At 34.9% G+C, this 72,089-nt stretch overlaps 5 protein-coding genes across 5 annotated transcripts; 2 read left to right on the top strand and 3 right to left on the bottom strand.

Annotated features, from left to right (window-relative positions):
* The first annotated feature begins 15,441 nt into the window (after window positions 1-15,441).
* LOC116126213 (chromatin assembly factor 1 subunit FAS2) lies at window positions 15,442-27,304 on the top strand. Its single transcript, XM_031411919.1, has 12 exons — window positions 15,442-15,711; window positions 22,563-22,674; window positions 23,080-23,106; window positions 23,229-23,301; window positions 24,382-24,485; window positions 24,564-24,772; window positions 24,845-24,938; window positions 25,842-25,914; window positions 26,043-26,131; window positions 26,229-26,367; window positions 26,475-26,575; window positions 26,675-27,304. Exons 1-12 carry the CDS (start codon window positions 15,442-15,444, stop codon window positions 27,103-27,105), a joined length of 1,722 nt encoding a protein of 573 aa, XP_031267779.1. The 3' UTR covers window positions 27,106-27,304.
* Window positions 27,305-46,875: 19,571 nt separating this feature from the next.
* Window positions 46,876-50,150, top strand: LOC116126195 (pentatricopeptide repeat-containing protein At5g04780, mitochondrial-like). The gene is made up of 2 exons (XM_031411901.1): window positions 46,876-48,402; window positions 50,024-50,150. Exon 1 carries the CDS (start codon window positions 46,898-46,900, stop codon window positions 48,395-48,397), a length of 1,500 nt encoding a protein of 499 aa, XP_031267761.1. The 5' UTR covers window positions 46,876-46,897; the 3' UTR covers window positions 48,398-48,402; window positions 50,024-50,150.
* Window positions 49,874-50,821, bottom strand: LOC116126197 (proline-rich receptor-like protein kinase PERK2). The gene has a single exon (XM_031411903.1). The coding sequence runs from the start codon at window positions 50,779-50,781 to the stop codon at window positions 50,020-50,022; it is 762 nt and encodes a 253-aa protein (XP_031267763.1). The 5' UTR covers window positions 50,782-50,821; the 3' UTR covers window positions 49,874-50,019.
* Window positions 50,822-54,710: 3,889 nt separating this feature from the next.
* LOC116126196 (protein trichome berefringence-like 7) lies at window positions 54,711-61,272 on the bottom strand. Its single transcript, XM_031411902.1, has 4 exons — window positions 60,197-61,272; window positions 56,573-56,731; window positions 55,695-56,002; window positions 54,711-55,108 (listed from the first exon to the last, which is right to left on the bottom strand). The coding sequence occupies exons 1-3, from the start codon at window positions 61,045-61,047 to the stop codon at window positions 55,720-55,722; spliced, it is 1,293 nt and encodes a 430-aa protein (XP_031267762.1). The 5' UTR covers window positions 61,048-61,272; the 3' UTR covers window positions 54,711-55,108; window positions 55,695-55,719.
* A 3,645-nt stretch (window positions 61,273-64,917) lies between these two features.
* Window positions 64,918-65,691, bottom strand: LOC116126212 (transcription factor bHLH82-like). Its single transcript, XM_031411917.1, has one exon. It carries the CDS (start codon window positions 65,689-65,691, stop codon window positions 64,918-64,920), a length of 774 nt encoding a protein of 257 aa, XP_031267777.1.
* Window positions 65,692-72,089: the final 6,398 nt, after the last annotated feature.

Below are 72,089 nucleotides of genomic sequence, written 5' to 3'. Positions count from 1 at the left end.
ACAGGAGTCCCACTTTAGTAGTTCAGAATACGACACCAGAGGAGGCATGGACCAGTAGAATGTCAGATGTGAGCTACTTCAGAATCTTTGGGTGCATTGCATTTGCTTATGTACCTAATGTGAAAAGAAAAAAATTAGTTGACAAAGGGGAAAAATGTATCTTTCTTGGTGTTAGTACTCATTCTAAAGCTTTCAAATTGTATAATCCTACCACTAAGAAGATAATTATTAGTCGAGATGTAGTGTTTGATGAAGGAAGAACATGGCAGTGAAATGAAGGTGGTGTTAAACAAACCATACTTGCATATTTTGATGGAGACATTGAAAAAGAACGGCCTGTAGATAATCTACAACAACCAGAATGGCAGCAGCCTGTAAATAATCTACAACAACCAGCAGAGGTTGAAGATGAACTAGCAGCAACTCACCACTTTGCTGGAGCTACACCAGAACAAAGATCTCAATGACTCAGAAGAAGACTTGCATGGATGTCTGACTATAAGGTAACATGAATTGATCAATCTGAGGATCCACTTGTTCATTTTGCCTTGTTTTTAGATTGTGATCTTGTAACCTTTAGTGATGCTGTGAAACAATCTAAAATGGAAGAAAGCAATGAACGATGAGATTGTAGCCATCAAGAGAAACATGACTTGGGAATTAATTGAACTTCTAAAAGGACAAAAGACTATTGGTGTGAAATGGGTTTACGAGACAAAATTGAAGGAAAATGGTGAAGTTGATAAATACAAAGCACGTTTAGTTGCAAAAGGCTACAAGGAAGAGTTTGGTGTTGCCTACAAAGAAGAATTTGCTTCAGTTGCAAGACATGACACAATTAGATTGGTAATCGCTTTGGTAACACAAAATTCATGGCCTATCTTCCAGTTGGATGTGAAATTGACATTCTTACATGGTGATTTGGAAGAACAAGTATTTATTTATCAACCTCTTGGTTATGTTAAGATTGGAGATGAGAATAAGGTGTATAAATTAGAAAAGGCACTATATGGACTAAAACAAGCTCCGAGAACTTGGTATAGTTGTATAGATGCTTATTTTTCTAAATAGGGATTTAAGGGATGTCCATATGAGCATACACTTTTTACAAATATTGGTGATGGAGGAAAGATGCTCATTGTGTGATTATAAGTGGATGATCTTATTTGCACTGGAAATGATAGTGTCATGATTGAAACTTTTAAGCAGTCTATGATGGTTGCATTTGAAATGACTGATCTTGGATTAAGGCATTATTTTTTGGGAATAGAAGTTAAACATTCTGCTACTGGAATCTTTATTTCTCAAACGAAGTATGTGCGAGAAATTTTAGACAAATTTCAAATGAAGAACTGCAATTCTGTTAGCACACCAACTGAAGTGGGTTTGAAGCTCATCAAAGATTTTGAAGGCAGGAGGATTGACAACACCCTTTACAACCAAATTGTGGGAAGCTTGATATATTTGACTACCACAAGTCCTAATATAATGCATGCCTAAGTCTTATCAGTAGGTACATAGAGAGCCCAAAAGAGATGCATCTTTTAGCTACAAAGAGAATTTTTTGTTACTTGCAAGCTACTGCTAATTTTGGGTTGCTCTACAAGAAGGGAGAAAAATCAGTTTTGATAGGGTTTACTGATAGTGATTATGCTGGAGATCAAGATGATAGGAAAAGCACTTCAGGGTATGCTTTTATGCTAGGTTCAGGAGCTATCTCATGGTCTTCAAAGAAACAACAAATTGTCACTTTATCAACAACCAAAGCTGAGTTTATAGCTCCAACTTCCCATGCCTATCAAGCTATTTGGCTGAGGAAAATTCTTGAAAAGCTACATTTCAAGCAAAAGGGAGCCACCAGAATTTATTGTGACAATAATTCAGCAATAAAGCTCTCAAAAAATCTTGTTCTACATGGAAGAAGTAATCATATAGATGCGAAGTTTCACTTCTTAAGGGATCTTACAAAGGAAGGAGCTATTGATCTTGTCTTTTGTGGAAGTGAAGATCAAGCTGCTGATATTTTTACCAAATCCCTCAAGTTGCCTGCATTTCAAAAGCTAAGAAAGTTGCTTGGCGTTTGCAACCTGAATAATTCTTATTAAACTAAATGTTTGTAAACTTTTAGTTTAAGGGTGGGATTGTTGAATAAGTCAAGATTATTCGTTATTTGGTTCTTAAGTGTCCTAGTCTTTAAAGATAAGTTGAGTCAATGTAGCTTATAGGTGTCTAGTGGATAAAAATTGCCACTTTGTTGCTATTTCTTAGCTTATTCCCATTGGTGTAATGCCTATATAAAGGCTATTGAATAATGAAATATAAACACTGTAGATTACTATTCACAGCAGCTCCTACAAATTGTTTTCTTTGTTTTGTTAGTTCTTTGTTCTTTGTTTTGGAATTTTGTAACAAGTGATGTGTTTTCACTTCGTACTACGTTTTGTAGAATAAGAACTTTATGTCATTTTCTTTAAAACTTAGAGAAGGATTTATTATGAGGGAAAAAAGATCATTACTTTCTTTTGGACTGAAGTTATGTAGGCTTGTGTTATCGATTTTTTGAGAAAATAGAAAAAAGATAGTTTATATATATATTTTCGCAAAAAATCGATTACTATTTTCGCAAAAAATCGATAACACAAGCCTGCATAACTTCAGTCCAAAAGAAAGTAATGATTTTTTTTCCTTTATAATAAATCCTTCTCTAAGTTTTAAAGAAATATATATAAGTTAGAGTTGGACAACTCTTGTCAAAGTTAGAATACCCATTTTAAATCACAATGAAGTGATTTTACCAAGTTGATTAACCAATATCAAGTTTTTTGAATCAATATACATAAGCATGAAAAGTAAAAAACACAAGCATATACATGATTTGGCTAAAACCACTCTTAGCCTACATCTATGGGACCTTGTCTAGATCGAAGCTAATCCACTATAACATCAAACAATACAAGATCAATTTCAGAGTTGATTTTAGCTATAGCAAAGAGAACTCCCCGTTCTTTGTTATACTAAAGACCACCCTCTGAATCCCTAATGCTTTGTCACTTCTAGGATTACTTCACACTAGAAACACTCTCGGACAAGCTTGAGCTCCACTCAAACTTCAGACGCTGAAGACATTTCCAGCTTCAGCAAAGGAACCAAATTCCAGTCGCCATTCAACAAAGATAAAGGATAATGTGATTTGAGCACAAATACATAAAGATGAACCTAACCAAGAATAAACTCTTTGAATAAATTCAGAGCACAAACCAAAATGGTATGATTAGGATATTTAGGTTCACTCCAAAACACATGCAAGAATGAAGAAGATTGTAGTGCTTTCTTTCTAGCTAGTATACTCGTTCGTAAAATAATCACTAAAACTCATTAAAAATATATATAAGAAAATACACATATATATATGAGTAATAAAGTATGGGCCCATATTTAATTTTTCTTTATATACAAATATTTACAAAATGTTCTCAAAAATAGCAACTTGACAGTGTAGCCCGACCCTTCCACTGCGTGACGTTCCGAGCGACCGCAACTCACCTATTACCTGCAAAACATTAAAAANGTGATTTGAGCACAAATACATAAAGATGAACCTGACCAAGAATAAACTCTTTGAATAAATTCAGAGCACAAACCAAAATGGTATGATTAGGATATTCAGGTTCACTCCAAAACACATGCAAGAATGAAGAAGATAAAGGAATTTTCTTGCTCAACAATTCTTCCCAGGTCAGCAGACATGGGCTAACATGTGTTAGACCAAAAAGGTAAAGATCTCCACCAACCTTTTGGGAGTTGGGACCATAGCCTAAAACGAAAATAAAAGATTTCCAAGACCACTTCTGAATATTTGGGACACCTATAAAATGGTCCTTACAACAACAAATCAGATAAGATAAAATATCTCAACCGAATAAGGAAAATCAACCATATACGCAAAGTGATTCAGACATCAATTATTAGCACAGTAAAGAAGTGTGCATACAGTCGTGATAAAATGCGAATTAATTTCTAACATGCATATGTTTGACGTAAGTGTGCAAGCACACATCATCTATGCGCACACATAAAATGAAAATGCAAAAGGCGTAAGTTTGACATAGTTGTGCACAAAAAAAAAAAAAAAAAAAAACATACAATGCAAAAATGCATAAGTCTGACAAGACTATGCAAGCACACAACACCTGTGCACACATAGTAATATAAGTTTGACAAAATATTCAACAATCTCCCCTTTTGTCAAACTTATGAACAAAGCAACAAATTGATCACAAGATCAATACAAACCTGTCTCATATAAGCAACTGATCATCATATAAGCATACAATCAGAGAAAAGAACTAAATCAATCAACAAAGGCAACACAAAAATAACATTGAGCCATACAATTATAAACCAAAGCAAATATGAAACTGAAACATCAAATAGTTCAACAAGTAATCAAGCTAAAATAAGCTTCACCTCAGCAAGGGATCAACGAAAGCAACCAGTTCATATGAATAGCATAATTGAAAAAAAAAAAAAAAATCAGTAGCGAAACAAAGTCTAGCAACTCCCCCTAAGAAATATCAAATTGTCATCTTCAACTCAAGTAGTTGCACCACAAAGACAATAAGAACAACAACCTTTACTCCCCCTCTTTGTTCATAAGGTTTGAACTCAAACCTAAATGTCGAGAAGATCTTCTAGTAGGGGCCATGGATCTGCCAGCTCTTCTTTTAGTTTGTGTGGCCTTAGGAGAACTATTTGAAGTTTGGGCAGCAGATTCAAAAGCGTATTGAGAGGATTCAATAGGCTCATTTTCAGTTGGAATAGAGGAGGGTTGAATTCAAGAGGGTTAGGATCAATAGCATCTTTCCCGGGACTGATTTGAAGGTCTTCATGAACAGAGGAGAGAGAATCAGAGGCATTTTTGGACTTTTTCACATACTCTTCCAACTTGTTAATGCGAGCATAAAGTGCAGAGGAAATCTCATTCATGTGTTGAAGTGGAATGATGTTGAAGCACTCCAATACACTAGCAATGAAAGGGTGGGGTGGAATTGACATTCCACATCTCAATAGCATCTTTGAGATTGCTACCTAACCAGGAGGACAATTCTTCAGTGAGTGGTCCTTTGCCCAATGAAAAGGGTTTGTAAGCTCATATTCACTCTTAATAAGGGCCATGTCATCCTTGGTTATCGAGGAAAACAAGCCTCTTTCAGGCCTAATGATCTTCAAGGGCTCAGCTGATGAGTGCTTAGAAGTGCACACATACTTAGTGATTTTAAGTGTATTTCGTGTGGGAATTAGGTTTAATTGGTTAATTTTACTTAATTTCTGTATTTCTTTTGTTTTTTAGAATCACATTTATGTTTTGTGCATTTTTAGGTATTTAAGTGCTGAAAAATGAGATTTCAAGGATTCACATTGAAGAGTAAAGAATCAGAATCATGTGGAAACAAACGGTTCGAGAATCGTAGCTCAAACGAAGAAGTTATGAATTTTTGAAGATTGTTTGCCGTAGTAGAACTATTCACGCGCTGCGGCACCACAAAATCATGTCGTAGCATGATCGGGATTTTTAGCGGAGGAGATTTGGAGGAAGATTGGTGTCGCAACGCCAATGCCTGAATTTTATGTTCGGGAATTTTTCTGCTAGAACATGTTGCACTAAAATGAGCATAACATGCGCTACACAACTTCGATTGACCTGATTCTTCTGGAGTTTTAAAGCTAAGAGATACAACTTTTATGTTTTTATTGTGGCCTAGTTTGACTTTGAAAATGGTTCAAAATTGATCCGAAAGTAACATCAGTGCATGGAAGACAAGCAGATGTGTTTTTAATTAAAGTGACTTGTTACCATAATACCCTCACGACCTTACTACTATAAATAAAGGTCCTTAGCAATATTTTAAGGAGTTGGGGTTTACTATACCAATTAACTTGGAAAAGGGGGCTTGGATTCTTCAGGGATCTTCATGGCTTCCTGGTGCAATATTTTCTTTTCCTTTATTTAGTTAGTTTATTTTTCTAGGGATTTAATGTAATCTAATTGAAGGCTTGTGTTTTATTATATTCTATTTGTTTGATCTATTCAATCATGTTCTAGATTCATTTATTGTTTTTAATTCAATCTTTAGTTGATATTAGGTCCTGATCAACCTTGATGTTAGTTGATTATATGAAAGAAGATTGGGTATGGAATGATTGATTTGTATTTGTGCATACGCCCTGACAGGTATAGATTGGTTGCTGTCTTTAAGATCGTCTTGTGCTTAATTGTTTTTCGTTATTTAGACTAGGCTATGCCAATATCTAGTTTAAATGATGAAAATACTAGGTAATCCCAAACGCCCTATGGTAATGCCTTAAAAATGAGAGACGCATTGCCTATCTTGATTAGCTCTGTGAATGGATGATTTGTGTCTATGCGAATTAGTTCTTTGTTTAGTGCTCTAGATCTTAATGGATGTAGAAAGAGGGTTAATTCCAAATGTTTTACGGTAACACCCTAAGCTTATTGATATACATTAATGCCCTGAAAAGACAAGAGCACGAACCCTAGAATAGAGTGGAGAGAATGACAATTTGATAATGAACATGTAGCTGGATAATTATGATGGAGTTAAAGACCTAGGTTTTTTTTGTAGATAATTAGATTTAGAATCTTTAAATATTGTTTATGTGTTTTCTTAATTTCATTTTAGTTATTTTCATAAGGCATAGTTGTTAGGATTACTAAAGCGCTTACAATCTCTATGGGGTCGACCCTTGCTTTTGCACACTATATTACGATAACTGATGGGAATGCAAAATGTCATATTTACCCCCCTTAATGTTTAGTCTTTTATACGTATTTTTTGCCTAAATGTACTCATTATTATTCTATTTTGATTTAGGATACAAATGGAGGTGTTAATTGCAAAACGGAACTAATTAAGTGAATTTGGACAGTTTCAACGTTGTTTCGTAATCTGGGCATAACTCTCTCATCCGAGCTCCTATTGAGATGATTAAAAATGATGTGGAACTCTAAGAAAGAGATCTACAACTTTCATGTTTTGATTTTTGAGAGATACTCACTGAATCAAGGTTGTAATCGAGCTTGAAGTTGACGCATCTGTACTGGACGTCCTGGAGCATTCTGCCTTGCCATGCAAATCAATTGGGCAATTTATTATTGGAAGGTTTGAAGACATGTGGCATGCAAGTTACAGCTCAGAATCACCACTTTCCTATTTTATTTTAGGACTTTATCTTATTATCAATTAATTAGAATTAAATTAGGATTAATGTTATTTTAGGATATTAGAATATTTCTTTTAGGAGATTGAGTGGGATTCAAATACTTGAACTGGATTTTTGTTAAGGGGACCACGCCTCTCTCTTCTCTTCTCTGCAATTTTTCTTTCTTTTTGAGTTTTTGTTTATGGCCATGAGCGGCTAAACTTTTGTAACTTGGTCGAAGGGAACGGAAACCTCGGAATCAACCAACTGTGAGGTTTAATCTATTTTATTTTAGTGTTCAATTTTCGTGTTTGAGTATTGAATGTAATTCTGTGCATATCTTCATGATTAATGCATTTAATTACTAGGAGGCCTACTATTGGATTATTTGTAGCAATCTACTGCTAAGTTTGATATCAAATCCGTAATTGTTTGATCCCTCTAACTTGTGAAGCAATTAGGGTTAATAATTTACTGCGTCAGGAATTAGTAATCTTAAGAGGAACATTCAACTAAATTAAATACAACCGCTTGTGTTTGTGTTGTTTAGCTTCATCGATTTCTCTAATTCTTAAGGCTGCCACTAGATTAAATCTTGAGCGCTTGTCTAGGGTTGTTTAGTAGTAAGATCAATTAAGATCGCTTGTTTCTTTATTAATTACAATTAAGGAGAGATAGGAAAATAGTTCCAACGGTGAATATTCAGGTATGAATTGATTTAATTTTGCATCAATGATCAGTTGTAAGATTCCGATTGTGGATGTTGACTGAGACCAAGTTCCATTATATTAATTGATTTCGATTTGAATTGTTTTTTTGTTTTTGTTTTTGCTGAGATTGTTTTCTGTTTTACTCAAAAACCCCCCAGCCTTGTTCACATCATCGAAAATTCGGCTAGACACTCTTCGTGGGATCGACCCTTGCTTACCCTATTTACAGTTCAGTAGTTAGGTTAGGAAGGTTTTTAATCTTGGTTGCCTACGACAGCACACCAATAACGATTCATGCACTTGCGAGGATAGGAAAATTCTATTCATCAGGTTTTTGGCGCCGTTGCCGGGGACTATTTAAGTTTGCTTTGTGATCTCTGGTGACTTTGCCTTGATTTTTGTTGTTTTTGTTTGTTTACTTTTAGGTATTTGTGTTTGTTTAATTTTTGTTAAATTCATGTTACTATTTTATTTCAGTTTGTTTTGTTTCTTTCCATTATTGCATTAAGTGTGTTGTTTTTATTTTTCTTAAGTAGTTGATACTCGTTTTTTATTTTCCAGGAAATCCAGTTCACGCCACAGCGCAATTCAGAGTTTGTTATGTGTTTTATTTGTTGTGATGCCACGGTGCAAGTTCCTGCGTTGTGGCATTTTTCGGTGTTAGACACTGTGGTCCAGTCAGGTATCCTCTGAATATCCCTCAATGAGAATCCTAAGGATACATGTCTGAAGAACGAGTTGTATTTAGAAAAAATATCTATGTAAGGATAATAATAGTAATATCCAAAACATGCATATAAAATGTCACGCAGGATCCAAACTTACAATTTAGAAACTTTAAGAATTTATCTGGAAATTACACAATCAAAACATATTTACAGGGTGGAAGCTTCCAAAGGTGTTTCATAAACATTTATCATTTACATTATTTACACCAAGATAAAAACATGAAGATGACAATAAATCATCTCCCTTCACGTGTAGCCCCGTTGTCTCTAGCATCCTTCGCTTCTGGTCTACCTGCAAAACAATCAACAATGAAAAGGTGAGCGCTAATTGCTCAGTAAGGAATGATCCATTGCATTCTAATTGTGCTATTTGACCCTTATTTAAACATATTTGTTAACACACCACTTATCTTTTACATCTAACATAGTACACGCACATCACATGTCATGATATAACATCTAAAATCATCTAACATGAGCATAAATCATCTCATTATGTAAATAACATCATAACTTATGTAATGCTACTAAATGCATATGAATCATTTAATGTCTAGCCAATCGGACCTTTCTTAGCATCTTAAGCACTTCATATCATCTAGCCTCAAATTCATCTAGAGCTCATATCATCGAGAGGCGTGCTTACGCGTTATTTAGCATCTAAAGCATATATTCATCGTTCCTCAACCGGTATACGAGGATATGCTTACGCGTTTCCCATCATGTCTATATGCACTTCCAACATCTTATGGCATGTAAATACATATTTTGGCTAGCTTAATACTTTTAATTCATTTGTGGATTATCAATCCATTTACATTACCTCTTGCTCACATACATCATCTTAAAACATGTATTACATTGCATCTTTGTACCATTTCATAACATTAATCATGCATTGACATCATGACCATGTATATCTTTCAAAGATCATCTAACTAATGGGTAAACATTAGTACGTTGTATAATTACAATAATACATTAACAATCAATTCATAATCATAAGAATTGAACATGTTAAATCTTAAACTTTAATAACCAGTTTATGCTTCAGGCCATTTTCCATCCTTTTCTCAAACGAATTGGCTCTTGGCATAAACATAAAAGTTATAGGTCTGTGTCTTAGCTTTCTAATGCTTCAAGAATCATCTCATTTCGATTTTTATAACTCAAGTTATGGTCGAAATACTGAAGCAGGGTTAACAAAACCCCTAAGCCCACTAAATCCGAATTTTCATATTAACTATGCCACATCAATTCCTATTGACATTAACCAATAGGTTAACTTATGGATCAAATAAACCTCCCCTTAATAGTCTTTAACATCTTAAAGGAAGTGTAAAATCTCATTCCCATAATCATCCATTATTGCTATAACATTGTAAGCTAATGCAAACAACACATCAACACTTCTAATAGCAACCATTCAACACCATGTGGCCTCCAATACTACAATTTTTGCCACAATCAGTATCCACACTTCATTTTCTTCAATCAAACATAACAACTCATAAAACATAAATAGCAATAACTTCATGTATAATGAATTCAAGGCAATAAGTAGAATAAATGAGTTCAACTACACTTGCCATCAACTAATTCTATGCCTTAAAGCCTTAATTTAAGGTTTCATAAAAATCTACAAACCCTAGCATAAACCCTAAAGTCATGGGAGGTTCTTCCTTACCTTTTTAAAGACTTCCTCCAACAAATCCTTTGCCTTTGACTTCTTTTACACCTTAATCCTACATATATAACATTATACCTCAACATCTACTTCAAATCTTCAAATCACATCAAAACTAAAGTTTTTAATCCTTACCTTAAACCCTTCTAATTGAAGATCCAAGGCTCCTATCTTGTTCTCCTTGAAAAATTATGCAAAACTCCTTGAAAACCTAGAGAAAGAAAGCTTGTTTCATGGAAGATTTGAGAGAAAATGGAAGAAATGTTGAAGAAAGGCTCTCTCCTTTGGCTTGAACGAATTTCATCTCATTTATAGGAAAATATTTCATTTATTTTCCAAAATTATGCAATTGGCCCAATTATTTTAATTGTATAACTCATAAGTCCTTAATTCTTCATATAAGGGCATTTTGGTCATTTCACACTAGACATAATTATTACTTAATTAATGCCATTAAATGCAATGAAGCCTACTCATCCTTGACTTTTTCAATGCTTATCCATAGGCAAAATAACCATTTTGCCCCTAAGCCTCTCTATGGATAATTGATTCATACCGTTCCAAATGAATTGACTATTTTGCCCTTAGTTAGATTTTATGCTTTTTAACATAAAATTAACATCTAAAGGACTATTTTGAGTTAGGAACATACCTTTGACATCTTGGGTATTACATTTCCTCCCCCCTTACAATAATTTCGTCCTCGAAATTATAGAAACAGCTCCGGGTATCGACTTCTCATATCTTGCTCCATTTCCCAAGTAGCTTCTTCTATCTTGTGATTCCTCCAAAGTACTTTAACTAGTGGAATTTGCTTGTTTCTGAGCTCTTTTACCTTTCTGTCAAGGATTTGAACTGGGCGTTCCTCATAAGCCAAATTATCCTGTAATTCCACTTCCTCCATCTGAAGCACATGTGAAGGATCACTAACATACTTACGCAACAAAGAGACATGGAAAACATTATGGACTCTTTCCATGCTCATTGGCAGCGCAAGTCTATAAGCTACTTTGCCTACCCTTTCCAATACTTCAAAGGGTCCAATGTAACGTGGAGCGAGCTTGCCTTTCTTTCCAAATCTCAAAATATGTTTATAGGGCGCAACTTTTACAAAAACTTTGTCGCCCACTTGGAATTCCACTTCTTTTCTTTTTAGGTCGGCATAGCTCTTTTGTCGATCTTGAGCTTGCTTCATTCTTTCTCTAATAAGCTTAACATCTTCAATCATTTTCTGGGTCATCTCTGGTCCAACTGCTTGAATCAAGGAGTCTTTTTCTCCAATATCATCCCAATACAAAGGGGATCTGCACCTTCTTCCATATAATGCTTCATATGGGGCCATCTGGATAGTGGATTGGTAGTTGTTGTTATAGGCAAATTCTATTAGTGGAAGTACATCACTCCATTTTGCCTTGTGATCCATACAACAAGCTCTCAGCATGTCTTCAATCACCTGGTTAGTCCTTTCAGTTTGAGGATAAGAAGCTATACTAAAGGCTAACTTTGTACCCAATGCTCTCTGCATTCCAACCTAAAAAGCTGATATGAACCTGGTATATCTGTCTGACACAATCGTCTTAGGTACTTTATGTAATCTCATAATCTCTCTGACATATAATTGCCCCAATCGAAATGCATCTATTTTATCCGTCATAGGTAGAAAATGAGCTATCTTGGTCAATCTATCAACCAACACCCAAATTGCATTATATCCTTGTTGAACTTTAGGAAGTCCCACAATGAAGTCCATTGAGATATCTTCCCATTTCCATTTAGGAATCTCTAAGGGTTGGAGTAATCCTGATGGTCTTTGATGCTCTGCCTTTACTTGTTGACATGTTAAACATCTGGCAACATAATCGGCAATATCGTTTTTCATACCTGACCACCAATAGCTTTTCTTCACATCTTGATACATCTTTACAATCCTAGGGTGAGCTGTATAAAGTGTATTGTGTGCCTCACTAAGGATTTTATTCCTTAGTTCTTCATCTTGAGGTACACATATTCTATCTCTAAACATCAGTGCCCCATTGACTGGCAGATTATCTTGCAGGTATCATCTTTAACCTGTTTCATCTTGATCTCCTCCACCAAAGTGGGTTTGATCTCCATTTGGGCCAATCCTCCGTTGATGACAATTTTAATTCCTTCTTGAAGGATCTCTTGCTGTAATTGTCCCCATATAGTAATCTGAGATAAAGAGACTTTTCTACTAAGGGCATCTGCTACTGCATTAGCTTTCCCTGGATGGTATTTGATGTCACAGTCGTAATCTGTCACCAATTCTAACCATCTCCTTTGTTTCATATTCAACTCTTTTTTAGTGAAGAAATACTTCAAACTCTTATGGTCAGTGTATATGTTGCATTTCACTCCATACAAGTAGTGTCGCCATATCTTTAAAGCAAAAGCCACTGCTGCTAATTCCAAGTCATGGGTAGGATATCTGCTCTTATAGTCTTTCAATTGTCTGGAGGCATAAGCAATGACTTTCCCTTGCTGCATCAACACTGCTCCTAAACCATTGTGGGAGGCATCAACGTAAATATCATAATCAATGCCGTCTTTTGGCAATGTAAGAATTGGAGCTGTAGTTAATCTTTTCTTCAACTCCTGAAAGCTTTGTTCGCATGCCTCAGTCTATTCAAATGGTACTTCTTTCTTGGTGAGAGTTGTAAGTGGTCTGGCTATCTTTGCAAAGCCTTCCATGAACTTCCTATAGTACCCTGCTAAGCCCAGAAAACTTCTAACCTCTTTCACTGTCTTTGGCCTCTGCCACTCGAGCACCGCCTCTACTTTACTAGCATCCACTGATACACCGTCTTTAGAGATCACATGACCCAAAAAGGTAACCCAATCCAACCAAAACTCACATTTTGAAAATTTGGCATACAGCTGTTTCTCTCTTACTCTTTGTAAAACAAATCTCAAGTGCTTGGCATGTTCTTCTAAAGTCTTGGAATAAACTAGGATATCATCAATAAACACCACTATGAACTTATCAAGGACATCATGAAAAACTATGTTCATCAAGTCCATAAAAATTACAGGTGAATTAGTTAATACGAATGGCATCATAACAAATTCATAATGCCCATACCTTGTTCGAAAAGCTGTTTTTGGTATATCTTCCTTAGCCACTCTAACCTGATGGTATCCTGACCTTAGATCAATTTTAGAAAATACTGAGGCACCTTTCAACTGGTCAAACAAATCATCTATCCTGGGCAAGGGGTACTTATTCTTTACCACTACTTTATTCAGTTCACGATAATCTATACACATCCTCATAGACCTATCATTCTTTTTCACAAATAGAATTGGAGCACCCCATGGGGAATGACTCGGCCTGATAAAGCCCTTGTCTAACACCCCATGGATCTTCATGGCTTCCAAGTGTAATCTTTTCTTTTCTTTTATGTAGTTAGTTTATTTTTCTAGGGATTTAATGTAATCTAATTGAAGGCTTGTGTTTTATTATATTCTATTTGTTTGATCTATTCAATCATGTTCTATATTCATTCATTGTGTTTAATTCAATCTTTAGTTGATATTAGGGCCTGATCAACCTTGATGTTAGTTAATTGATTATATGAGACAAGATTGGGTACGGAATGACAGATTTGTATTTGTGCACACGCCTTGACATGTATAGATTGGTTGTTGTCTTTAAGATCATCTCGTGTTTAATGGATTTTCATTATTTAGACTGGGCTATGCCATTAGCTAGTTTAAATGATAAAAATACTAGGTTAATCTCGAACGCCCTATAGTAATACCTTAAAAATGAAAGTTGCCTTGCCTATCTTGATTAGCTATGTGAATGGATTATTTGTGTCTATGCGAATTGGTTATATGTTTAGTGCTCTAGATCTTAATGGGTGTAGAAAGAGGGTTAATTCCGAATGCTTTACGGTAACACCCTAAGCTTATTGATATACATTAATACCCTGAAAAGACAAGAGCACGAACCCTAGAGTAGAATGGAGAGAACTTCAGTTTGATAATGAACATGTAGTTGGATAATTATGATGGAGTTAAAGACCTAGGTTTTTCTGTAGATAATTAGATTTAGAATCTTTAAATATTGTTTATGTATTTTCTTAATTTCATTTTAGTTATTTTCACAAGGCATAGGCATTAGGATTACTAGAGCACTTACAGTCATGATAGCGATTTGTGCACTTGTGAGGATAGTAAAATTCTATCTATCATCAGCATCGTCGGGCTCAACCTTCTTGATAGCATCTATATTCGCCGCCATAGAATCGACCTCTGACCAACTATGTCGGTTCCTATTCGACACCTCGGCTGCGACTATGTTAGATTTAGTTTTTTCCTCCGATCTCTTCGAGCCTTTCCAGGAGCTTTCATCGAAAAGCTCGGCAATGCTTTTGTCAATGGCGACCATGTTGAAACATTGTCTTCAGGTACCTGAAACACGAACTCAAGTGTTACGGGCTGTCTTAATCCAAAAAGCCGATCTACCTACACTTGCCTTCAATCCCAAGTGCTTGAGGTGCTTTTAAACAAACCACCCAGTGATGAACTCAAACAATGAGCAGAAACCCCAACGACACAGACAGAAAAACTCCGGCAACAAATTTTGGCTACCTTATGTAAGTCTTCTATCCTAAAAACCAAAGAAAAACTAAGCATGTCCATTCAAATTCAGACTCAACCCAACAAGCAAGCAATAACTACCACAATGGCGAAGTCAAAAGCAAGAATGGAAGAAAGCAGAGGGAAGTGGGGAGCTTACCTTGAATGAAAAGCCAAGAAATCGCCGAAAAATTATCGTGAAAAGCGAGGTTGAAGCAAAGAAGTTTTCAGGTTCATATTGAGAAGTGTTTGGGTTGCAAAAAAATATTTTGTAAAGATTGCAAAATCTAGGTTCGGGTTCCTTTTATAACAAGGAAATCCGAGCGCAAATGATCTTGGCCATCCATTCCTACCACGTGGCAATGATTGTAGCATACCATCGTTTTGAAAAGCAAAATGTCAACCTAACAACTTTATTTGGCATGATTGTCCGCATGCAGCTTCATTGAATGCATGGATGTGACATATAAAATGACATTTTTACCCTTAAATGTATCTTTCAAAAGAAGCCAGTGGCGCCAAATTCTTTCAACTTTTTGGTACCTCTTCGAATGAAGAATGTTCGCTGCAAAGTGACAGCTCATCCCAACACATCAGTTCGTCACTAGGAAGGTCACTGGGAGCAAGCTCATTGGCTGAAGCTCGGACATATTTGAATAAGCCCCTATTCACAAGTCAGTTTAGCATGGGAGCAACTCGCACATCGATAGCTCGTCAAGAAAAGCTTATAGTTTTTGCAGCTCGAAACAACCTCAAAAAGGTTGTGTGACCAGCTCGAGGTAACTACTGAGGCAGCGACCAAATTGAAGTGAGTTGCGGGTAGATTGAAGCGAGTTATGTCTAAGCTGAAGCGAGCTCATGGGCAGCTGTCTTTTAAGTCAAGGATAAGCCTTATCACCAATGATAAGCCTTATCCCAAAAAATCAAGGAGAAAATCTTGGCATAACTCCTACCAATTTCAGTTTAATTGTAACACCTACAATCGTGGGATTAACTCCCTAAAATCAGGCCCTTATCCCTAATTTTTCTCTTGTAAGCACTATTCATTACGCACTATATAAACCCCCTCAAACTCATTATAACGGGGTTAGCAAAATCAGAGAGAGAACTTATTTACTTTGTAAGGCAAAAACTAATAAAAGAACAATGGATGTAGGCTTGATTGAACAAGCCGAACCACTTTAAAAATTATCCTTATTTTGTTTACTGATGTATTTTATTGTCTTGTTGATTATTTATAATCATGCTCACATCCTACCCACTCCCATCCAGGTTGATTAAGTATCTCAAGTTGTTGCGAGTTTTCGTAACAACTCTTGTCAAGGTTGGACTACCCTAACATTGGAAATTTGTTTCTAGGCACCACGTGGGTGTTAGGGTTGGGTGCATTTCCTATAATGCTGATAAATACAACTTGTAACTTAGATTGTCAATGTTACCCTCATGAGCAGTACATCACCAACCCAATCAGAGTTTGTTTTTGGAGAAACTTGTTCACTATAAATCTATGCTAAAGTTATTTTATTTTATTTATTTTATTTTTTTAAGAAACTTGTTCACAGTAAATCTATGAAACAAACATTGAGCAAAAACTTTTTGAAATTTTATTAAAAAGAAGAAAAAAAGTTAACTGACTATTTTTAAAACGAAATTGATCATTTTTATTATTAGTAGAAAAAAAAAAAAAAAAAAAAAACAGAAAGACAGATTTAAAATTTTTGTAATATGTTAACTCAAAGATGACTAATCAAAAGTAACAAATCAGGAATAAGACAAATGAAAATTTAAACAAAAAATAAACTACATATATAATATTTAAAATTAATCACCATGGCTATTGGCTAATAAAAGCCAACAACTCATCTTTTTTGTTTTAGATTTCACCTCGTATAAAATTAACAGATAGTGTCTCATTCAAAAACTCCCCCCATAGGCTCCAACTACAGCACCTTTTCCCTTCCATGAGTTAAATATCATAACCACTCTTCAATCTTCATCAATGCGTAATCCATTCGCTCTTAAAATTGTTTCTCTTAAATCTAATCCCATTTCATAAAAATGGTAAACAATTTCACCCTTGTCTAAATAAGAAGTGGGGTCAATTAATAAAATAAATTGGGTTCTAAGATCATTTCCCTAATTCAAAATGTTATAAACGGCAGTGTGGTGGTGGATAAGCACATTGCATAGGCACAATAATTGGAGTTGAGCTATAGCTTAACGACTTAAGGGAAGGTCCAAAGCTCATTTAAGGCTTTAAATGAATCCAAACCAAGGGTACTCGAACTCAGCTCAAGTTTAATCGAGCCGAGTCGGCTCGAGTATGACTTGAATTAGGTATTGAGCTGAGTTCGAGTCTACCCTATCTTGACTCGATTCGACTCACGAGTCAATAGTGGCTCGTTTAGGGTTTTTTTGCAAAAAATACAAGTTTTAGGTCTGTCTTGTAATTTAACATGCAAAAGGTTAAAAAAATTGCAAATTAACCCTCAACCCAAATCGTATAAACGATTTCCTCAAAATCATAAACCCTGTTTTCACATTACTAATCATCAAGAAACCCCGACTTCCCCAAAAATGATTTCCCTAAAATCACACCCAACCACCCACAAACATAAGAACTACGCAATCGCTAACAATCGCAAACACAAACTACACCTCCCCCCCCCCCCCCCCCCTTCTTTGTCTTGGATTGTATAATTTGTTGTGTAATACATTGTTTATATTGATTTGGATGCAAATTTATCAAAAATTGGATCTGATTTGTGTAAAACAAGATCTGCAAGTTATATAAAAAATGGCTAAACGAGTTGTAATCGAGCCAATTCAAGCTCATATTAATCAAGTCATAATCGAGCTTTTCGAGTTGAGTCAAACGAGCTCGAGTCGAGTCACGAGTCAAATTTTCTTAACTCAGTTGACTTGTGACTCAACTCGAACTCATCTAATGCTTAACCGAGTCAGGCTCGTTTAGGGTGATACTCGGCTCGACTCAGCTTGTTTACACCCGTAATCCAGATAGCAGTATGCTATCAGCCTTGTGAGAATTACATAATGGGCCTTAGTCTATAACCATGCTTGTTAAAGGAAGGAATGAAAAATTTGATTCAAGGCCCATTAACGTTTCTCATTATTTATGCTAGACATTATGAAATGATTTGCATGCCAGGAATAATTCTGTTGACGCTTGATTTTGGACGCTAACGACTCGCACGTGAAAAGTGCTAAGTGAACTTAGGAATCACCCGTGATGGATCCATGAGATTTGAATATGGAGTTGAGATTATATATTTTGCAGAAAATATAAATGAAAGATTGGCAAGAGGGAGTTTTTATAGTCGTTTGGATGCAACAAGCAACTCCTACATCCACTGTTATTTTATTGATCTCTGACTATTTATATGATTTTGCCCGTAAGGCATACAAAGATGAAGAAATACAGTATTTTTACAGAGAAAAAAATGAAGCTCTAATCTCAGCCCAGCCTCCTCCTTCGGGAAGAGGAGTGCCTATTTATTCACATTTGCACTCAATGTAATGAGTATTTTGCAAGCTGCCTTGACACATGGAAGACTCTTGTCCATTCATCTCTTTGAAATGAGATAAAGTTGGTGAGAATATCTTTGGAGATATGGGCTTGGCAGCTGGTACAGAGAGACATTAATTGCGCTGACATAGGCTTGACTTTTGAGGTATAACAGAAGCCCCCTAGTTTTTGAAGTGCATAATTTGCACTTCGGAAACTAAAGTCTTTGATCTGACTGGCTGCAGTCTCGAACTAAAGAGCTCGAACTGAAATCTGGGAGGAGCTCGACCTGAAATCTGGTAGGAGTTTGACCTGAAATCTATTAGGAAAACGACCTGAAACCTGGGCAAAATGAGCTCAATCTGGGCTCGACCTGAGCACGACCTAGGCTCGACTTGAACGCACAATAAGCACGACCTGGGCTCGACTTGAACGCACAACGATCACGACTTGGGTCCGACCCGAGCACATAACGAGCACGATTCGGGCTCGACTTGGGCATGACTTGTGCTCTACCTAAACACACAACGAGCACAACCTGGGCTCAACCCGAGCACATAATGAGCACGACCTGGGCTCAACTTGGGCACGACCTGTGCTCAACCTGAACACACAACGAGCACGACCTGTGCTCGACCTGAACGAGCACAACCTGGGCTCGACCCGAGCACATAACGAGCACGACCTGGGCTCGACTTGGGCACGACCTGGGCTCGACCTGAACACACAACGAGCATGACCTGGACTCGACCCGAACACATAACGAGCATGACTTGGGCTCGACTTGGGCACGACCTGTGCTCAACCTGAACACACAACGAGCACGACCTGGGCTCGACCCGAGCATATAACGAGCACGACCTCGACCTAAGAGGTCAAAACGACCTCGACTTGAGAGGTCAAAACGAGCTTGACCTGAAAAGGTCATGACGAGCTCGACCTGAGAGATCATAACGAACTCTACCTAAGAGCACAAGAGATCAGCGATCTCAGCGTATGATCAGCGATCTGAACACGCGATTTGAAGCTAAAGATCAGCGATCTGAAGCCGAGGATCAAGATGACATGGGCGTGCGATCTGCGATCTGGCCATGCGATCGGAGAACTTTGAAGCATGCGATCTACGATCTGGCCACGCGATTGGAGAATTCTGATGCGCGATCGAAGAATTCTAACGCGTGCGATCTACGATCTGGCCACGCGATCGAAGAACTCTGACGCGTGCGATCTGGCCACGCAATTGGAGAATTCTAACGCAGGTTTGAGATCTAAGCACGCCATCAAGGAACTTCGATGTAGGTTTGAGAATCGGACCTGCATGGGCCACCAAACTGTTGACGCTTGATTTTGGATGCCAACGACTCGCACGTGAGAAGCGCCAAGCGGACTTAGGAATCACACGTGATGGATCCATGAGATTTGAATATGGAGCTGAGATTATATATTTTGCAGAAAATATAAATGAAAGATTGGCAAGAGGGAGTTTTTATAGTGGTTCGGATGCAACAAGCGACTCCTACATCCACTGTTATTTTATCGATCTCTGACTATTTATATGATTTTACCCGTAAGGCATACAAAGATGAAGAAATACAGTGTTTTTACAGAGAAAGAAATGAAGCTCTAATCTCAGCCCAGCCTCCTCCTTCGGGAAGAGGGGTGCCTATTTATTCACATTTGCATTCAATGTAATGAGTATTTTGCAAGCTGCCTTGATACATGGAAGGCTCTCGTCCATTCATCTCTTTGAAATGAGATAAAGTTTTTGAGAATATCTTTGAAGATATGGGCTTGACAGCTGGTACAGAGAGACATTAATTGCGCTGACATAGGCTTGACTTTTGAGGCATAACAAATTCTTTTAAGTAGTGTGGTTGACTATCCGAATCCTTTAGTACTGTACTTCGAATTAAATTAGATTAGACTCTTAAGATTTAATAGGATAGAGATATTCCCTTATTCAGTCATCCTTATCAATTCCTAGATTATCAAGGCTTTTCTTAAAGATGAATTTAGCTATAATATTGTATGACTTAACTTAAATATCCTTAAGTCCGATACTGTATTGAGTTTCATACAAAGGTTTGTTTTCTTAACTCTTTCCTTAGAGACCAACAGGCCCAAGCCGTTTTATAGAGTGTCTAATAAGGCTTATTAGAGACAACGTTTCGAATTACACCCACTAAAGAAGATCCTAACTGGATACCTAGTCTTAATAAGCAACAAAAGTTGTTTTCAAAATAATTTCTGAAATTATAAAAATCTCCAAAATATGACATGCAATGTGAATTCATATCTTTTCATGCATTTAGGCATAAAATTACATATTTTCAAGGCTTTATTTACTTAAAACCCAAAATTATGAAAATACCCCTATTTTGACAGTGTATTGACTTTTCAACACAAAATCGTTTTTATTGATTTTATGTTTTCTAAAATATTATAAAATTAGAAAATGTTCCAGTTTTAAATTTCGTAATTTTTTTTTTTGTTTATGTTTGATTATATAAGATTATTTCGTTTCTAGAAACTTACTATTTTAGCATTTTAAGTGTCCATTTTTTAATTTTAAGTTTTTTTGAAGGACGTTTAGAATCCCTTTTGGTCTTTCTAAAATTTATTTCTCAATTTTTTGAAGTTATAAATTCAATTTTTTATTTAATTTTAAATGACCAAAAAGCCATTTTAAAGTCCATATTTACCGAAAACCAGAATTTAATCAAATTATTCTACTTAAACTATTTTTATGAAAGCTATGATTTCATTAATTTATTTTAAATTTATCCCATTTTTTATTTACTTTAATTTTATAAAAAATGTTTTAGCTCTTCAAAAGTCTTTATTTTATCTTTTATTTATCTCATACAATATTTATATTGTTGATGCTGGATTTTGACACCAACGACTTCGCATGTGTAAAGTACTAAGAAAGTCTTAGAAATTACATGTGAATGATTATAAGAGTTCAGTGGGGTATTGTTCTCACAGTAGCATGCAAAGACGTAAAAGTAAATGAGACAGCAAAGGTTTTTATAATGGTTCAGCTACTTAAAGCGAATCCTACATTTACTGTTTTCTTTTATATTAGTGTGTTCCTAGTTATTAGCCAAGATTACAAGAGGTCATGAACTACGATCTGTTAGAGTAGATGCCCTAGAGCCAATCAATTATTATAGAATTGACTCTTTGTAATAATGTTCATTAATCAATAATAAAAGGCATTTTATTCTATATCGCGTAAATAATTATTATTGCAATATGTATTGATATATGTCCTTAGAATGGTAGAACCGTGATGAGGGTATCAAGTGTTTCAAATCTTGATAGTGAGAACCCTATGAGCACATATGGTAGCCATTCTAGAAACGTCCGTAGCCCCAGTATTATTCGAAGTAAGGGCACAGATAATACGATAAGGCTATCATAGTGTTGAACGACCCTGTCGAAAGGCAGTGACTGATCTCACTTGTCAAGGTTGTTTGGTGACAACCTGGTGCAACACATAGGTGCTTGTTGTAGGCAGATATACCGCAGCAAGTTCACTGGACTGACCCACCAGAGGATTCCATATGGATGGTAACCCCAGTGTCTATGGAACAAATCCTCTAACGAATGGTGGTGCATGTGATCCTTAGACTTGAGATCACCGGAGCGCCTTGTGCACCGATTGGTGCAGTTTGACACTAGCCTAACGTAGTTCTTTTCAGAGCTGTCAATACGGTGGTGATTTGCTGCATCAAGGAGTGTATCAAGGCTATGGTGGATTGACAGAGGATTCATCACTCCCGGGTAGGGAGAAGTTATCTCACGGCACAATTCNTCTGAAAGTTATGTTTCTGTTTTTGCTATTATACTAATTAGTCTATTTTGGTGTGTTGAATTGATGTTGTCATTTCTTAAGAAACCAAAATAAAGTTAATAAGTTAAAATTCCATTATTTATTTTCTTTTCTGTATCTCGATTTTTCATATTAGATGTGGAAGCAACTAGATAGAGATTAATCGGAATCAGGAGTCATGCTTTGACTTTTAAAGCTTTAATTCAGGCTGGAATAACTGTTACTGATTTCATAAATATACTTTCAGCTTTGGTTAATAAATTCAGGCGAAGAACAGAAGAACATCCCGACAGCTACTTATCAAAGTAGTCTTTCTTACCATGGTTCAGCTGTAAATATACTTCGCTTCTCTCCTTCTGGTAAGGACACGATTCATTTCTTGAGATTTTATATTATTTTGAAATCAATTCATGAAATGCATATTCGTATCTAGTATTAAAATCCTTCAGATATTTTTATCTAGTGACTAGTGTTGTTTTTGCTTCACATATATGCATATAGAGGTAGGTTTTTCTTCTCCTTGGACCCATTGTTGCATTAATTCATATAACTAATGTAAGTTTGAGTTGGTATAGTTCCACAAGCCTCTCCCACCATGTGTATTGTGGATTTAATCTTTCTATATCAAAGACTCTCAGTTATTTTTAAATTCTCATGACTAGGTTTTACAGAGGTTCTTTGATCTTAATATTTTACAAAAGCCTCTGAGATTTATGGTTTTCTTCTTTAAGATGGAACTAATACTATTATTTTATATCTTGCAGGACAACTATTGGCCTCTGGTGCTGATGGTATGATTTCAGTTACTTTCAGCTATTTGCTCTTGTACATATGATCCAAACCAGTTACACTGTTGTATAAGTAGGCAATTTTTGTGGGTTAGCTGTTCTTAAATTTAGTTTTCCATCTGCAGGAGGTGAGCTGATCATTTGGAAGTTACATGTAGTGGAAACTGGTCAAGCATGGAAAGTCCTCAGGACTTTATCGTAAGGCCTTTCATCTCTGTTTGTCATTAAGCTTTTTCCTGGTGTTGTGCATCCAAATTTATTTTTCTAAGAACTGGCAACATGCCAAGTTTGCCCTCATTTAGGTTTCTTTTGGAGTCTGTATTACGTTAATAACTGTTGGATTTGAAGCCCTATCCTGTAGTTCCATTCAGGGATGTTAACAGGGTGGGATGGAGATGTTCCTGCTCCTTGCTGGGGATACGCTTATCTAAATACTACTGCGAAGAGAACAAAGAAAAGGACCAGAAAATTACTGACACAGATAAGCTGTAATCTTATGGACAACTAAACAGTATATCATCCAAAAAAATGAAAAATAGAAAAAGAAAAAAGAGGTGGACAAAAAAAATGTTAGTTTGTGTTGAATAAAATCATTCAAAACCTTAGAAATAAAATTGAGAGAAGTTTATAGCAAAGGTTACAATGATCAACTCCCACAAAACAGAGCATTTTTCCATGGAGTAATTAGTCGGGGCAGAAGATAGAAATGGGAGGATGGTTAGTAGACTGACAGCTGTAAGAGGTGCTAGTTTCTGCTTATGAATGTATGTGGTTGAGATAAGTAAAGAATTTTTTATTTTCTATTTTTTAAATTTTGTTGGTTTTTATCAGGAATTAGTCCCCATCCTCTCCCCAAACTTGGTTGGGAGACCAGGACCTGGTCCTGTTCCAGTCCCCTTAAGTTATATATCATATCTGCCACTTAAAGGGGCAGCAACACCAATCGTTTAAGTAGGAAGAACCTATAGAATTTTACCATCTTTTAACTGCAAATGCTAATTAATGCGATATTGAAAATAAGTGCAACCATATAAATTCTTTTTGATATAGCAGAAACATTATAGCAGGGTATATTCAGGTCAATTGGTTCTGGATCAAAGTTGAATCCAATTTATCCAAGTATCCATGATTGTGTTGCAGGTTGAGTTTAAGTTTCCATTCATATATCAAAATTGCCATCATATTTGTATATGTTGTATTGATTTGAAGGGTTGGTTGAATATAGGCTGTAGCATGCATGATTTTTATAATGATACTGTTTTTGTACTTTTGTGATAGATTTCATCGCAAAGATGTTCTGGACCTTCAGTGGTCTAAGGATGGTGCTTTTCTTATCTCAGGATCTGTTGATAATTCTTGCATTATATGGGACCCTAGCAAAGGTAAGAAAGATGATACATAACATGTGGTTAAGACGCTCTACTTTTTTATGCTTGATGGTCCTTGTTCTTGATCTTCAGGTTCTGTCCTTCAGATATTGGATGCACATTTCCATTATGTTCAGGGTGTGGCCTGGGATCCATTGTCCATATATGTTGCCTCTCTTAGCTCAGATAGAACTTGTCGAATTTATGCCAATAAGCCTCAGAAGTCTAAAGGTGTTGAGAAGATGAATTATGTTTGTCAGCATGTCATTACCAAGGGAGGAAAGCAGTCAGTTGATTGTAAGGTTAGAGATCGTCTTTGTATGTTTGGATTATAAATGAAATGCAATAAACCTTATGTATGGCTTCGGATGCAGGCAAAAAGCCATCTCTTTCATGATGAAACATTGCCATCATTTTTCCGAAGATTAGCCTGGTCACCTGATGGATCATTTTTACTTGTGCCTGCAGGTATGGACCCTAAAAAATGTTATAATGAAATTAAATATATATAAATGTCATCAGATATATCTTTCTGATTGTTTTTGTAGCTAAGCTTGAGCAAAATCTCTGGCTGCATAAATCTAGAGGTCATACTGCACATCTATGCATCCCTGTTAACATATGCTATTAGGTTTGATGATGTGTCTTGAGAATGTTGGCATTTCTTAATAGAAGGTACAGACTTTGTCTTTTCAAATGTGTCAGTGTGTGTCAGGTCTTGTGAGCAGCTTTTGCTGTGGTTTTGATACTCACAGCTTCATTTAGTAGCACTGAATTAATCTCACTGTTGAAAGGCCATTATTCTTTCTTGTTAATCTAACTGTATTTTGTCCAAACAGCTAGGGCCATGAGAGTCATTAATATAAAAAATTGATGCTTTCTAGTGTATCGATAAATGTCTGAGCATATATCCTTTCTTGTATTGCGAAAATTCACTTTGCTTCTTTCTTTTATCTTAAAAACAAACAAGATAACAAAAATAAGGGACACGGTTTACCCTTTTTTTTTATTAGTATTAATCTTGCATATATGTGTTTATAAATGAGCAAAGAAGTGAAGTTTCATTATTTAGGTAGTGAACTTGCATCACCGGCTTACTTTTATACTGCGGCTGTGAAATATATAAGCAGCTTACTTTAATTTATGTAAACTCCAAATTTAACTGAAGTCCTGGCATGCTTATATATCAACTTCTCATCTTTTGGAATTTGTAATCTTTAATTTTCCAAGTCTCTGAAAGAAAATTGCTTTTTATCACATCTTATCCAAACTTTTCAACTTCCTGCATTGGTTGTATTAGCAGCAATACTTTCATGAAAGTTATAGTTATTCATAGTGATATTTCTGTAATTTCGAACTTGTCCGTTGCAGGTTCTTACAAATTTTCGCCTACATCTCAAACAGTGAATACAGCATATGTATTTTCCAGAAAGGATCTTTCAAGGTAATACACTTAAAATTGTATTCTTTCTATACAGAAATCTTCTTATCAGCTCCATTGTCTATCATCTTTCGAGAATATGAAATTGAGACTGATTGCTGTAATGGGTTATTTTTAATTTAATTCTACAGGCCTGCTCTACAGCTACCAGGTGCTAGCAAACCTGTTGTAGCAGTTCGTTTCTGTCCACTGGCTTTTAGCCTTAGAGGTTCAAACTCAGGTATTTTTATTATGATACATTTTACTGTTTTTGCACTTATCATAACTTGGCATTTTTTTTTTATGATAATCTTAGTGCCCTTTGTTGACTTATGTAGGCGGATTCTTTAAGCTCCCTTACCGCCTTGTCTTTGCCATAGCAACTTTAAATTCTTTGTACATATATGACACCGAGAGTGTTGCCCCCACAGCAATCTTGGCTGGTCTTCACTATGCTGCCATAACTGACATTTCATGGTACATTGTTTTAGTCGTTCTGCATTATGTTCCAATGTAATTCTATAAATTCTTTATGTCACTACTGTTAATAACTTTTTCTGCTGTTCTCAATCTTCTTCTTGAAGGTCTCCTAATGCTCGATATTTAGCTTTGTCCTCTCAAGATGGTTACTGTACTCTAGTAGAATTCGAAAATGACGAACTGGGATCGCCCATCTCCTTATCAGGTTTGCAGTCATCTCTTCATTTTCTTCTGTTTGTCTATTTATCTCCTTCCAGTCTTTGGCCTGTGTCTGAAAGGTTTTGTATCAATCCAATATTGGTAGGAAATAAGGTCACAGGTAATGAGAACAACATCCCTGATGTTCAGAAATCCAAGGACATGATGATCGACCTAACTAGAAAGGATGATCTAGTTGTAGTAGATAGCAGAGGAATGGAAGCAGATGGAAATGAAGCAGGTAGCAGGATGACAGAAATAGAACAGAAACAAGAGGAACCAAGTACAGTTGATGGTAGCGTTCGAAACCAAATGCACAGAAAGAAAACAGGAACAGAAACAAACGAAGGGAAAAAAACCACCACGAAGAACAACAGTTTCACCTCAGCCGATAGCACACCAATGGAAGCAGAGAGAAATGAAGTCAAAAACAAAAAGACAGAAACAGAAAGCGAAAAAGGGAAACAACAGGCAACTCCTGTTCAAAATAGGCCTGCAGCAAAGAGGCGCATCACTCCAATGGCGATTGATCCATGACAATCGCGGTGCTAACCTCTGTAAAGTTTTGGTTTAGTCAACAAGTTGATTTTTCAATTCTTTTTCCTTCTAATACAGAAGCAGAATGTATGATATAGGGATTTAGCCAATCTTCACTTGATATTGTTGGAAACATTGTCCTTACAGATGAGGAAATGAATTTATTTATTAGGTGACAAAAAAGTGAGAAATTACGTAATTTGAAGTATTGAGTCGGTCAGCCTAAAAGAGAAGTGTGATACAATATATTTCGTTAAATAATGTTATGAATATCAAGTCAGGATCAATTTTTTATTTTGATTCAGGGTTATTGCCACTTACACTCCCTCAAAAATTCTGAAACGACAATGACACCCGGAGTTAGAAATTGTCACTAACAACTCTTATCGTATATTTTTGGCCCGTCAACACCCACCGCCATACCCAAAAGGCCATTGCTATGACCTTGCAAGGCCATATTTGCCGCATCGAGCGAGGCTGGTATTGGGGTTGAATTTTTTCATTTTTTATTGTTTGAGGTTTGGAGTTGAATGGTTCTATTATTTTATGAAAAATGATATGTTTACCACAAAATCTCACAACGTTCTTTTACAATCCTAATGTGTCAACATATTAATACTATCACGCTAGTTTCCACCATACTCAAAACACTATGAGTTTTCACCACAGCCAAGACACTACGAAAAATAAATGGTCGTTCCTTCAGAAAGAATGATCATCCCTTATGAAGGAACGATCATTTCTTTATAAGGAACGATTGTCTCTAATGAAAGAACATTCATTCCTTCATAAGGAATTGTTGTTACTTAAAGAACAACCATGGTTGTTCCTCACCTTGTTTCTCTCCTATCAATTCCTTTCTTCAATTTTCTTCTTCTTCTTCTTCTTCTTGAAACAACCTTGTTCTGAAGGAACTGTTCCTTCTTTCTCTTGGAACAATGTTGTTCCTCTTCTTCTTCTTCTTCTTCTTCTTGGAACAATTTTGTTCATAAAGGAACAACGTTGTTCCTTACATAAGGAATGACGATTGCTTCATAAAAAACGGTTATTACTTCCGTGAGAAACAACAATTCCTTCATAAAGAACTACTGTTTTTTTGGTCTAGTCAAAATTATATTGTGTCTTGGGTGCGATAGAGCTAACGTGATAGTGTCAACTCAGTTACTATGTCGACGTTGTGAGAGAGGTTTGTAAGCATATGTTGTTGGCGTAAAATTACTCTTATTTTATTAGAAGTGATGGACGAGTTTCTATGGGGATTGAAAGTGTTTATGGTGGGGATTGATGGTGTTTTATGTGGTAGTGGTGGTGGAGGAGTTGGCTGCGGTGGGGATTGTTGGGTTTGGCTGGACGATGGCGGGGTGTTTGTACACTTGAATTGTGCGTGTTGTATGTGCTGGGTTTGGGTGGAGGTCAAGTGGGTAGGGTCACATGGGAACTTGAGGATATTAAGATTACTTTTCGTTGAAACTATCAAAAATATTCTATCCGTAGAGGATTTTTTCAGACCTTAAGGTTTAAATAAGGATGTAATAAAAACCCGAGCTGGGCTGGAGTGGCCTAGTCAGGCATATAATACACACGGGCCCAAGCCTAGAAAATAAGGCTTGAGGTGTACCTAAGCGGGGCTATGTATATTATTGAGATTTTATAAAATTACATGGAAACCCTCTAAAAATTACAAACAGCTCCCTAAAAACACTAGGGTGAGCACGGGTAGCGGGTAGAACCAGAACCGAGAGTAAGAACCAGAACCAGAACCGGAACCGGAACCTACCCAGAACCTGCACTGTGCGAGTAGGTTCCGGTTCCAATTTTTTGGAACCGCTACTGTGCGGTTCTTGCATGTGGAGGAACCGGAACCGAAACCGGAACCTGTAAAAAGGGTATCCTGTTTGGAACCTATAGGGGGTACCCGGTTTGGAACCTGTTTAGAACTTGTTTGGAACCTGTTTTGGAACCTGTTTAGAACCTGTTTGGAACCTGTTTTGAAACCTGTTTTGGAACCTATTTGAAACCTGCTTTGGAACCTGCTTTAGACCCTGTTTGGAACCTGTTTTGGAACCTGTTTGGAACCTGTTTTGGAACCTATTTGGAACCTGCTTTAGAACCTGTTTGGAACCTGTTTTTAGAACCTGTTTAGAACCTATTTTGGAACCTATTTTGGAACCTGGACTATAATAAAATATTTGTGAAATGTAAATAATGGGGGAGTTTCTATTATTTTACATATAAAAAAATTTAAAATAGAAAAAGTTAAATTTTTAGAATAACCTAATTAAATAAATATATGAATACAATTATATTTATTACATATAAATTACACCATATTAAAAGCTTTAATATATTATAATNTTATGTTATACATCACTTGATTATACAATATGTTATGTTCATAAATTTGTCATATTATATTTAATTAAGCTATTATATTATTAAATTTATCATTCTATATATCACTTAATTATATAATATGTTATGTTCATCAATTTATTATACTATATTTAACTAAACTAAACTATTATTAAATTTGTTATGCTATATATCACTTGATTATACAATATGTTATGTTTATCAATTTACTATACTATATTTATTATTTATTAATTGAAATGCTATCTTATAATATTTAATTATTAATTACATTTGAAAAAATATGAAGCTATTATGTTATTAGATTTACTATATTATATATCACTTGATTATACAATCTATTATGTTATTAAATTTGTCATGCTATGTATCATAATAATTTATTACTTCTTAATTAAAATGCTATATACTTATATATTTAATTATTGATGACATTTGGAAAAAAAAAAAAAAAAATCCAAACATATTATATATATAAGAAAAACAAAAGTATCATAATATTTTATTATTAATTACCATTAAAAAAAATTCATCCAAATTAAACCAAACATAATATAAAAATGAAAAAAAAAATATAAATTATAATAATGCATATCATATTTTTCGAACATAAACGAATGAACAATCGAACAAATTGTTTGCGAACAGATGGATCAGTCGAACGTGTAATGTTCGCGAACATAATCGAACGAACAACCCCTTTTCGAACTCGATCGAACATATTATCGAACGAATATCGAACTATTCGTGAACAATATCGAATAGTTATCGAACGAATATCGAGTTGTTCGCGAACTGTTTGGTTCGTTTGCAACCCTAATCACTCGGGAACTTGAGGATATTAAGATCATTTTTCGTTGAAACTATAAAAAATATTCTATCAATAGAGGATCTTTTCAGACCTTATGGTTTAAATAAGGATGTAATAATAACCCGAGCTGGGCTGGAGTGGCCTAGTCAGGCATATAATACACACGGGCCCAAGCCTAGAAAATAAGGCTCGAGGTGTACGTAAGCGGGGCTATGTATAATATTGAGATTTTATAAAATTACATAGGAACCCTCTAAAAATTACAAACAGTTCCCTAAAAAGTTTCAGAAAGTTCCTAATTCCTATCAACTAATGTCCATGTAGCTCCTTTTACAATGTAAATTACCAATAACTTATAAAATTACACATGCCCCCATCTATTAAGGAAAATATCGAAAACTTCACTATATTAACCAAACCTGGGCTTGAAGCCCGGGTAGGCCAGAAATCCGCGCTTGCGTAGAAAAACTGGGCCCGGCCCGGACCGATCCCGAGTTGACTAATTTAGATACTGCTCCTTAGTCCTTACCGCCCTCTCTTGACTCGACCGTTATAAAACTTTAAAAAACAAAATGTCACACAAAACGGTATATTACTTCTCATCTCTACTGAGAAGCTGTGCTTCTCTGTTAGCAATCTCTCAGGCAAAGCAAACCCACACTCAAATCATCGTTCATGGCTTCCTTCCCAACGTTTTCCTCCAAACGGATCTCCTGTTAGCTTACTCCAAATGCGGGTTTCTTCGGGACGCTCGCCAAGTGTTCGATAAAATGGCTAAAAGAAACATGCATTCATGGAACATTTTGATTGCTTCTTATGTTAGTAATTCGATGTATGGTGATGTTTTCCGTGTTTTTGGTATGTTTCTTGAGATGGGTTTTCGACCCGATTACTATACATTGCCTCCTGTGATTAAGTCTTGTGGAGGCGCTGGCGAAGTTTTTATGGGGAAGTTGCTTCATGGTTGGGTGATAAGACTTGGGTTTGAGGAATATGTGATTGTGGGTACATCTGTTCTGGATTTTTACGTTAAAATTGGGGATTTTGTTGATGCGAAGCAGGTTTTTTCGGGTATGTTTTGGAAGGACTCTGTTGTTTGGAATACGATGATTTCAGGGTTTGGGAGGGCTGGCCTGTATAGGGAGGCTTTGGAATGTGTTAGGAATATGAATGAGGAAGGAGTGAAGATGGATTCCATGGTGATTCCTAGTGTTTTGCATGCATGTGGAGGGGATGGGGACTTGATGAAAGGGAAGGAAATACATGGTCAAGTTGTTAAGAGCGTTCTTTTTGAGGGAGATATCGCAATTTGGAATTCATTGATTGATATGTATGCAAAGTGTGGATGTTTACAAGATGCTGAAACAGTTTTCAGGAATATGCACCATTTTAATTTGGTAACCTGGACAACAATGATATCTTGTTATGGGATCCATGGAAAAGGAGAGGATTCTTTGTTTCTTTTTAAGAAGATGAGAGATTGTGGATTTGAACCTAATTGCGTTACATTAACTGCAGTTTTGTCTAGTTGCAGCCACTCAGGTTTCATAGATCAGGGTCAGAGGATTTTCAACTCCATAAGCTCTGATTATGGGTTTGAACCTAGTGTGGAGCACTATGCTTGCATGGTGGACCTTTTGGGTCGATTTGGGTATCTTGAGGAAGCACTTGCATTGGTAAAGAATGTAAAGTTGGAGGTGACTGCAAGTGTCTGGGGTGCCCTGCTTGCAGGTTGTTTGATGCACAAAAATGTTGAGATTGGAGAAATTGCAGCTTATCATCTCTTTGACTTGGAACCTAGAAATCCTAGCAATTATATAGCCTTATGTTCTATTTATGATTCTCTTTGTATGTTGGACGGTGTCTCAAGAACTAGAATGATGATGAGGAAAATGGGTTTGACTAAAAGCCCTGGTTGCAGTTGGATAACCATTGCAGGGAAAACCCATATATTCTTCCAAGGGGATCATTCTCATCCCCTAACTCAGATGATATACAAAATATTAGATGAAATCATTAAGGAACCAATGTTGCCTGATGCTTGTAGACAGGGAAACATTCTTGATAACCAAAACAGGTAAATAATTTTCCCCAAAAAGCTACAATTAGATTTGGTGATGCTTGTACTATTCATGAGGGTCTGCAATTTGGGCAATAGTTTCCAGAGTTGAAGCATTACGCTACTGTACCTTTCTCATAGTCCAGGCAGAGCTGCATTTTGGAATGCAGGATGTGTGTCTACGCATATACCATGAAAAACCACTGGACCAGCTATAATATAAAGCAGTGAAACAGATTTACATCATCTATCAATTTGTTCCATGGTTAAAACTTTTACCTATGAATAATGCTATACATTGTAATTTGGTGTCCCAATTTTTAAATTTCAAGTGATGTGACACTGATTTATAATTGTCATATGGAGGAAGAAATAAGATGACAAATAATATGTAATAATTGATTAGTGTTACATCACTTGAGATTAAAACTTGAAATATAAACTTGGCATGCACAGCATTACTCTTTACCTATTTTTGTTGTATTATGAATGAAATGCAATAAACCTATGTATGGCTTCGGATGCAGGCAAAAAGCCATCTCTTTCATGATGAAACATTGCCATCATTTTTCCGAAGATTAGCCTGGTCACGATGGATCATTTTTACTTGTGCCTGCAGGTATGGACCCTAAAAATGTTATAATGAAATTAAATATATATAAAGGTCATCAGATATATCTCTCTGATTGTTTTGTAGCTAAGCTTGAGCAAAATCTCTGGCTGCATAAATCTAGAGGTCATCTGCACATCTATGCATCCCTGTTAACATATGCTATTAGGCTGATGATGTGTCTTGAGAATGTTGGCATTTCTTAATAGAAGGTACAGATTTGTCTTTTCAAATGTGTCAGTATGTGTCAGGTCTTGTGAACAGCTTTTGCTGTGGTTTTGATACTCACAACTTGATTTAGTAGCACTGAATTAATCTCACTGTTGAAAGGCCATTATTCTTCTCATAATCTAACTGTATTTTGTCCAAACAGCTAGGCCATGAGAGTCATTAATATAAAATTGATGCTTTCTAGTGTATCGATAAATGTCTGAGCATATTCCTTCTTGTATCGCGAAAATTCACTTTGCTTCTTTCTTTTATCTTAAAACAAACAAGATACAAAAATAAGGGACAGGGTTTACCCTTTTTTTAATTAGTATTAATCTTGCATATATGTGTTTTATAATGAGCAAAGAGTGAAGTTTCATTATTTAGGTAGTGAACTTGCATCACCCGCTTACTTTTATACTGCGGCTGTGAAATATATAAGCAGCTTACTTTAATTTAGTAAACTCCAAATTTAACTGAAGTCCTGCATGCTTATATATCAACTTCTCAACTTTTGGAATTTGTAATCTTTAATTTTCCAAGTCTCTTAAAGAAAATTGCTCTTTATCGCATCTTATCCAAACTTTTCAACTTCCTGCATTGGTTGTATTAGCAGCAATACTTTCATGAAAGTTAGTTATTCATAGCGTGTTTCTGTAATTTCGAACTTGTCCATTGCAGGTCTTACAAATTTTCACCTACATCTCAAACAGTGAATACAGCATATGTATTTTCCAGAAAGGATCTTTCAAGGTATACACTTAAAATTGTATTCTTTCTATACAGAAATCTTCTTAGCACTCCATTGTCTAATCTTTCGAGAATAGAAATTGAGACTGATTGCTGTAATGGGTTATTTTTATTAATTCTACAGCCTGCTCTACAGCTACCAGGTGCTAGCAAACCTGTTGTAGCAGTTCGTTTCTGTCCACTGGCTTTTAGCCTTAGAGGTTCAAACTCAGGTATTTTATTTGATACATTTTACTGTTTTTGCACTTATCATAACTTGCATTTTTTTATGATAATCTTAGTGCCCTTTGTTGACTTATGTAGCGGATCTTTAAGCTCCCTTACCGCCTTGTCTTGCCATAGCACCTTTAAATTCTTTGTACATATATGACACCGAGAGTGTTGCCCCCACAGCATCTTGGCGGGTCTCACTATGCTGCCATAACTGACATTCATGTACATTGTTTTAGTCGTCCTGCATTATGTTCCAATGTAATTCTATAAATCTTTATGTCACTACTGTTAATACTTTTTCTGCTGTTCTCAATCTCTGCTTAGGTCCTCCATGCTCGATATTAGCTTTGTCCTCTCAAGATGTTACTGTACTCTAGTAGAATTCGAAAATGACGACTGGGATCGCCCATCTCCTTATCAGGTTTGCAGTCATCTCTTCATTTCTTCTGTTTGTCTGTTTATCTCCTTCCGGTCTTTGGCCTCTGTCTGAAAGGTTCAATCAATATTGGTAGGAAATAAGGTCACAGGTAATGAGAACAACATCCCTGTGTTCAGAAATCCAAGACATGATGATCGACCCTAACTAGAAAGGATGATCTAGTTGTATAGATAGCAGAGGAATAAGCAGATGGAAATGAAGCAGGTCAGGATGACAGAATAGAACAGAAACAAGAGGAACCAAGTACAGTTCATGGTACGTTCCAAACCAAATGCACAGAAAAAACAGAACAGAAACAAACGAGGAAAAAACCACCCGAAAGAACAACAGTTTCACCTCAGCCGTAGCACACCATGAGAGCAGAGAGAAATGAAGTCAAAAACAAAAGACAGAAAGAAAGCAAAAAGGGAAACAACAGGCAACTCCTGTTCAAAATAGGCCTGCAGCAAAGAGGCGCATCACTCCAATGGCTATTGATCCATGACAATCGCCCTGCTAACCTCTGTAAAGTTTTGGTTTAGTCAAACAGTTGATTTTCAATTCTTTTTCCTTCTAATACAGAAGCAGAATGTATGATATAGGATTTAGCCAATCTTCACTAGATATGTGTGGAAACATTGTCCTTACAGATGAGGAATAATTTATTTATTAGGTGACAAAAAGTGAGAAATTACGTAATTTGAAGTATTGAGTTGTCGCCTAAAAGAGAAGTTGTATATAATAATTTCGTTAAATAATGTTATGATATCAAGTCAGTCAATTTTTTATTTTGATTCAGGGTTATTGCCACTACACTCCCTCAAAAATTCTGAAACGACAATAACACCCGGATTAGTCAGAAATTGTCAATAACAACTCTTATGCGTTATTTTTGGCCCTCTCAACACCCACACGGCCACACCCACCCATACCAAAAAGGCCATTGATAATATGACCTTGCAAGGCCATATTGTGCGCTCAAGCGAGCTGGTATTGGGGTTGAATTTTTCATTTTTTATGTTTGAGGTTTGGAGTTGAATGGTTCTATTATTTTATGAAAAATGATATGTTTACCACAAAATCTCACAACGTTCTTTTACAATCCTAATGTGCTTCAAATATTATCTATCACGCTAGTTTCCACATACTCAAACACTAGAGTTTTCACCACAGCCAAGACTACGAAAAAATAAATGGTCGTTCCTTCAGAAGAATGATCATCCCTTATGAAGGAACGATCATTTCTTTATGGAACGATTGTCTCTAATGAAAGAACATTCATTCCTTATAAGGAATTGTTGTTACTTAAAGAACAACCATGGTTGTTCCTCACCTTTTTTCTCTCCTATCAATTCCTTTCTTCAATTTCATTCTTCTTCTTTTTCTTCTTGGAACAACGTTCTTCTTCTTCTGGAACAATTTGTCATAAAGGAACAACGTTGTTCCTTACATAAGGAATGCGTTTTGCTTCATAAAAAATGGTAATTCTTCCGTAAAAACAACAATTCCTTCATCAGAACATTGTTTTTTTGGTCTAGTCAAAATTACATTGTGTCTTGGGTACTGGAATTGCCGTGACAGTGCCAACTCAACTATTATGTCGGGGTTGTGAGAATATGTTGTTGGCGTAAATACTCTTATTTTATTAGAAGTATGAATGATTTTCTATGGGGATTGAAAGTGTTTTGGTGGGGATTGATGTGTTTATGGGGTGTGAGTTGTTGGCTACGGTGGGGATGGTTGGGTTTGGCTGGATATGGCGGGGTGTTTGTGCACTTGAATTGTGCGTGTTGTATGTGTTGGGTTTGGGTGGAGGTCTGGTGGGTAGGGTCACCTAGGCCTGCAATCGAACCGAACACAAGCGAACAGCCCCGTTCGATAAGCTGTTCGTTTTCGTGTTCGAACTCGAATGAACACAAAACATGATGATTGTTTGTGTTCTTTCGTTAACAAAAGGTCAATTCATGTTCGTTTGACTAACTCGTAATACCTGTTCGATATTTGTTCGATAACTTGTAAATACTTGTTCGAATAACTCGTTCGAATGCCTGTTCGAATAAAAATATATTTATTATCATTTGGGCTTTGGATTTTTGTTTTAAAATTTGGGCTCGGCTGGTAAGGAAAATGTGAAATATTATATATAAATGTGTAATTGTGTATGTACAAATTATATCATACATATATTAATCATAATAAATATGTTAATGTGTATGAAATTACCAAAATTTAGATTACTATATTATTATCATATACATAAATATCATAAATATTTTAAATTGTTTACATATATATTTTGTATCAACACCTATAAATTTATGTGGAATAGGGGTCTATTATAATATATGATCAATACATATGTGATTATTTGTTATATATAATGTTTAATTTGTATATACAAATTATTATCATACTATATTAATTATAGGTTAAATATGTATGATTACCAAAATTATAAGTTATCATTATTATTATCATTACATAAATTTTTAAATATTTTAATGTTTACATTTATTTTTGTATCAACAGTCAACACCCATAATTCATAGTGGAATGAAAGTCTATTGTAATAAATAATTAATACATAGGTAATTAATTTGTTATATATATGTAATTGTATATACAAAATTATTATCATACATATATTATCATAGTTAAATAGTTATTAAATTATCAAAATTATATTATCATTCATGTCTACATAATATTTTTGATCACACTTATAATTCATAGTGATTATTTGTGTATCATATCATCTTTAATTCATATGAATATTTTGTATCACACTTATAAATTCTAGTGGTATGAGGTTTATTGTAATTAGATCATATAAATGTTAATTAATTAAGTGAAATTAAGCTATTTGTTATTAAATTTATTATGTTATACATCACTGATTATACAATATGTTTCATAAATTTGTCATATATATAATTAAGCTATATATTATAAATTTATCATTCATATATCACTTAATTATATAATATGTTATGTTCATCAATTTATTATACTAATTTAACTAAACTAAACTATATAAATTTGTTGCTATATATCACTTGTTATACAATATGTTTGTTATCAATTTACTATACTATATTATTATTATTAATTGAAATGCTATCTTTAATATTTAATTATTAATTACATTTGAAAAAATAAGCTATTATGTTATTAGATTTTACTATAATATATCACTTGATTATACAATCTATTATGTTATTAAATTTGTCATGCTAGTATCATAATAATTTATTACTTCTTAATTAAAAGGCTATATACTTATATTAATTATTGATGACTTGGAAAAAAAAAAAAAAAAAATCCAAACATTATATATATAAGAAAAACAAAAGTATCATAATTTTTATTATTAATTACCATTAAAAAAATTCACCAAATTAAACCAAACATAATATAAAAATGAAAAAAAATATAAATTATAATAATCCATATCATATTTTTCGAACATAACGAACATGAACAATCGAACAAATTGTTTGCGAACAGATGGATCAGTCGAACGTGTAATGTTCGCGAACATAATCGAACGAACACCCTTTTCGAACTCGATCGAACAATTATCGAACGAATATCGAACTATTCGTGAACAATATCGAATAGTTACGAACGAATATCGAGTTGTTCGAGACTGTTTGGTTCTTTTGCAACCCTAATCACTCGGGAACTTGAGGATATTAAGATCATCTGTTTTTGCTATTATACTAATTAGTCTATTTTGGTGTGTTGAACTGATGTTGTCATTTCTTAAGAAACCAAAATAACTTTAATAAGTTAAAATTCCATTATTTATTTTCTTTTCTGTATCTCGATTTTTCATATTAGATGTGGAAGCAACTAGATAGAGATTAATCGGAATCAGGAGTGATGCTTTGACTTTTAAAGCTTTAAGTCAGGCTGGAATAACTGTCACTGATTTCATAAATATACTTTCAGCTTTGGTTAATAAATTCAGGCGAAGAACAGAAGAACATCCCGACAGCTACTTATCAAAGTAGTCTTTCTTACCATGGTTCAGCTGTAAATATACTTCGCTTCTCTCCTTCTGGTAAGGACACGATTCATTTCTTGAGATTTTATATTATTTTGAAATCAATTCATGAAATGCATATTCGTATCTAGTATTAAAATCCTTCAGATATTTTTATCTAGTGACTAGTGTTGTTTTTGCTTCACATATATGCATATAGAGGTAGGTTTTTCTTCTCCTTGGACCCATTGTTGCATTAATTCATATAACTAATGTAAGTTTGAGTTGGTATAGTTCCACAAGCCTCTCCCACCATGTGTATTGTGGATTTAATCTTTCTATATCAAAGACTCTCAGTTATTTTTAAATTCTCATGACTAGGTTTTACAGAGGTTCTTTGATCTTAATATTTTACAAAAGCCTCTGAGATTTATGGTTTTCTTCTTTAAGATGGAACTAATACTATTATTTTATATCTTGCAGGACAACTATTGGCCTCTGGTGCTGATGGTATGATTTCAGTTACTTTCAGCTATTTGCTCTTGTACATATGATCCAAACCAGTTACACTGTTGTATAAGTAGGCAATTTTTGTGGGTTAGCTGTTCTTAAATTTAGTTTTCCATCTGCAGGAGGTGAGCTGATCATTTGGAAGTTACATGTAGTGGAAACTGGTCAAGCATGGAAAGTCCTCAGGACTTTATCGTAAGGCCTTTCATCTCTGTTTGTCATTAAGCTTTTTCCTGGTGTTGTGCATCCAAATTTATTTTTCTAAGAACTGGCAACATGCCAAGTTTGCCCTCATTTAGGTTTCTTTTGGAGTCTGTATTACGTTAATAACTGTTGGATTTGAAGCCCTATCCTGTAGTTCCATTCAGGGATGTTAACAGGGTGGGATGGAGATGTTCCTGCTCCTTGCTGGGGATACGCTTATCTAAATACTACTGCGAAGAGAACAAAGAAAAGGACCAGAAAATTACTGACACAGATAAGCTGTAATCTTATGGACAACTAAACAGTATATCATCCAAAAAAATGAAAAATAGAAAAAGAAAAAAGAGGTGGACAAAAAAAATGTTAGTTTGTGTTGAATAAAATCATTCAAAACCTTAGAAATAAAATTGAGAGAAGTTTATAGCAAAGGTTACAATGATCAACTCCCACAAAACAGAGCATTTTTCCATGGAGTAATTAGTCGGGGCAGAAGATAGAAATGGGAGGATGGTTAGTAGACTGACAGCTGTAAGAGGTGCTAGTTTCTGCTTATGAATGTATGTGGTTGAGATAAGTAAAGAATTTTTTATTTTCTATTTTTTAAATTTTGTTGGTTTTTATCAGGAATTAGTCCCCATCCTCTCCCCAAACTTGGTTGGGAGACCAGGACCTGGTCCTGTTCCAGTCCCCTTAAATTATATATCATATCTGCCCCTTAAAGGGGCAGCAACACCAATCGTTTAAGTAGGAAGAACCTATAGAATTTTACCATCTTTTAATTGCAAATGCTAATTAATGCCATATTGAAAATAAGTGCAACCATATAAATTCTTTTTGATATAGCAGAAACATTATAGCATGTTATATTCAGGTCAATTGGTTCTGGATCAAAGCTGAATCCAATTTATCCAAGTATCCATGATTGTGTTGCAGGTTGAGTTTAAGTTTTCATTCATATATCAAAATTGCCATCATATTTGTATATGTTGTATTGATTTGAAGGGTTGGTTGAATATAGGCTGTAGCATGCATGATTTTTATAATGATACTGTTTTTGTACTTTTGTGATAGATTTCATCGCAAAGATGTTCTGGACCTTCAGTGGTCTAAGGATGGTGCTTTTCTTATCTCAGGATCTGTTGATAATTCTTGCATTATATGGGACCCTAGCAAAGGTAAGAAAGATGATACATAACATGTGGTTAAGACGCTCTACTTTTTTATGCTTGATGGTCCTTGTTCTTGATCTTCAGGTTCTGTCCTTCAGATATTGGATGCACATTTCCATTATGTTCAGGGTGTGGCCTGGGATCCATTGTCCATATATGTTGCCTCTCTTAGCTCAGATAGAACTTGTCGAATTTATGCCAATAAGCCTCAGAAGTCTAAAGGTGTTGAGAAGATGAATTATGTTTGTCAGCATGTCATTACCAAGGGAGGAAAGCAGTCAGTTGATTGTAAGGTTAGAGATCGTCTTTGTATGTTTGGATTATAAATGAAATGCAATAAACCTTATGTATGGCTTCGGATGCAGGCAAAAAGCCATCTCTTTCATGATGAAACATTGCCATCATTTTTCCGAAGATTAGCCTGGTCACCTGATGGATCATTTTTACTTGTGCCTGCAGGTATGGACCCTAAAAAATGTTATAATGAAATTAAATATATATAAATGTCATCAGATATATCTTTCTGATTGTTTTTGTAGCTAAGCTTGAGCAAAATCTCTGGCTGCATAAATCTAGAGGTCATACTGCACATCTATGCATCCCTGTTAACATATGCTATTAGGTTTGATGATGTGTCTTGAGAATGTTGGCATTTCTTAATAGAAGGTACAGACTTTGTCTTTTCAAATGTGTCAGTGTGTGTCAGGTCTTGTGAGCAGCTTTTGCTGTGGTTTTGATACTCACAGCTTCATTTAGTAGCACTGAATTAATCTCACTGTTGAAAGGCCATTATTCTTTCTTGTTAATCTAACTGTATTTTGTCCAAACAGCTAGGGCCATGAGAGTCATTAATATAAAAAATTGATGCTTTCTAGTGTATCGATAAATGTCTGAGCATATATCCTTTCTTGTATTGCGAAAATTCACTTTGCTTCTTTCTTTTATCTTAAAAACAAACAAGATAACAAAAATAAGGGACACGGTTTACCCTTTTTTTTTATTAGTATTAATCTTGCATATATGTGTTTATAAATGAGCAAAGAAGTGAAGTTTCATTATTTAGGTAGTGAACTTGCATCACCGGCTTACTTTTATACTGCGGCTGTGAAATATATAAGCAGCTTACTTTAATTTATGTAAACTCCAAATTTAACTGAAGTCCTGGCATGCTTATATATCAACTTCTCATCTTTTGGAATTTGTAATCTTTAATTTTCCAAGTCTCTGAAAGAAAATTGCTTTTTATCACATCTTATCCAAACTTTTCAACTTCCTGCATTGGTTGTATTAGCAGCAATACTTTCATGAAAGTTATAGTTATTCATAGTGATATTTCTGTAATTTCGAACTTGTCCGTTGCAGGTTCTTACAAATTTTCGCCTACATCTCAAACAGTGAATACAGCATATGTATTTTCCAGAAAGGATCTTTCAAGGTAATACACTTAAAATTGTATTCTTTCTATACAGAAATCTTCTTATCAGCTCCATTGTCTATCATCTTTCGAGAATATGAAATTGAGACTGATTGCTGTAATGGGTTATTTTTAATTTAATTCTACAGGCCTGCTCTACAGCTACCAGGTGCTAGCAAACCTGTTGTAGCAGTTCGTTTCTGTCCACTGGCTTTTAGCCTTAGAGGTTCAAACTCAGGTATTTTTATTATGATACATTTTACTGTTTTTGCACTTATCATAACTTGGCATTTTTTTTTTATGATAATCTTAGTGCCCTTTGTTGACTTATGTAGGCGGATTCTTTAAGCTCCCTTACCGCCTTGTCTTTGCCATAGCAACTTTAAATTCTTTGTACATATATGACACCGAGAGTGTTGCCCCCACAGCAATCTTGGCTGGTCTTCACTATGCTGCCATAACTGACATTTCATGGTACATTGTTTTAGTCGTTCTGCATTATGTTCCAATGTAATTCTATAAATTCTTTATGTCACTACTGTTAATAACTTTTTCTGCTGTTCTCAATCTTCTTCTTGAAGGTCTCCTAATGCTCGATATTTAGCTTTGTCCTCTCAAGATGGTTACTGTACTCTAGTAGAATTCGAAAATGACGAACTGGGATCGCCCATCTCCTTATCAGGTTTGCAGTCATCTCTTCATTTTCTTCTGTTTGTCTATTTATCTCCTTCCAGTCTTTGGCCTGTGTCTGAAAGGTTTTGTATCAATCCAATATTGGTAGGAAATAAGGTCACAGGTAATGAGAACAACATCCCTGATGTTCAGAAATCCAAGGACATGATGATCGACCTAACTAGAAAGGATGATCTAGTTGTAGTAGATAGCAGAGGAATGGAAGCAGATGGAAATGAAGCAGGTAGCAGGATGACAGAAATAGAACAGAAACAAGAGGAACCAAGTACAGTTGATGGTAGCGTTCGAAACCAAATGCACAGAAAGAAAACAGGAACAGAAACAAACGAAGGGAAAAAAACCACCACGAAGAACAACAGTTTCACCTCAGCCGATAGCACACCAATGGAAGCAGAGAGAAATGAAGTCAAAAACAAAAAGACAGAAACAGAAAGCGAAAAAGGGAAACAACAGGCAACTCCTGTTCAAAATAGGCCTGCAGCAAAGAGGCGCATCACTCCAATGGCGATTGATCCATGACAATCGCGGTGCTAACCTCTGTAAAGTTTTGGTTTAGTCAACAAGTTGATTTTTCAATTCTTTTTCCTTCTAATACAGAAGCAGAATGTATGATATAGGGATTTAGCCAATCTTCACTTGATATTGTTGGAAACATTGTCCTTACAGATGAGGAAATGAATTTATTTATTAGGTGACAAAAAAGTGAGAAATTACGTAATTTGAAGTATTGAGTCGGTCAGCCTAAAAGAGAAGTGTGATACAATATATTTCGTTAAATAATGTTATGAATATCAAGTCAGGATCAATTTTTTATTTTGATTCAGGGTTATTGCCACTTACACTCCCTCAAAAATTCTGAAACGACAATGACACCCGGAGTTAGAAATTGTCACTAACAACTCTTATCGTATATTTTTGGCCCGTCAACACCCACCGCCATACCCAAAAGGCCATTGCTATGACCTTGCAAGGCCATATTTGCCGCATCGAGCGAGGCTGGTATTGGGGTTGAATTTTTTCATTTTTTATTGTTTGAGGTTTGGAGTTGAATGGTTCTATTATTTTATGAAAAATGATATGTTTACCACAAAATCTCACAACGTTCTTTTACAATCCTAATGTGTCAACATATTAATACTATCACGCTAGTTTCCACCATACTCAAAACACTATGAGTTTTCACCACAGCCAAGACACTACGAAAAATAAATGGTCGTTCCTTCAGAAAGAATGATCATCCCTTATGAAGGAACGATCATTTCTTTATAAGGAACGATTGTCTCTAATGAAAGAACATTCATTCCTTCATAAGGAATTGTTGTTACTTAAAGAACAACCATGGTTGTTCCTCACCTTGTTTCTCTCCTATCAATTCCTTTCTTCAATTTCATTCTTCTTCTTTTCTTCTTGGAACAACGTTCTTCTTCTTCTTGGAACAATTTTGTTCATAAAGGAACAACGTTGTTCCTTACATAAGGAATGACGGTTGCTTCATAAAAAATGGTAATTCCTTCCGTAAGAAACAACAATTCCTTCATCAGGAACAATTGTTTTTTTGGTCTAGTCAAAATTACATTGTGTCTTGGGTACGGTGGAATTGACGTGACAGTGCCAACTCAACTATTATGTCGGGGTTGTGAGAATATGTTGTTGGCGTAACATACTCTTATTTTATTAGAAGTGATGAATGAGTTTCTATGGGGATTGAAAGTGTTTTTGGTGGGGATTGATGTGTTTTATGTGGTGGTGGAGTTGTTGGCTACGGTGGGGATTGTTGGGTTTGGCTGGATGATGGCGGGGTGTTTGTGCACTTGAATTGTGCGTGTTGTATGTGTTGGGTTTGGGTGGAGGTCTGGTGGGTAGGGTCACACATAGGCCTGCAATCGAACCGAACACAAGCGAACAGCCCCGTTCGATAAGCATGTTCGTTTTCGTGTTCGAACTCGAATGAACACAAAACATGATGATTGTTTGTGTTCGTTCGATTAACAAAAGGTCAATTCATGTTCGTTTGACTAACTCGTAAATACCTGTTCGAATAATTTGTTCGATAACTTGTAAATACTTGTTCGAATAACTCGTTCGAATGCCTGTTCGAATAAAAAATATATTTATTATCATTTGGGCTTTGGATTTTTGTTTTAAAATTTGGGCTCGGCTGGTAAGGGAAAATGTGAAATATATATATATAAAATGTGTAATTGTGTATGTACAAAATTATTATCATACATATATTAATCATAAATTAAATATGTTTAATATGTTATGAAATTACCAAAATTATAGATTATCATATATTTATTATCATTACATAAATTATCATAAATATTTTAAATGTTTACATATATATTTTGTATCAACACCTATAAATTTATAGTGGAATAGGGGTCTATTATAATATATGATCAATACATATGTGTGATTAATTTGTTATATATAATGTGTAATTATGTATATACAAAATTATTATCATACATATATTAATTATAGGTTAAATATGTTATGAAATTACCAAAATTATAAGTTATCATATATTTATTATCATTACATAAATTATTATAAATATTTTAATGTTTACATTTATATTTTGTATCAACAGTCAACACCCATAAATTCATAGTGGAATGAAAGTCTATTGTAATAAATGATTAATACATATGTATGATTAATTTGTTATATATATGTAATTGTATATATACAAAATTATTATCATACATATATTAATCATAGGTTAAATATGTTATTAAATTATCAAAATTATATTATCATTCATGTCTACATATATATTTTGTATCAACACTTATAAATTCATAGTGATATATTTTGTATCAACACTTATAAATTCATAGTGATATATTTTGTATCAACACTTATAAATTCATAGTGGTATGAGGGTTTATTGTAATATATGATCAATATAAATGTGTAATTAATTTAAGTGTAATTAAGCTATTATGTTATTAAATTTATTATGTTATACATCACTTGATTATACAATATGTTATGTTCATAAATTTGTCATATTATATTTAATTAAGCTATTATATTATTAAATTTATCATTCTATATATCACTTAATTATATAATATGTTATGTTCATCAATTTATTATACTATATTTAACTAAACTAAACTATTATTAAATTTGTTATGCTATATATCACTTGATTATACAATATGTTATGTTTATCAATTTACTATACTATATTTATTATTTATTAATTGAAATGCTATCTTATAATATTTAATTATTAATTACATTTGAAAAAATATGAAGCTATTATGTTATTAGATTTACTATATTATATATCACTTGATTATACAATCTATTATGTTATTAAATTTGTCATGCTATGTATCATAATAATTTATTACTTCTTAATTAAAATGCTATATACTTATATATTTAATTATTGATGACATTTGGAAAAAAAAAAAAAAAAATCCAAACATATTATATATATAAGAAAAACAAAAGTATCATAATATTTTATTATTAATTACCATTAAAAAAAATTCATCCAAATTAAACCAAACATAATATAAAAATGAAAAAAAAAATATAAATTATAATAATGCATATCATATTTTTCGAACATAAACGAATGAACAATCGAACAAATTGTTTGCGAACAGATGGATCAGTCGAACGTGTAATGTTCGCGAACATAATCGAACGAACAACCCCTTTTCGAACTCGATCGAACATATTATCGAACGAATATCGAACTATTCGTGAACAATATCGAATAGTTATCGAACGAATATCGAGTTGTTCGCGAACTGTTTGGTTCGTTTGCAACCCTAATCACTCGGGAACTTGAGGATATTAAGATCATTTTTCGTTGAAACTATAAAAAATATTCTATCAATAGAGGATCTTTTCAGACCTTATGGTTTAAATAAGGATGTAATAATAACCCGAGCTGGGCTGGAGTGGCCTAGTCAGGCATATAATACACACGGGCCCAAGCCTAGAAAATAAGGCTCGAGGTGTACGTAAGCGGGGCTATGTATAATATTGAGATTTTATAAAATTACATAGGAACCCTCTAAAAATTACAAACAGTTCCCTAAAAAGTTTCAGAAAGTTCCTAATTCCTATCAACTAATGTCCATGTAGCTCCTTTTACAATGTAAATTACCAATAACTTATAAAATTACACATGCCCCCATCTATTAAGGAAAATATCGAAAACTTCACTATATTAACCAAACCTGGGCTTGAAGCCCGGGTAGGCCAGAAATCCGCGCTTGCGTAGAAAAACTGGGCCCGGCCCGGACCGATCCCGAGTTGACTAATTTAGATACTGCTCCTTAGTCCTTACCGCCCTCTCTTGACTCGACCGTTATAAAACTTTAAAAAACAAAATGTCACACAAAACGGTATATTACTTCTCATCTCTACTGAGAAGCTGTGCTTCTCTGTTAGCAATCTCTCAGGCAAAGCAAACCCACACTCAAATCATCGTTCATGGCTTCCTTCCCAACGTTTTCCTCCAAACGGATCTCCTGTTAGCTTACTCCAAATGCGGGTTTCTTCGGGACGCTCGCCAAGTGTTCGATAAAATGGCTAAAAGAAACATGCATTCATGGAACATTTTGATTGCTTCTTATGTTAGTAATTCGATGTATGGTGATGTTTTCCGTGTTTTTGGTATGTTTCTTGAGATGGGTTTTCGACCCGATTACTATACATTGCCTCCTGTGATTAAGTCTTGTGGAGGCGCTGGCGAAGTTTTTATGGGGAAGTTGCTTCATGGTTGGGTGATAAGACTTGGGTTTGAGGAATATGTGATTGTGGGTACATCTGTTCTGGATTTTTACGTTAAAATTGGGGATTTTGTTGATGCGAAGCAGGTTTTTTCGGGTATGTTTTGGAAGGACTCTGTTGTTTGGAATACGATGATTTCAGGGTTTGGGAGGGCTGGCCTGTATAGGGAGGCTTTGGAATGTGTTAGGAATATGAATGAGGAAGGAGTGAAGATGGATTCCATGGTGATTCCTAGTGTTTTGCATGCATGTGGAGGGGATGGGGACTTGATGAAAGGGAAGGAAATACATGGTCAAGTTGTTAAGAGCGTTCTTTTTGAGGGAGATATCGCAATTTGGAATTCATTGATTGATATGTATGCAAAGTGTGGATGTTTACAAGATGCTGAAACAGTTTTCAGGAATATGCACCATTTTAATTTGGTAACCTGGACAACAATGATATCTTGTTATGGGATCCATGGAAAAGGAGAGGATTCTTTGTTTCTTTTTAAGAAGATGAGAGATTGTGGATTTGAACCTAATTGCGTTACATTAACTGCAGTTTTGTCTAGTTGCAGCCACTCAGGTTTCATAGATCAGGGTCAGAGGATTTTCAACTCCATAAGCTCTGATTATGGGTTTGAACCTAGTGTGGAGCACTATGCTTGCATGGTGGACCTTTTGGGTCGATTTGGGTATCTTGAGGAAGCACTTGCATTGGTAAAGAATGTAAAGTTGGAGGTGACTGCAAGTGTCTGGGGTGCCCTGCTTGCAGGTTGTTTGATGCACAAAAATGTTGAGATTGGAGAAATTGCAGCTTATCATCTCTTTGACTTGGAACCTAGAAATCCTAGCAATTATATAGCCTTATGTTCTATTTATGATTCTCTTTGTATGTTGGACGGTGTCTCAAGAACTAGAATGATGATGAGGAAAATGGGTTTGACTAAAAGCCCTGGTTGCAGTTGGATAACCATTGCAGGGAAAACCCATATATTCTTCCAAGGGGATCATTCTCATCCCCTAACTCAGATGATATACAAAATATTAGATGAAATCATTAAGGAACCAATGTTGCCTGATGCTTGTAGACAGGGAAACATTCTTGATAACTGAAACAGGTAAATAATTTTCCCCAAAAAGCTACAATTAGATTTGGTGATGCTTGTACTATTCATGAGGGTCTGCAATTTGGGCAATAGTTTCCAGAGTTGAAGCATTACGCTACTGTACCTTTCTCATAGTCCAGGCAGAGCTGCATTTTGGAATGCAGGATGTGTGTCTACGCATATACCATGAAAAACCACTGGATCCGCTAGAATATAAAGCTGTGAAACAGATTTACATCATCTATCAATTTGTTCCATGGTTAAAACTTTTACCTATGAATAATGCTATACATTGTAATTTGGTGTCCCAATTTTTAAATTTCAAGTGATGTGACACTGATTTATAATTGTCATATGGAGGAAGAAATAAGATGACAAATAATATGTAATAATTGATTAGTGTTACATCACTTGAGATTAAAACTTGAAATATAAACTTGGCATGCACAGCATTACTCTTTACCTATTTTTGTTGTTAAGATTTTTTCCCCTTTTCCCAGTTAGATCATGTTTGGTGTGTCATACTGTATAGTATTTTATTGTATTGGATAACCTTAATATAATATTATACAATTCAGACTTTATAGTACAACTACTATTTGGTGCTTTTGTACAGTACAATGTGGTTCACCAAACATACCATTAATGTGTAATCTTGTGTCATTTTTAAAGTGCAGTTTGTTAGGTTTCAATAATTAATCTATATATGTTAACCATATGGTTAAAGAATTAGTTGTTGATGGTGATTTTTTGGTTGAAGGTGAGAATAGTACTTCTGCTATGGCTGTTCGCTATAACTTAGTAACGAGGTTGTCAAGAAAATCTCTTTCACAAAACAAGAACATACTAGAAGGGTGGCTACAGTGTTGTTGGCATTGGCACTCCTATGCTTAAGTTAGTAATTTTACTAGATATTTGTCTAAGTTTTCTTAAGTGTTTTTAGAATTTCATACCAGTCCTTTAAGTGTGGTGTGTATAAGAGATCTCTAGTCACCTTGGATGGAATACAAAAAATGCTAGAGAAAACTCGGTCAAAATGTATCGCGAATCATTAACTTCGGTGTTGAAGTGCCAACGTCGACAATATTGCCAATGCCCTTTTAATGCATACTTGTTTTGCAACAGAGATTTTCTCCACTATGATTCTAACTCAAGTCAAAGGAAATAAAATTAAAACCAAAATGAACCAATTGCAAACTTTGTTTTTTTTTTTTTTTTCATTTTTCTTTAACCTCCGTCCTGTATTAAATAGATTCTGATTGCTGCTGTGATCTCTTCTGCAGTGTATGCCATGAGACTCCTTTATGTCACATTTAAATTTTATGATACTAAAATCACTTTTTATATTTTTATGATAATTTCCTGATGAGAGAAAGATCACTGCAGCAGTGAAGTATATGTTTTATCTGTTTTATACCAATTAGTTTCAAATCAAAATTCTTTATATGGGCTTCTTGGAGTTCTATGTAAAGGATAAATGTAGTAACCAATAACTTTGCAGTTTTTATTTCCAACAAAATACTTTTACAGTTATGGTAAAAATAACAAACGTTCGTGTATTATCACAGCAAGTTTATTGAAAATAAATGATCTCTTTGCCGCTTATGCATGTCATGTACATCATTTCTGTTAGGCCTTGTGCTCAAGATGTTGATGACTGGACCCCAAAGACAAAGCTGCCACATCAAAAGGTTGAGGATCCTGTGAACTCTTATTGTGGGAGCCTTTCACAATACTGTTTTTCTTGATCTCTTCCTCAACATGGACATCTTCTTCAATGGTTAACACTGTGGTCTGTTCTCCATGTGGGCCTGGTACAACAGCTTCTTGGACTTTCATATGTTCATCAATGCTTATGATTTCAGTCTTTTTAACCATCCTCTTCTTTTTCTTTTTAATAAAGCAGCATAAGGCAACTGAGAGAAATGCAAGGAAAAATAGGCCTCCAAGTGAGACAAAGACAATAACTATAACGGTTGAATGGTGTCCTGGCGTTGGTGGAGGTGGTGGAACAATATGAGGTGGCAACGGCGGAGGTAGGGTATGAGATGGTGATGGTGGAGGAAGAGGATGAGGTGGCGGTCTTACAATGGGTGATGGGGGTGGTTTTGCTGCTGGAGGTTGTGGTGCCGCTGGCACGGGAAATGGTGGCGGTGATGTAGTAGGATTATGCGGTGGAGCTACTTTTGGAGGTGGACTATTACTGCCTGGTGGCACTTGTGGAGGGGATGGAGTGTTATGAGGTGGCGCAACATTTGGAGGGGACGGAGTGTTATGAGGTGGCGCAACGTTTGGAGGGGATGGAGTGTTATGGGGTGGAGGAAAATGAGGATAATGAGGTGGTGGTAGAGGAAAGTATGGAAAGTTAGAGTTCTGAATGGAAGAAGTCATTCTATGTGAGAAAGATATGGAAGCTGATAGATTGAGTTTGTGCTGGTTCTGACTGATGGAGAATTCATCATAAGCTCAAGCCTATTTGTAGTGCTGACTCCTGTCTCAGGTTTTCAATTGTTTTATGTTTTGCATGCTTCTAAGGTTTTAGTTACTTGACTCTCATGCTAAGCTTTTGACGAGTTGTCATTGATTGCATTAAAAAACACTTCTCTTATTTTATTGATTTCCAAGAGACTTACCATTTCATTTTTAATATAAGGATTGCTGATGATTGGTGTGAATTTGTTTTCTGCAATGACCAGGTGAATGTAAATACAAATTCCTGAAAATGAGGTGCTCTTAAGCTCAAGCAGTCATTTTCTTCTTACAAGTAACAGCTGAGTTGAGGTACTGGAAGATTCCACCTACTCAACTCCCTTGTCTTCCATCACTGAATTTTTTATTTTTATTATTTTTTTCTTTATGCCAATCAATTTCTTTGTCCATATTTTGTATTTATTTTATCATACCACAGTTTGAAGATTGGGCAGCATTGGACTCAAACAAGCAGGGAAGATAACCATGAGGTGGAAAACTGAATGTAAACTTTCTGATGTGCAAGCAGTTTCCGACATTCTCACTTTTTCAGGGTATTTTCTTGTATCAATTGGTAGTTTTTTTCTGAATTGGTTTGCTCCAAACAACAACGCTACGGACACCGAAAAAATTATACTGAAATTGTGTATCGGCCTACGTGTACCAGTCGCGTGAATTTTTCTTCAATTTTTTTCTAGTGAACGGCCATCCAAAAAATTTGGACGGCCGTTCACTCACATGGACCCCCGTCCATATTATATGGACGGGGGTCCATATAACAGGGACGGGGGTCCCCATTTAAAGGACGCCCGTCCTCGAATAAAATATAATAAAATTTTTTTTATAAACATTAGGGACGGTCGTTCATCTGTTATGGACGGTCGTCCCTTCATTTTGGACGGGCGTCCGCAAATAAGGGACGTCCATCCTTAACCAAAATATGAAAATAAAAAAAAAAAAAACTTTAGGTACGGCCGTCCCTTACATTGGGACGGGTGTCCATTCCTAATGGATGCCCGTCCTTTATGTTTGGACGGGCGTCCATTATTAATGGACGCCCGTCCATACTTTTAAAAAAAAAAAAAAAAAATTCTAAAAATAACTCTTCTTCTTCGTCCATAGCTTTTGGTTTTTGATTCTGCACTGCATTTTATCGCTAACCCAATAAGCTTTTCTTGTTTTGTCACCTTTTTCTTTGTTTACTTCAATCAACTGGGAATTTATATTTTTAGGCACAACGACATTTGCAGCTAAGAATTGAAGCTCAAGGGAAGTACTTATAGTCCTTTTGGCTCTGAGCTGTTTACTCTCCTTGTGGGTTGATGTTGACAATGGCTTGATATAGAGGGGGGCTCTTTGCCGGCGAAGCCGCGGCCCAGGTAGCCATTTCAGCTAGAGGCAAAGGGAGCATTGGCTCCTGCAGGGAAGCTTTAGAGTTTTCTTTCTCTTTATTTTCCCTGCTTATCCTCTGCCTCTCCAGAAGCCTGTTCTTCGCCTGAATTCTCCTGTTGCCTGCAACTCCCTCATATTTATAAGCCTCTGCTGTTGCTCTCTCTCAGCCGGCAGAGAACAAGACCTCTCCAATGAAAAAACTCTTCTCTCACCTTCCCCAGAGTCCTTTCTCTGAGTCATGAATCCAGCCACTGAAGACGACCTTGTTAGCGAGTTCTCACCCTCGAAGTTAATTCCCAAAGAGAGTTGAAGATTGAGGTCTGGTTCATGAAGAGATTCTGAATTTGACTGTTGGCTTTGCTTTGGATTTCCAATTAGTTTCAAATCAAAATTCTTTATATAGGCTTCTTGGAGTTCTATGTAAAGGATAAATGTAGTAACCAATAACTTTGCAGTTTTTATTTCCAACAAAATACTTTTACAGTTATGGTAAAAATAACAAATGTTCGTGTATTATCACAGCAAGTTTATTGAAAATAAATGATCTCTTTCCCGCTTATGCATGTCATGTACATCATTTCTGTTAGGCCTTGTGCTCAAGATGTTGATGACTGGATCCCAAAGACAAAGCTGCCACATCAAAAGGTTGAGGATCCTGTGAACTCTTATTGTGGGAGCCTTTCACAATACTGTTTTTCTTGATCTCTTCCTCAACATGGACATCTTCTTCAATGGTTAACACTGTGGTCTGTTCTCCATGTGGGCCTGGTACAACAGCTTCTTGGACTTTCATATGTTCATCGATGCTTATGATTTCAGTCTTTTTAACCATCCTCTTCTTTTTCTTTTTAATAAAGCAGCACAAGGCAACTGAGAGAAATGCAAGGAAAAATAGGCCTCCAAGTGAGACAAAGACAATAACTATAATGGTTGAATGGTGTCCTGGCGCTGGTGGAGGTGGTGGAACAATATGAGGTGGCAACGGTGGAGGTAGGGTATGAGATGGTGATGGTGGAGGAAGAGGATGAGGTGGCGGTCTTACAATGGGTGATGGGGGTGGTTTTGCTGCCGGAGGTTGTGGTGCTGCTGGCACAGGAAATGGTGGCGGTGATGTAGTAGGATTATGTGGTGGAGCTACTTTTGGAGGTGGACTATTACTGCCTGGTGGCACTTGTGGAGGGGATGGAGTGTTATGAGGGGGCACAATGTTTGGAGGGGACGGAGTGTTATGAGGTGGCGCAACGGGGGACGGAGTGTTATGAGGTGGCGCAATGTTTGGAGGGGACGGAGTGTTATGAGGTGGTGCAACGTTTGGAGGGGATGGAGTGTTATGGGGTGGAGGAAAATGAGGAAAATGAGGTGGTGGTAGAGGAAAGTATGGAAAGTTAGAGTTCTGAATGGAAGAAGTCATTCTATGTGAGAAAGATATGGAAGCTGATAGATTGAGTTTGTGCTGGTTCTGACTGATGGAGAATTCATCAGAAGCTCAAGCCTATTTGTAGTGCTGACTCCTGTCTCAGGTTTTCAATTGTTTTATGTTTTGCATGCTTCTAAGGTTTTAGTTACTTGACTCTCATGCTAAGCTTTTGAAGAGTTGTCATTGATTGCATTAAAAAACACTTCTTTTATTTTATTGATTTCCAAGAGACTTATCATTTCATTTTTAATATAAGGATTGCTGATGATTGGTGTGAATTTGTTTTCTGCAATGACCAGGTGAATGTAAATACAAATTCCTGAAAATGAGGTGCTCTTAAGTTCAAGCAGTCATTTTCTTCTTACAAGTAACAGCTGAGTTGAGGTACTGGAAGATTCCACCTACTCAACTCCCTTGTCTTCCATCACTGAATTTTTTATTTTTATTATTTTTTTCTTTATGCCAATCAATTTCTTTGACCATATTTTGTATTTATTTTATCATACCACAGTTTGAAGATTGGGCAGCATTAGACTCAAACAAGCAGGAGGTGGAAAACTGAATGTCTAACTTTCTGGTGTGCAAGCAGTTTCCGACATTCTCACTTTTTCAGGGTATTTTCTTGTATCAATTGGTAGTTTTTTTCTGAATTGGTTTGCTCCAAGACATCAGCATCGGCAGCTCTAGTTCATAGTATTGCAATTACTTAATAAAATCTTTTTTCTGAGGCACATACTGGTATCAATTTCATAAGATAAATGCCGTACACAATATTCTTAATCTTACTGAATTTGAATGTTTTTGCTTGTAGGAATTCAAGTAACCAGAAGAATTTCTCCTTTTCACAGACGACAGTTAAGGAGCAACTCAACCAGAACTAGCATGTAATCTGCAGTTCAAGTTTCGAGTTTGTCAACGGTCTCTAAGGGACCGACTGCTATTCTTATGGAGTTTGAATTATACTGACGAGAAATATGAAGATAGAAATTTACTGCAAAATACATGAAATCAAACTACTATGCAATCCATTCTGGAGAGCAACTTGTATTAGCAAACTGAGCTTGTCATTCATTTAACTAAAGAAATATTATGTTCAATTTACCCACCAAAGAGTAGCAGAAAAAATGTCTACATCAATTTCTTAGTCTTGTGCTCTGACTCTTGTTAATCGTCGTGGACTCTCATTACCAAAACTCTGATTTCAGAACAGGATGGAAAATTTTGTTACATATAAGGAACCAAATTTCAGGCCCTTCTCACGTACAAAAGAATATATGATTAAAAAAATCTTTTCGGTCGCAAAACTGTTCTATCCGTGTAACTCTTTTATCTTTTTCTCCAGAAAATGCAGATTCTCCTGGCTTCTGAGCGGTGATCTGAGGCTGCATAAGCTTTCTTGCCGGGGTTTAACTGTTGGTCCTAAATGTAAGTTGGCCAAATCTGCAATCCAAAAAGAAAATAGGTAAAATGAAATTCTGTAACAGAACAGTATTAAGTTGCGTACTTTCTTGACTAAAGAAAATCAATAATGGCTAAAAACAAAGGGGCAGGAAACGGCGAAAGTAAGAAAATTTTAAATGGGACGGGGTGGATTTCATTGAGTGGAGATCATGTAATTTGTCAAATACCGTTTCTTTAAGAGTCGGTAAAAATAATAGAATGAACTACTGAAAATGCCTCGGATCATTTATGGATGAGATAGCACACACCAAAATGGAAGTCCTGTATTCCTATAGAAAAGATGAATTTGTTATATGAGATGGTTATGTAAATCGAAAACCATTACAGAGGCGAGGTTTCATTCAAGTTGACCATGGCACATAAACAAGGAGAAGGATAAGTAGAACATTGATTTATTTATTAAACAGTTCCGCTATTCAACATTTAGTATGATGTTTTCTTAGGACAAAACATGGGAATGAAAACATGCAAGCTCATATTACCGGTCAAAGGCTTCATAGGTAGAACTTATGCAGAGATACAAACAAGCGAAGTAGAAGACAACTAGGAAGGAAAATAAACTCACTTGATGCCATTCATTAGAGGGGAAGTCAATCGTTAGTAAGCAGATATGTGAAGAAAACTTCATTCCACACATCAGGTACTCCTGGTAGACACCAGTGGCTACAATCAGGTACCAATGGGTTGTCACTCCACATACCCACATGTGCATCACTCCGGAAAGCAGACATGGGTGTTATATGCAGAATGGATACAGGAAATGTCATATTCTTTATCACCTTCATTGTGATCCCTGAAAATATGTTGCGGTCGCTCACTTTGATTTCAGTAATAGGTCTCCGAGTCACATTGCATAACCTTCGGGTTTGATCACTGATGTGGAAAAAATCACTATTAAAGTCCATAATGAAGAATGCAGACAAAAGCACTATTGATAGTGCATATTGAAGAGTACAACATGAAGCAATGGTAAATCCAGCAGACAGTTAGTAATAAATTAAATAAAACATATAAATGGATGGATAAAATAACAGCTTCAATGCTGTTTGGTTGCAGCCAGCAAAACATATTCTAGAATAATCTCAACTCAAGAAGCCTTTGATGATAAAATAAGAGCTAAATACATTTTGTTTTCCGGATTCGATAACTCAGAAACCCCCTTCGGTTATATAGCTACATACTATATCAATTAAAAGGTTTGATCATAGCTCAACCAGAGAAATATAAGGTTGTTGAAAGGGAGTAAAGGCTGTAACCTAAAGCCTTTTTGTGGTGAATAATCTATTCTTGGTGAAGAAGAAAGATAGTAGCTTTTTGATAACATTGACTTGAATATGTTTAGTTCTGGACTCTGCTGCAGACTTTGTTTGGGGAAATTATATGAACAGGAAGGCTAAGCATATTCATGATTACAGCATCAGGATACCAATATTAAAGAGTTACCTCCAGTGAGATGGCTCAAATGTCCGGAAAAAGACATGTGTTTTGTTTGTGTCAATTGTTTTCTCGACCCATGATGCCCATGTGCCTAGTGCTAATCGGAAGGCAGTAGGTATAGACATTCCAAGCTTTATAGAATCTCCAACCTGGAAATAGCAACCCCTGTCCAGAAACAAGGTTACTCAAACATGTAAAAACATTGTATCATGCAACAACATGCAAGAGTAAGGGAACAATAATGTTTAATGTACATAAAAATCATGAGATATGGTGTTTTACATATCCTTTAAAGCACACAAATGATTTTCCAGATGAAACCTGTTAGGATCTCACATTAAGAGGGAAAAAGGGTGGACATGTGGTTTATAAAGAGTTGGACACCCTCTCTTGGCAAGCCGGTTTTCCAAGGAGAGTTTTACCCAAGCCCACAAAAGGACCACTACCCAAACCGATTCCTATCAATTTGAAAGTGGGTTACCAATTGTTGAGAATGGGTCTGGGCTAAAATCAGCTTGCCAAGGGATGGTGCCCAACTTCTTATAAACCACATGCCCACCTATTTTCCTTCTCAATGTAGGATCGTAACATTCCCCCACGCTGTGAGACCCAACACCCTCGTTGGTCTTCTTTCCAGAGAGTGCTCGCCCTCGTCGGCCTTACTGCCCTCCCTTCAGGTCTTATTTGGCCTAGAAGCATGTCAGCAACTCTCCTTCTCAGCCCCTCCGGGACCCACTGGGCCCTGCTACGTGGGCTCGGAAGGTGGGGCCTGCTCTAATATCATTTGATAAGTATGGGTCTGGGTCAAGGACCTTAGGGGAGTTGGGTAAAACTCTCCTTGGAAAACCGGCTTGCCAAGGGAGGGTGCCAACTCCTTATAAACCACATGCCCATCCCTTTTCCCTCTTAATGTGGGATCCTAACAAAACCACTTGTTTTCAACAAACTAAAAATTAAATACTTATATTCTCTTACAGAGAGGATAGGGAGCATTGACATGCTAAACATAGACTTACAGTTCAAAACGTATATCTTGAAATATTAAAATAACACAATAATGACAGTGGTAATAGCAACAACACAAACTTTAACAAATTATCAGTGCAAGTATGGAACAAACCAGCAGTGCCTTGGAAGCAAATACAAGTCTAAATTTAGTGCCTAAAGCAGAAAGATTATTCCTCCAACTAATAGTCATAAATTGCCATCTCTAGTGACTTAATCTATTGAATTAAAACAGAACGTTTTTCTTATGAATACATGGGCACAAGGAAAAATGAGGCTCTGCAACTGAAGCACGAATTATGCTCAAAGATACGTTAACTTGGGTTTCTGTGCTTGTAAACCAGCAATTTGACAGGTGCTAATGTATGAAATTTACAAATATAATGTAACTGCAAGATCTTACTATATGCATGGGTTGCACGGAAAAGTCTTGAATCATTTCAACTTTCCTCTTTGCTAAGCATTTGATCCACCAGAAACACAAGTAATAAACACTTGATCAGGTGTAGAAATCTATTAAATTCTTTGTAAATAAAGTTTCCTTTGGATATCCAAAAATGAAATTTTTTTATTTTTTTTATTTTTCTTTTTTCTTTTTTTGGCTAACATACTTGGATCAATTTACACATCAGGCTCAGCAAAATATGAAAGTTGATTATTGATTGTGAGTGAAAGTTGATTATTTCTCTAACATGAAAATTCTGTAAGAAAATTACCTCTTTTTTCCCTTGTTTGATAACCAATAATCCTCAACCCTTTTTTACAAGCTGACCAAGTTTAAGACAAGGGACTGGACTACAGCTGAAACCTTCAACTTTGGTAGCAGGATTAAAACCAAAGTAGGTGGACCTAACAAACCTCCAACCTCTTTGTTGAAAGCTTAAGGTCTTAACCCCTCAATCCAACCCCCTTCGAGTTATTGTACAAAAGAGAGATCAATTTTGGAAAACTAGCAGATATTCCAGCTGAGGTATCTGAATGTGACACTAACTTCCCCTTAGACTCTAAAATAGAAGTAACCTTTGTGAATACCATAATGAGGAAGAAAAACTGTGTTCAAAATACTTATGTTCCTTATTAAGAAGACTTTTTTGGGTCTAAAAATTTCTTCTTTTAATATTAAGAAACTGAATTTTTTTTTTTTTCCTTTAGCTGGAGTTGCAGGGGTACTAGATCGGGTTTTGGGATTAACTCTAATCATAACAAAAGATGGTTTGATGTGGATTAGCTCTATAGAAAGCAAGCTATTCTGGAATTCAAACTAGTTGAAAAACTCACAGTTTAATTTATTTAAAATTATTTATATAGTGACAAAAGATAACATTGAATCAATTTTGAGATAGAAAAAGAAAATGAAACAATAAGCTCCACTCTTGAGGCTGACAAGTTCCTGGTCTTTAAGCAGAGAATAAAATTTTCACTGCTGAATATATTGCAGGAATTCCAAAGGCTACAAACCCAAGCTCATGTCATTGCTATCAGCACAATATCCTCCCACCTAATCTTTTATAGCAATAACTACCAACCACACAAACTAACACAAATGATTTGCGGAAGACAGCCACAAATTAGCCAGTTTAGAGAAAGAAATCATATGACACCCATAACATGTTCACAAAAGTCAGCAACACTCATGGCTTCTCCAGGGAAACTTTTTGTTTTGGCATTGGTCCATACATGAGGGGTTCAAGAGTGCTGAGAAAGATAACAATCATCACTAGGAAAGCACTTGTCTAGAATTCTAACCGGCCACTTGTTATTCTAAAGCAGCAGAGGTCCATAAAAGAATGGAAGCACTTACTGAAGTACAATAAATATCTTGTCTATGTTCTTTTCCTTCTATATCAAATTGCCACGTTTCACAACCTCCAGATATGATTATTAGAACTCATGGGGATAGATCAGATATAGATTGGGTGAAAGTGGAAGCAGAGTGACAACAGTCACAGAGGAGATGTTGTAGCAAAAAGTCAGGATTGGTCATTGGTTAGAAGACCAAAAAAAGCTACTTTTATGTTCTTATTCCTCAAGTGAAATGACATTTAGGGAGAAAGCAGAACTTGAAGGGAGTTCAACCGCAGAAGTGGGAAGATACTTGCTTTCTGGAGGGAAGATAAAAACTGATTTCTTTCTGATGGGAATTTCAAACATCAAAAGAAAGTAGCTTCCTTTCCAACATTAGCATAGATCTAACCATGACAGGAAGAAAGGGAGAGAGACAGAGAGAGAGAGAGAGAACTACAGTCATAAACTTCTAAAAAGCTATTGTAGAAGGACAGAATCATAAATCTATCAAATGCGGAGAGAATGCAATAAATTTTAATTTATCTAATAAATTTTAATTTATCTATTGCAAATGAAAATTTTAGCAGTAAATTTTAAACATGAATGAAATGTACTATACCGTGTATGGAGCAGAGGCCAAAAAATCTAAATAATGTTTTTGTCAAGACTATAAAGTTCTGCATATGAGAATTGAGAACAAAAGAACTGCCTTTCACGTCTCAATAAAAAATTCAAAACCACTAAATGAACATAAAAACTACACATTTTATCATATGTCAATTTCATATGAGAATAACAATGTGTCACCATAGAAATTTACATATGAAGCAAGGAACTTACATTTGAAAAAGCTTCCCAGGCACCCACCATTGTCCTGTGTTGAATATGAGAATGTCTGCATTAATCCACTCATTGCTAATATTATCCAATTTGTCCAATCTAAGAGTTGACTTCACCCTCCTTGGAGCATGTCTAGGCATCCAACCATGTTGCACCAAGAAAACTGAGCGAAAGAACTCAATAGTGAAATTAAAGGAACTAAACCGAACACCTAAAAATCTAATCTGTTTTGTTATCTTATTCCCATTGACTTCATAAACACTCTTCTTATCCTCCACTCCAGTCATTAGCAAACATATCAATGACTCCCACTGTGTTCTACTCATAGAGTCGCCAACAAAAACAACCCTCTTACCACGAAATCTTTCCAATATATTTTGCACATTGAACCTTGGTATATCACATTTCTTGGGCTTCCACCTCCATTTAAGATAATCTTTATCTCCCCGTCCGTTACCTAAGCAATTAAATCCTTGTTCGGCAAATGGACATTCCGAAGCATTGTACAATGGATAATTATCATCTATAACCCAACTTCCATCAAGAATATTACAGCTGACCCCTGAATTGTTCAATTTGGAAATACTATAACCAAGAGATGCCCGACTGAGACTTGGAAGCACATATATATAACCCCCACCAATGACAATAAGAAACGAAGCCAAAGAACCGATGATGATAAGCACGTGAAACCATTGTGAAAGACAGCTCAATCGATTCCCTTTCGGACTTCCTAAACCTAATCTGGCGCTCCCAGCAAGTGCGGAATTCAAAGTCCTCCGAGCAGACGACGTGCTCCTACTTAATGACAAAGGCCTATTAAACCCACTCATCATCTCAATCATTAGCATTGCCAAGATTCAACATACCATTATCCAAACTATACATCATCTCAACCATCTTTTCACCACCATTATTCAACAAAAATAAAACAAACATGAGCCCTATCATGACATGAAGATCCTTTAAACCCATTATACGAAAAACGAAACAGCTACAGACCAAGCCACCATATATAACTCAAGCTCAAAAGAACAAAAAACCTCCAAGCCCACATATCAACACCATTTTAAATACAAGAACAAAAACATCTATAAAAAAAAAAAAAAAATCTATATTCAATCCAAGAACACATTTTGATCACAACCATTAAATAAATCATCAAAAGAACCAAAAGGGAATCTTTAGAATCTCAAGAAAACCTGGCCACAACCATCTCTGCAGCTCTGATTTCTCTTCAAAATTGGTAAACTCTCTCAGATTCTATATCCAACAGAAAGCTGCAAGCTATCTTCACAAATCCGCAAAGAATAGGAAGATTAATGAGGGATAATGGTGGAAGAGATCGTGAAGATTGAAGAGAAGGAGAATTTACATGAAAAATAGAGAAAATAAGAAAAAAACAGAGAGAAGCCTGAAGAGAGAGAGCAGTAATGTTTTAAGTAGTAGTTAAAGAAGATCGGTAATAGAGATTTGTTTTTTTATCTGTACTATTTTTAAATAAAATTTAGTGATTTTTTTTTTTTTTTCTCGAACCAAGGTTTAAAAATAAAACCAAGTCTCACTAAGATTTAAGAAATAATATATAAATTCTCTTATCATTAATAAACCGCTAATTTGCTGTTAAAATTTATGATATACTAAATTAATGAATATTTATGAACTTGTCTCTTTATTGTTTATTTTAACCTCCAAAAACTAAATGATAAGAGAATTTATATATTATTAGGAATGAATTTTAGTTATTTAATAATATATATTTATTTTTGTTTCTCAATGTTACTATTGGTTCATTAAAGGTTATATTAAAAGTAATTATTTATTAACTTTTTCCTTAAAGTTTATTATTATTAAGTTATTATTATTAGTCCTATAATATTCACTAATCATTAAAAAAGTTCTTTCTTTTTTACATGGTAATAACAACATTCAATTATTACAATAACTTTTGCCTTGTCGCCATAACTTATGCTCGAATTATTGTTTGAGTTATTTTGAAATAAAAAATATAATTATTTTTAATAAAAAGAATTAAACCCTAGTTTAATATTAGATGATAAAAGATTATGACATGTCAAAATAAATAAATAAAATAAAAAATTAGTTTTTGAACGACGTTGAGACTTGGTAATTGAAAGCTAAATAATACAAAACCATCCTTTTCTTGACCAAGATTAAACCTTTAATTACTTTGGTAATGAAAAAAGTGAAATGGCCTTTTCTTGACCACTGGCAAAAGTAAATGGTTATAACACTAAAACGGTAATTTTTAATAATAAAAAAATTATCTGATTCCATAAATTTTTTTGAGTTTATTTAAACCGTCGAAATTTATAATTATTTATATCCTATTTTATAAATTTAATTTTATCTTTTCTTATGTTTAAAATATTTTAGGGTAATTTAACATTCTTTTAATTTAATTATTATTTTTGTAAGGATTTAATAAATAATTATTTTTCTGTCAGCCCAACAACTCCTTTTTAGCTATTTAACAACCTCATATCTAAGTCAATCCAATAACTAAAACAGTTGTTAAGTTGACATTAAAATAACTATCTCATCGACTGTTTTACAAATATTAATTAGATTTAATAAATTTAAAAAAATTTAAGTTAAATTATTAAGTTACATCTTTAATGTTACCTTTAATTAAAATCTATATAATAATACAAATTTTGTAAGAATTTTGAAAAATATAAATATATATTTTAATATATAATATTTATAATTAAAAATAATATACATCATTTTAGATCCAAAACTTAAAGATGTATAAAAATAATTCATTACTCAATGAAATATACTATTTTGACAAAATTAAGAAACTTTAATATAATTCATTACTCAACTTCTCTTTATGCTGCATGGATGATCATATAAAGGCAAATATATATCGAAAATTCTTAGGTTTTTGGATTTCCGGATTTTATCAAAACCTTATATATATATATATCCCACAATTTTGCCTTCTCAATCAGTATGATAAAAAACTTCATCTTGCAAATTTTAGAACAACAGAACCAAATCAAATCAATTGAAGGTTGAAAATTTTCGACTTCAGTTATGTATTTATGTTATCAAAATCACTGTCAAATCTTTCCAAGTACACATATTATGATAAAATATTATGAAGGTCTTGAAATTTTCCATGTGATACTTAGTAATTTTTTATATGAGAGATTGAATATTCATCGTTTATTAGACTTTGCTTGTGGAGCTCTGATTTTGTTTAACGCACGAAACAAATTTTTGTTATGTTTTGATTATGTTTACGTATTCTGATAATGTTTGTAATTAAAAAGGAAGCATTATTTGTTCTTACTATAAGATTTAAATGTTTTGTAAAATTTCTAATTTACTTATATATAGACTTCAATACTCATTATTGACAAAGGTATCATTTGTTTCTTGGTTTCAGAAATGATACATTGAGAATAAGATTTGCTAATCCATTGAAATTTCACATATTGGAGAGAAACTTTATTGTAATCATACAATTATTTTGCTTCTGATTGTCGATGTTAATTAATTTACATTATTTAGGCTATTCTACTTATATATTCTATAAATTAATCCTTGTAAGAACCTCAAGGAATATTACTCTTCTTACTTCTCATATATAACATTAATAAAAATCCATTTTACATAATAAGAATTAATGCATATCGGATCGATGCCCAATTAATTCCAGAACAAATANACAAATGATACATTGAGAATAAGATTTGCTAATCCATTGAAATTTCACATATTGGAGAGAAACTTTATTGTAATCATACAATTATTTTGCTTCTGATTGTCGATGTTAATTAATTTACATTATTTAGGCTATTCTACTTATATATTCTATAAATTAATCCTTATAAGAACCTCAAGGAATATTACTCTTCTTACTTCTTATATATAAAACTATAAGAACCTCAAGGAACATTAATAAAAATCCATTTTACATAATAAGAATTAATGCATATTGGATCGATGCCCAATTAATTCCAGAACAAATATATATTATTAGTTTTATATATCTAACAACAAAGAAATTAGAGTCTAATAATATTATAATTTAATTAGCTAAAGCTTAATAAAATAGAAGTTTTCTTTCTTAAATTAAATGAAACCCCTCAATATAAATCTTTTCAAAATTTATCAGGAGATGTATCTACCTTTCACTTACATGCAAGAAACAAGATTATATTATATATCTTAAATAATCTCTTAATTTATTTTTCCATCTAGGGTTTCACTTTGTTCATCCTCTAGGCCTTTCTTCTTTAGTTCATAAACAAGCTTGTGAATCTGCACAAAGATCATCATTCCTTTCTAAAATTCGCTTCTATCTCCACATGGACACAACTCATTCATCATATTTGCACATGGCTTCATCCCTTTAATTTATATAATATTAATTTAAACCTCTACAAAAATACACACTTCCATACGTATACAAATCGAGCAAAAGCCAATAATAATATTATTATTCAATAGCTCCCTCTCACGTCACTGTTTTTTTCCCGGAAAAAGAGTCCCCCAAACAAACTTTCCGGCCACCTTATTATAAATTATTCATAATATAAAAATTATATAATATATTTTATATATGGTTGTACGTAACTCAAGCTATCCGTTATGATTATTCTTCAAGCCCCTTTAGTCAACAATATCCTAACAACTTTTTCCTTTCTTTCACATGAATCCTCCCTAAAACATTATATGTACATTTAATCAGTTGTTTTTTCACTAATTAAGCTCATTATTTCGCTAATTACCTCGTGGTTAAAGCACAAATTGTTTGTCCTGGCTTGGAACGTCAGGCCCTGGTGGTGATGATCGTGTGAGATTGCAATGGTTGATGAAGCGAGAGGATTATTCGTCATCGTTTTCGGGCGTGAAAGTTGCCGGTCCACGAGGCATGGCGTCTGTGTTGATGGTTTTTGTTGATTATTCGACTGGAGTAACCGGATTTGCCTCTTGAGGAACTTGACATAGCGGATGGCCTCGTCCAGCATGGACGCCGTGTCCATTTTCGTGCCTCCGGGGACAAGCCTTTGCAAAATTCTGATCTTTTCGCTGATTCTTTCTCGTCGGTGACGCGCTGCCACGCTCTGGGGGTCGTCGCTGATGCGGATGTTTCGCCTTTTAGGCTTCCGGATGGTGGACGGATCGATGTCCACTGGCTGCATCGCCGCGATCCTGTACATCATCTCTTTCATGGCGCCGAGCTCCTCCTCCGGCTCTTCTTCTTCCTCTTCCTGCTGTTGTTGCAATTCCTCCATGTTGTGTTGTTGTTGCATCTGTTCAGCGAAAACACTCGAAGAAGACAAGTGGTGGTTTGCTGCTGACGATGAAGCGATTTGCGGCGTTTGAAGAGGGAAGTTATAGCTCGGAAAGAGGGAATTGAAGGTGCAAATCGGGTCATGGAGGATTTGCTCTTCCATATTCGCCATCTCAACTTCCCATACATGATTTCCGAGCCGAGTTTGATTCATATCCATTGCACAAAACGGTCAGCTCTTGAAAACCAGTTTGCTACAACTTGTAAAGAATTAAACTTCAAGAACTCAAAGAAATGTAATAACGTTCTTGAAGAAGGAGAAACAGCTTGATGACACTTAAAAAAAAAAAAGAAAGAGTTAAAAAATTAAGAATCAAAGAGAGAAAGAGAGAAGAAGGAATGATTTGGGAGAATTTAGTTTTATGAAGAAGGGATGGATATATATTATATATGAAGAACAAAAAGAATTGACAAGAGATTGAGGGTGGACCCACCTTCATGAAAGAAGAATCAACGGTTGAGATTTTTTTTTTTTTTTCTATCTTAACTTTCTCTAGGTTAACATTTATTACTCATAGCTAGGGTTCTTGTTCTTGTTCTTGTATTGAATGGAGATCATCAATTGAAGCGCTGAAATTCTAGGGATTCTTCATTGCTTTTAATACACACTACTACTTCCAGTTTTTCTAAAGCTCTCTTTTTCCTGTTTGTTTCAGAAGATTGTTGGACTTTAATGGAGATCATCAACATTTTTCAGATATTGTTACCATACAATCATCACATTAAGCTTGTAATTACTCATTAATCATTGATTAGCCTGGCCACTCTAATCATTTCTTGACCCCATACTCAACAAGAACTAATTAACTTAACTTAATTAGATTATTATTATTATTATTATTATTATTATTATTGCAGCTTCCTAAAGTTTAATTATGAGTATGGGTGATGATCGAGCTCATATTTAACATAAAATTTCAGGACACTGGTGAATGAAAACCTGCATTTTAAAAGCATACACAATGATTAAGAACTAACCGTACTTGGTTGGAGCATAGTAAATAATGTTTTTGGCTTGATCCCGAAAGCAAAAACCACCTCATAGTATACTGTTTCTACAGTACTTCTGAGGCTGTTCAATCTCAGTGATCAATCATGAACCAAGTTCTCACCAATCAGAAGGCAGAAGAGATTTGACTAAATAAAAACTTACTTCATCACCGTCCTCCTGATTGAGATCAGACGGGTTGTGCAAGTTTGTGAGGTCATGAGTTTTTGTTTGGAAGTGAGACACTTGATTGTGAACAGAGTTGTAATAATTAGAAAATTTGCGCATGCAGAGAAGGGCAATCATTCTAGGGTTTCATTTGGGTAGGTGTGCTCAGAATACTTATTATGATGCAATATAAAAAGCCATATATTTTATATGCTTCTGTTTAATTTGTATAAATTAAATGCTTCTCTTTATTTGTTTATATAAAATTAAATTAAATATATTGCAACAAAATTACATAAAGAAGACGTTTAAAATGAGGAAGTTTTCTTTTGGATTCAGTCACTTAGTTTTCATGCATATTGCAACCAAGTTTTACAACGTCGGTTGCAAAACACTTCATCTTGGAAAATCAATTTTCTTCTATATGACATTTTCTTAAGAAAAGAAGGGGTTTTTATTTTATATTATAAAAGAGCTTTTTTTGTTTTTCAAAACTATCATTTATGTTAACATTTTATAGGATTTATATACGTATACGTAATATTTTTATATTAAAAATTATATCAATTATTCACATTAAGTAAAAGATTAAAAGAATACGGTTTTTTAATGTCTTATAATTTTTTAAGAAACTTTAATAAAAATTGTATTTTTTTTATTAAGAATAGTACTTTAAAATCATCCTTAATCACATTTTTGTTGTTGTATATATATATATGCATAAAAAAAATTATGAACATATGCATAAATAATACTAGAATTTGTTGATAGGACATGATAATCATATTCTAAAGATATATGTATGCAATTATTCATAGTTAGATTATGAGTACCACCATTGAATCAAAATGGAAGGAAGAGAGGTCTTGGATTTATGAAAATAAAATTGGATGAACTTATGTTTCTATACGTAATTTTTATTGAATTTATTTTTAAAAAGGCCACACTATTATTAAAAAAAAAGTAAAAAAAAAACCCTTTTACTTGTTTATTTAACTTAATTTAATCCTTTATTTACTTAGCTTTAATTATAAGATGATATACATTTTTGAAGATGAAATTGAAATATTATTCTTCAATATTAATTAATAATGTGGTAAAGTAGGCATTGAATGATATGCACGTGGATATAATTATGTAACATTTAATTTGTATATCACAGCTAGGGAGACAAGATTGGACTTCTCAAGTTCTCATGCCCAAAAGTTAAATTTGAAACAGTCTGGCAATAACAAAGAAAAGGTACACTATTTTACAGTATCAAAATTCTTAAATTCACTACTTTGTGCTGAAATCCAAGATCACTCTCTTCAATAAATTCATTAATTAATTTCCTAATTAACATGCATCATTCAATAGTTAAAAGACTTTTGAAAGTAATCTATATATAATTTGTTGATCTCTTTAGCTACATATAATCAAAGGTTAATTTACAATCATTCCATGAATGATGCTCAAATATAGGGGTAAGCGATTCTAGCCTCCAGGTACTAGTCGAAATTGCTAGAAATCGAAAATGGAATCGGAACCAACCGATTCCTAGCACTGTAGGAATTGGAATCGGACTTGAGAATTCCCAGTTCCAATTTTTCATAACCAGAACTTACCCTGTAAAGACCGATTCCTGTTCCTACCCGAAACTAGAGGTCCAGATATCTATTAGTTTCGGGTTTATCCTTTACCCATGCTCACCAATCACCCCTACTCAAATATATAAATCATCTAAACAAGACTCACATGAGAGATAAGCTGTAACGTAGAGTAGGTAAACCCCTCTAAATTTGAATTATGAAGGACCCCAACTCTCAAATGATAAAAACAAGAGTAATACTACACAAAAAGCATATAATTAATTTGAAGATGGTCCAAGCATTACAAAATGGTGTTACAAGAAATGTTACACCTATATAGACACTTTTACTTTATGAATATAGTGGATAAATCAGGTAAATTTTTTTTTTGAAAATTACGAGAAGAAAATTCTGACATATCCATCAATTCAATTTCATAATTTCATGACCATACAAAAGAGAAAAAAATTAACAAAAAGAGTATAGCTTGGTAGGGTTATGAAATTCAAGCTAGCCAACCATGGCTCCTCAAAATCAGGACATGCTACAATGACTTATTGAATTTTTGCAAGTACCCAATTTGGGAAAAAGAAAGAAAAAAGTGGCGAAGGTTATTGTTTGGTTCAAATATGGAACATAGATATTATTTCATCATTTAATTTCAAAGAAGTTATAAATTTGTGTGAGTAAAGATTGTTTCTTTTGAGCATTGGGAAGTGGACAAGAGTGAAAATCATCAATTTTTTTTTTTTTTTTTTTTCAATGAAAGGAATAAACTGAAATTCAAATGGGTTCAAAATTAATAACCTAATTTAGAATATGAATTTATCATTACATGAACCGATTAAATATGAGTTAACACTAGCATATAACATTAATTTTGTATATAAAATCTTGCGTACAAAAGTCAATTTATATATGAATGAATGAATGAATGAATTCTTATTAGGTAGAATTAAGATTCAAAATTTTAAAAGATCAAAACATCTACACAAGAGATTGGGTTAGATTACGCGCATCTTGACTAATCTTTAGGGAGAACCATCCCACAGCAACCCACTGCCATGACCCTCCAGGTAAATCATTAACAAATGTATTATTTTTGCGTCAAATGGATAATCGAACTTGAGATTGTGGGTTCTACCCATTTGCAGCCCACTTAGTTCGCTTTTATAGCTAGACTACCGATGGGTGGGTATAGGTTTAATTTTGTCACTAAATGAGTTTGTATTAGAGAACCATCAATATGAACACTACAAGATTGACAAATGAATTAATTTTATTAATACAAATACAATTAAGATCAACCCTAACCCACTTAAACCAGGTTGAATTTTTTGTGAATTCAAAGTTTTCTCGACACCCCTAGTTTCGGGAATGCATAATTACCATTTAGCACCTAATTTCAAAGTGTGAACCAATGTCAAACCTTTGTGAGTTATAATTGGCTCCAATTTACAATCCTAAATTGTGCAATTATTTCATAGAAAGTCCATGAAAATTGAAGCAGTTAATTAGAGAAGACTATATATAACCACAATGGTGAAACTACGTATCTTAAATGCTTGTTGATTATAGTGAAAAAGGAAATTGTTGAGTGAGACTCATAATTAAATCAATCAATCCCATCACCATAACCTTGTGCTAGTTTTCTAGTAGCACAATCTAACTGAAGTCTAAAAAATTATAATAAATGCAATAACCATAAATTGTTTGGATAGAGAGAAAGTGAAGGAAAATGAGAGATCAGAGGAATTTGTTAAAGAAATTTTAATGTTACCAATGAGGAATTTATAAAGTACAAATTATGAAGGGATGATTCTCACTATAACCTTACCATTTTAAGTTTTGATGATTACATATTAATTACTGTCAAATTTTTAAATTAAAAAATTTACTATAATATCCTCTCTTTCTCTAGATACTTTATAATTTTGTTTAAATACTTTAAATCCAGACCGGTTTGACCGTCGATCGGCACCCTCTCTGGTCCGATTTTCTAATTTTACTGTTTACCCAAATCCCTAATCTTACCATTGGCGAACGAGGGGCTACCACGTGTCAGGGTTAGAGGGGTTTTGTGGAGTGGAGGCTAGTGGTTCAAAGGGAGGTATCGAATTGAATTTTGGATGCCGAAACCATCTGAAATTCGACTAAAAAAATCAACCTAATAAGTGAGTCACAACCGGCAAATAGGGGGCTACCAAGTGCTGGGGTTAAATGAGTTTGTAGAGTGGAGGCCAATGGTTCAGGTGATGGTGTTGGATTGAATTTTTGATGCCAGAATCAATCAGAATTTGCCCAATCGCAATGGTTTTCGCGGTCACGACTGGTAAACGAGGGGCTACCAAGTTCCGGGGTTAAAGGGGTTTTGTAGAGCAGAGGACGGTGGTTCAGGTGTTGGTGTTAGATTTGAATTTTGGCCGTCAGAATCAGTCAAAATTTGGTTGAAAAAGTCAAAACCCAAATAGATCACAAGGTTGTATTGCTAGATTTCAAACATGTAGAGACTGAAACATATTTTTTAAGAGTGTTTTTGTAAGATTTCAAACTTTTCGGATCATCGGTTTAACCAATCGGACTAGTCAAACCATGAACTGGGCCCTTGACTGGGTCAAGGCTCGATTTGGTTTTCAAAACATTGCTTTAAACGACAACTTGTAGATGAATAATACTATAAATATAAATTATGGGAAATTTCTTAACCCCATGGGTTTTAGCTATTTCAATAAATCCCCACTAGTTTTGAAAATAGACCCTAACCCCCATTTAGTCCATGTATGTTAGTGAAAACTAGAGCTGGTCAAGGACCAGTCCCAAGCAAGCCCAAGCCTGGGCCCGTTTGGGACTGGTCCCATGGGCCTGGGATAGGTCCCAGGCCCATGAGTAATATTAGGACCCGGACCGATCCCTAGGACTAGTCTTATGGGCCCAGGACCGGTCCTATAGGCCTGGATAATTTATTTTCCCCCTGATCTTCTTTTATATTTTAGGGACGAAATGAAATTTTATAAGGGGTTTTTAGTATTTTTTAGGGGTAGATTAGTAAGTTTCTAAAAATTTAATTAATTTTAAAAAATAATAAATTAATAAATTAATAAATTAATTAATAGTTAATTTTAATTTTTAACATAAATTCACGTTTCACACATTCATGTTTTACAAATAAACAATTAAATAATTTTTTTTTATTAAATTATTCATTTTCGTCGTTAACAATATTTACATCATTCAAATCTGTATTCCTAAAGAGTTCAAGTAGTTCGAGATCTTCAAGGTGCTGTTGTATTCTTCTTTCTACATGAGTCCAATCCCGTAAACATGTTATCACTTCAATCATCTCATCGGTTAAAGAACATCTGCTATCTTCAATAATCCAACCACTCGTTGAAAATGTTAACTCGGATGCAATTGTAGAAACCGACATAGATAAAATGTCACGTGTCATTTGGGCTATAATGAGGAATCGACTTTCATGTTGGTTCCACCACTAAAGAATATCCATATCATGTTGCTCCTTCATCATCATAAAGGACAGGTCTACTTGTAGGTAACGATTCAGCTCATTTGGTCCATGTATGTATGAGCTGGAGCTGCTACTTCCGCCACGTTTCACATACGTCCACTGGCTCGATCCTTGACGGAGGGTTGCATTAAGGTCCTGATCCTCTCTCCTGAACGTTCCTTCTACTTCCACTTCCATTGTACCTATTCTCATATAAAGAAAAAAGGCTATCCAATTTTTGTTTAAAGTTAGTCAAATAAGATGTATAATCATGTCCTAAATGCTAGTCTATCTCAGTAATTATACAGTTAACTATGTCTAATTTA

The sequence above is a fragment of the Pistacia vera genome, unplaced genomic scaffold (genome assembly GCF_008641045.1).
Source record: "Pistacia vera cultivar Batoury unplaced genomic scaffold, PisVer_v2 Contig177, whole genome shotgun sequence".
Classification (NCBI taxonomy): Eukaryota; Viridiplantae; Streptophyta; class Magnoliopsida; order Sapindales; family Anacardiaceae; genus Pistacia; species Pistacia vera.
The sequence above is the reverse complement of the archived record's forward strand: the minus strand, read 5'-3'. Positions and strand labels throughout refer to the sequence as shown.

Coding starts and splice junctions, on each gene's coding strand:
- LOC116126213 (XM_031411919.1), top strand. CDS start 15,442: ATGTATCTTTCAAAAGAAGCCAGTGGCGCCAAATTCTTTCAACTTTTT. Junction 23,107..23,228: donor ATTGGCCTCTGGTGCTGATG/GTATGATTTCAG, acceptor TTCCATCTGCAG/GAGGTGAGCTGATCATTTGG. Junction 24,939..25,841: donor ATTTTTACTTGTGCCTGCAG/GTATGGACCCTA, acceptor TGTCCGTTGCAG/GTTCTTACAAATTTTCGCCT.
- LOC116126195 (XM_031411901.1), top strand. CDS start 46,898: ATGTCACACAAAACGGTATATTACTTCTCATCTCTACTGAGAAGCTGT.
- LOC116126197 (XM_031411903.1), bottom strand. CDS start 50,781: ATGACTTCTTCCATTCAGAACTCTAACTTTCCATACTTTCCTCTACCA.
- LOC116126196 (XM_031411902.1), bottom strand. CDS start 61,047: ATGCTAATGATTGAGATGATGAGTGGGTTTAATAGGCCTTTGTCATTA. Junction 56,732..60,196: donor CCTGGGAAGCTTTTTCAAAT/GTAAGTTCCTTG, acceptor GTTTCTGGACAG/GGGTTGCTATTTCCAGGTTG. Junction 56,003..56,572: donor TTTGAGCCATCTCACTGGAG/GTAACTCTTTAA, acceptor TTTCCACATCAG/TGATCAAACCCGAAGGTTAT.
- LOC116126212 (XM_031411917.1), bottom strand. CDS start 65,691: ATGGATATGAATCAAACTCGGCTCGGAAATCATGTATGGGAAGTTGAG.